Source organism: Pelecanus crispus, chromosome 10 (genome assembly GCF_030463565.1).
Source record: "Pelecanus crispus isolate bPelCri1 chromosome 10, bPelCri1.pri, whole genome shotgun sequence".
Taxonomy (NCBI): Eukaryota; Metazoa; Chordata; class Aves; order Pelecaniformes; family Pelecanidae; genus Pelecanus; species Pelecanus crispus.
Window position 1 is genome coordinate 19,825,521 of NC_134652.1, and position 72,089 is coordinate 19,897,609.

The window sequence follows — 72,089 nt, forward strand, 5'->3', positions numbered from 1 at the left end:
AATTCCCATTAGGGTCATTTTAGCTTGGCATCTACAAGTCAGCATCTCTCCCCCGTCTTAGCACGTCTCTGTTCTTTCTGTGCTGGAGATAAGCTGGGGGATTTGCATGCTATTTTCTCACTGACTCATTTTCCAAATATGGCCATTTAAAAAATATTGTTTCTGCAGGCAGCCATCCCCTTCAGATCCTTCATAAAGGAAATTACTCAATCAATAAAGTTAATTTTCACTCCCCCCTGAAGCAGCCACCCACCTCAGCAGATGTTCAGAAACAGACTAAAACAAAGCCAGAAACCTACGCAGATCCAAACATTTCTTGCCAATGTCCTCCTGCAGCTAAGGTTGAAATTAATACTTTTTCTATAGTAGGAAGCAATGCGGAGAGCAAGACCATGCTCTGCTGCTTTAATTAGCTAACTGAAAGATTAATAAACAGCTGTAATGTGCTCTGGTCCATTCTCACTATGTTTACAGTCAACCCAGTTCTACTATAAAAATTGTTTTCATGTCAAAACAAATTCAAGGTTGACATTATCCCTAAGTAGGTGTCCTCTGCGTACAGCACAAATGACCACACTTCTGCAGTTGGCCCAGAGGGACAAGGAACTGGTCTCACTGCCTTGTTTCGTCCCAGGAGGAGGTCCACACTGGAAAGGGAGCAAAGGCTTACCTAGAGATCCTGCGGAAATTCTGCAGCTGTGTTAGTTCAGCTTAGGTATGGATGCCACTGGGGAGACCCTCGAAACTTCTTGAGCAGGGTCTGTTTTTGCAAAACCGCAACCTGTGGCAAGTAATGCACAATAGCATTGATGACAGGAGGAAAACACACAGCAACACTCTTTTTACATCTCTTCTGTTTGCAATAAGAAAAATGAGGTTCAATATCACATATACTAAAAAAAAAAGATCTTGGGATCTAACCTAGTCATCTTTACGTGAAAATGGTGTTCGTGGAGCAAGGCCACACTTAAACTGAGAAAGCTTAGAATTAGGTTCTCCTCCAGGAGGGTCTTACCTTGTCCAAATTCTTGTCACATGCAATCTCCCCGATCCTAACATGTTGGCAAAGGCAGCAGAGAAGTTGGCCCCAGTTTGAATTTCCTTGAGAGTCACACTTGGGTAGAAGAGGTACTGGCACCTTTAAGGAGGATTTAGTGAGTGTGTTAGCTGGCCTTAGATAAAGTTTGGAAGACGACAGAAAAATGAAGGTTTAAATTTAATGTTTAAGAAAAAAAGAAGAATTATTCTCAGGCATAATATCAAGACAGGTTATTAACAACTGAAGCAGGTCTCCACAGAGGCAGAAGGCACAGGGGAAAAAAAAAGAAGAAAAAGCACTCGGTTATGGAGAAGGGGATTTCATGGGCAAAACAAACATCATGAAATGACTCAGAAATGCAATTCCAATGTAGAGCATCCATCCTTGCACTATGTAGAGCATAACGTAAGAGAGGTGTGAAGGAACTGGGACCATCGATTGTAAGCTTATGATATGAAGCTAAAACCAAGGGAAAAACACTATGAATAATGATAACAGGAAAGAGAACAAAAGAAAAACTGATCTATCTACCTATTATCTATTTACCAGGATAAAAAGAAAGTAATGCATTCTTAACTGAATGTGGCTAACCAGGGCACTTGCAGAACAGCTCTATTCACACGCCTAAAATAACTCCCCTGTCTCTGTGGCATCAGGGGTCTCACTAGGCACTGCAGGGCACTATTTATATTACAGGTGTCACCATTTAAGAGACAAAATTAGTCCATCTCCCAGGTGTTTGTCTCCTGGGATGCTTCTGAGCTGAAAGGCAGAGGGGGGCAAATCAACTAACTTGCCCCGTGAGTCAAGGCAGAGGCTGGGTGGAGGATGCTGCAGCTGCCTGGGAAATCCCCTGTGGGTTCGTGCCACCTCACACGGGTGGGATGGGAATTTTCCAGAGTAGGGGCAGCCTGGGGAGGGTGCCCCAGGCTTCGGTGTTGTGCTAATAAGGAAGGAGCGGTTGAGGACCAAGACAGCTTTGCATTCAGACCTTAGCAACTGCACATACCTGTGACTGCTGGTTTAGCAGCCATTTCCACCCTGCTGACACAACCAGCACCAGGAGAGCTGGCTGCAAAGAAATTAACCACTGTAATTTCAAGCAGAGCTGTTGCTGTTAAAAGGACAAAGACTTTTTAATGATGAACAGAGGAAAAATCTTCTGTAAGATCTGGGAGGTCAGCACTTGATTTGATAGGAGATCCAACCTGAAAGGATGGAAACTGGCAACACGATGCAGCTGGCTTCTCAGGTGGGACTCCTGGTGTGGAGAGCAAACGGAATAGTCACTGTTGCTGGCAAAATTAATGGCAAAAGCTCATGGCTTCACAAGCCCATTGGCTGCTTGAACTGAATTGATAAAAGATGGTGAGCAAAATCCTTCCACAATTTAAATACCTGTGGCATGTATCATTTATAATGAGCTTAAAACATGGAGGTCCAGCACATTCCTACCAACAGCTCCTGAATATGAGTAACTGCTCTTTGTTCTGCTTATTGCAGGGCAGCAGAGTATCAGATCAATTTACCTTAGTTTTTCTACATAACTACCTAGCATAAATGCTATCAGAAGAGTCCAGCTGCCTCACCTGTTGAAAATAATAGACCCTGGAGATTAAGGATGTTTTTAGAAATCTTTACCACATGAGAGAGCTAGAGCTGCAAAGCGGTGTTTGGTGTCTCATCCTGCCTGGGTATGGAGTCACTCTATTTAAGTAACACCAAGCTCCTAAAGGTCAGGACTGATGACAGACTGCACACAGATGGAGTTTCCAAACCTTCAGATAACTCTCTACACCTCCCCAGCTATCACAGCTGATCTACAGCAGCTGTCTCCTGCATTTAAGCTTAGTTCTTGCTTAACCACTGTAAAGGTATTATTTACAGTTCAAAATCCTGACTTGGACACATCTGAACCCAGGGAGCGGCTGCTCTGGACTGATCATTAACAGCAGTAAATTCTATGCTAACAGCTTAGGGCTCAGCTATTGTCTTTGTACAGGAAAAAGGCCAGACATTAATGAACATGGAGAACATCTATAAAACCAGTTTGTTGGTGGTTGGGTTCTTTTTTTAAATTCTGCTTTCCTTGGCTTCTACTTTGATGTACAACCCAGTGAGTTATTTTTTAAATCTTCTGTAGTTTTTTTTTTCTATTTAGTAAGACATTTTCCAATCACAGAACCCTCTTCCTTTACTGCTGTCACATTTGCAGTATCTCCATGCCACTGAAGGTCTCTCAGTGCTCAGGGAGGAGCTTTGCTTTCTGGCCTTCCAGTATTGGGTTTTAGTATTAAATTTAGGGGGGGAAAAAAAAAAAATGCCTGGGGCTTTTGGGAAATGGCCAAAAAGCAATTTTTCTTTGAATGCAAAGCACAAACTCTCCATATACATTCCACCCTTGACAAAAGCACGGGGTGTGGGTGAAAGCTAAACAAGCCTTGATCCATCTGATTCTGGAGAACCACAGAGGAACTTCTTCTCCTATTCCTTAGGATGGACGCCTCTGTTTTCTCCAGGTCCCACTCTGGAACCTGGGCCTTGCATACACCCACATTGCTCTGCTGATAGCAGTCAGCTGTGTGCTGTGTTGCTGCTCCCCATTCTTACTCAGAATTACTTCAGCATCTGGGCATTCCTGGCCTGCTCACATATTCGTGGAAGTCAGGGAAAATCTTCTTGCCACGTCTCTTTGTGAATTTTGTAGAAGCGCAAATGGAGCATCTAAAGTGCTACTTGGAAGGGATCTATGACACTCTGAGCATTCTTAATGCAACCTTCACGGGTCATCACTCAGCAAAGCTGGGTTTCTCCTCCTTTTCTAAATATTACTGATGCATGAAGAGATACAGATTCAGTTCAGCTTCAGCTCCTCAGATTAGAAACGTGTATGTGCCTTGTGGTCTGTTGCATTAGAGGTGCTTGTACCTGTAGGCTTGTAGAGATGTGTGTAATTGATCCTGTACTGAAGTGAAAGTAAACACATTTGACTCACAGCGTAAATGGAAACAATTGTCAGCCTCTATGTGGACTACATTTAGACAATTTCTCTTAGCAGGCTACAACCCACTATGCTTTTGCTCTTGGGACATGGTATCTTTTCTTAGAAGCTATTAATAGCATGAAGCGCTATCTAGTGCTTACTTTCTCACAGAAATGTTTTATTTATATTCACAACTGTGCACTCCTTACCACATTATTTTCCATTACTACCACTCCCAAATAAATATTCTTATTCCAATGGTTGCCTGTGGGCAAATAAAAGCAGACCAGACAAAATGGCTGTTTCACAACAGGTGGCTTTCCTTTCCCAAGACCTGTGCTCCCAAAGTGTTTAGCAACAAGAAACCTGTGAATCCACAGCCTTGGTCTCAGGCTGATGGCCACACCAAGAAGCCTCCTATCTTCTGCCATAGCTAGGACACCTTCTTTTCTTCTGTAATTCTATGGTAAGGCTCTAGGATGCCCTTCTACTTTTTCCAAGATCAAATTCTTTAGTAACTCAAGGCTAATAGCAGCTGGAACTAAGCCTAAGGTTCCTAGTAGTAAAACGTGAGGACATTTAAGGAACATGGCCATACCTGCTGGTCACCTATTTTAACCTGAGGCATGGCTTGGCAGCAGTTAAGAAGATGGGTGATATTAAAAATGTATTTTTTGGTGAAAGGTAATATACTTTGAAATACAGTTTTTTATATATATCCCATAGGCAAACATATTGTCTACAATGAAGCATGGTGTAAAGGTAGCCTGGCTAGCAATGACCTGAGCTGGTACCTCAGCTCAAAATCCAGAGCCACTGCCTATCTGCTGCCAGTTTCCACACTCATTGCTCAGACCTGCTAATAGCTTGAACAGCGCTGTACCAACACAGCTACGGTACTTGCACTCAACTGGTTGCCTCATTGCTGCTCTGTGGGGTGGCTGCCCGGTATTGCCTTCTGTTGGCACGCTGAGCAATTTCCTCCGCATGGTGCTATCTGTGATGCTGCATCTTTGGAAATTCTTGGCCCCACCTGCTGTTGTGCAACTGAGAGAGCTGAGAACTATGAGAGCTGAAGACTGAATTTCCTACAGGCTATTCAACTTTGGCTTTAGCCAGTCTCCTCCTGTGACTAGCAGTAGATGACATCAGAATAAAGAAAATTGTACACAGCTCTCTCCCTTGGAAAGACAACTAGTCTGTCCTACCACATCCATCACCTTCTCAAAATCCAGCAGATATTATGAGGAACTTAAAAGAATTTAGCTTCTCTTCAGTTTCTTTAAGCAGTGATTATGGTAGTTTCCCCATGTTGGGAAATGAACCTGTATTAAGGCTTGTAGTGCTAAAGCATCTTACTCCATTTCCTGATGAAAGAATTTTTTTACTTCTGAGAATTTGTTTACCATAGACTAGGTCTTGGCCAGGAGGTGCAGGCAGAAATGAGTGTTTCGAGGCTGAATGCAGATGGTAAGCAGCTCACTGTGTGCCGTCACTGAAAGGGTCTTTCTGGGCACTTTCCTCCAAAGTCAGGGGACAGACCTGAATAGATTTAGGTGGGAATTCTGATTTCACATTACTGTTACCTTGAAAACTTATCTTGCAGTTGCAGCTGAATTACTTTCTTGTGCTAAGTTGCTCTATTCTACTTTCACCTATGGCCATGTTGCCATGGCAAAGTCACTCCTGCATGTGTATGTTTTAAATACATAACCTACAAAGCACTTTGCATTCCTTTGACATGGTAGGCATCTATTTTCCAGGTGATTTTCTTGTTTTAGATACAATCTGTAAAACAAATGGAGAACATGCTACCAGTAGGCCAATTCATATTTCCACAACAGCATCACTAAAAGCCTATGTACCATGTTGCATGTTACACATGTGAGTACTCTTTAAGCACATGCCTTTTTATAGGATCAAGCATCTACATAACATGTCTTTGGTTTCATGCTGTTACCATGCTGCAACATAATTCCTTGTCGTTTTCATAGCAAGTATAGAAAATTAAATTATAACAGCCTTTGGTTGAAAACAAGAACAGTACAGATTTTAGCCTTCATAGTATAACTTCTCTAAATAAGCTAGAGCATTATTTATTTATTTATTCTTGCATTAACACAAATTTCCACTAGTCTGTCACAATGACCAAACATTTTTGATTTCATATGTCTGTGAATAAATTTTAAAAATGTCAAATTAGATGGGTAATGCTCTGAACACGCACATTCAGCCTCTCAAAGTATTAGCCAGAGAGCTCTTCAAAACAGCAATTATTCAAAAATTGAAAAACAAGTTACATATTGCTTACCTCAAGCAGATTAGCAATGTTCTTTCATTTAGTTATAAGGTACTCTGGGAGCACCTTTTCACTCTAAGAAGAAAGATTCTGGCAATCAGCAGAACATGAAAAAAGGGGTAGGTTGACTGCTCCAAGTTACAGAACTATTTACCAGTACAGATCTGTGCCTTTTTTTCTCTTGTTCCAGGGACTTTCATTACCAGAGAACAACAATCTGAGCTGAACATTTGCTGAAAGAGAAAGGGTCTAGAAGAAGTCCGTGAAATTGCTGTTTAACATTATAATGCAATCAACACTGGAGATGAAGAAAGAGTACATATAGAAGCACAGGTGCTGTTCTGGATGCTGTTCGCTTCCAGGGGGTACCCATCGGGACTACATCCCTTTCTCTTTCCTTTTTAATGGATTCAAATACATTCCAGAACATAGAGAAAATGAATGCTGTCCAGGTAGCCAATTCTGGATGCTGTACCATAGAAAATCTATGGAACTATTTAATATATGTAGCATAAAACCTAAGACATAGTCTATATACAATGCTATATAGTAGTTTTTACAGTAAATAGTAGGAAATCCATTATTTTCAGCTACGCTAGCACTTCTTAGATGTACACTGTGACAAATGCCATTTTGTGCAATGATAAAATTCTTTTACGTCAATAGGCTGATGAGTCAAATTGTTCACGTGAACCAGATTCAAGTTACTGTGTTAAATTTTGTGAGTCCTGTGGAATTAGGCAAGTATAGAATCATAGAATTGTTTAGGTTGGAAAAGACCTTTAAGATCATCCAGTCCAACCATTAACCTACGCTACCAAGTCCACACTAAACCAATCAAGGGTAGACTAGACTAAACCATGTCCCGAAGTGCCACATCTACCCATTTTTTGAACACTTCCAGGGATGGGGACTCCACCACCTCTCTGGGCAGCCTGTTCCAATTCTTGACCACCCTTTCCGTAAAGAAATTTTTCCTAATTTCCAACCTAAACCTCCCCTGGCACAGCTTGAGCCCATTTCCCCTTGTCCTATCACTAACTACATGGGAGAAGAGCCCAACACCCACCTCACTACAACCTCCTCTCAGGTAGCTGTAGAGAGCGATAAGGTCTCCCCTCAGCCTCCTCTTCTCCAGGCTAAACAACCACAGTTCCCTCAGCCGCTCCTCATAAGGCCTGTGCTCCAGACCCTTCACCAGCTTCGTTACCCTTCTCTGGACACGCTCCAGCACCTCGATGTCTGTCTTGTAGTGAGGGGCCCAAAACTGGACACACTATTCCAGGTGCGGCCTCACCCGCGCTGAGTACAGGGGGACAATCACCTCCCTGCTCCTGCTGGCCACGCTATTCCTGATACAAGCCAGGATGCTGTTGGCCCCTGATATCACAAGTAAATAATTTATTTCTTAACATGAGTCATGCCTTATCTGTCTCAGAAGAGACCATTAGATCTGCTGTTCGAAGCCATTTTTCTGCTGGGAGTTCTTCATGAGTAATAAGGTGGTTTACAAATTCAACATCGTAAACTAGCAAAGCACCGGAGCAGCAGTGAACTTCCTGAGCCCACTTTTTAAGATCTTCAGAAATCTTGATGTTGGGTGCAGCATTAAGGACAAGATGAGCATACAGAGTAGTCTCTTTATGTCTGCATCACTTTTGGTAGTTTATAGGGAGGAGCATGGGAATAAAACACCTTTTAGAAAGCAGTCAAGACAAAATCATACCACTTTGAGAAAGACATGGACAGAAAAATTAAAGGAAGAATGCTGGCTAGCAACAAGCTCTGCCAGTCCTACAGATGTACTAAGACATTAAAATCTGTAGAGGCTACTGGCAGCAGGACTGGAAGTCGGCAGGGGCACTGACACGTACATGTTGTGCATCTTCAAGCACCAAAGGATGACATTAAATCCAAGGAATTTAAAGTGTCTCCAAAACCGGTATTAAGTACAGCTTTTCTTAAGAATAGGTTCATTATTGTAATTATTTTCTGTATCTATAAATGCACTTACTGTAGTTATTTGTGTACTGCAGGAAAGGACAGAACTTCACCTATAAATAGTTTAGAAAAGATGGACAGAATGTTTTTGAATATAAGAATGTTTTCTCTTCCTGTGTTAGTTTAATGGGATAGATGCCAATGCTTTTATGAATTATGAATGCAGCAGTCTTCTTTCCAAATGAAGATGTTGGAAGTCTGCCACTGGAACGAGGTGCTCATATTACATACTGCCAGCAAATTTCTGTTTCTTTAATGAAAACTAGATTACTAAACCACTTTTCTTTTGAAAAACATTACTCTTGCCTATAATGATGTTGCATAGCATATTCTCCGCTAGAATAAAAGAGAAAAAAATAATCAGGATAGAAAGCAATTTGAATCACGGTTCTAACAGGGAAATTCATATACTGTGCCCCTGATGTAAATAGCTGTTTGTGCACCGCCTACCTTCCTCCTTCAACAAAACATAATCTGGGTTTATGACTGATCAGGCATTTGTTACTAGTCCTAATGCATGTTTTTTTCCCCACAATGATTCTCTTTTTAGCTACCTGAAACAAAGTAATTCTTTAAAGTAATTTAATCACCGAGACTATTAATGGAAATATTGCTCAAGGAAACATCACTCCCTTCTTAAGAGCAGAATTTTGTCCTTAAATATGATTCAACTTTTGTTTCATAAAGAATGTAGAAGCGTTATGTAAAGTTTGTGTTTTTTCCCACTGAGTGACCCTAAGTCTCAAGAATGCTTTTAGAGGAAGTGAAAGTACGCCTTTTGACAAATCTGGAAGTCAAATATTCAACATGAAAAAGGTTCAAAGAAAGCCAGTGAGGCTGCACTGCTTCCGCTGCACAGGTTACACAGCAGCCAATGGTGCCACAACTGCTCTTTGCCTGTATATCAGCAAACTGCAACGTTACTAACAAAGCCCATGGAAAACGTGTTTCATTTAATCGTATGTACGTATTGCAATATACTGTATATACCTTCATGTTTTGTGTTCACAGGGAATTGTTAGCTGCTTCTGCTAACACCTAGCAGGATTTTACAAGAAGATGCAAAACACTGTTTGTCTCGGGTCATTTTAGTCTAATCAGCAATCCTTTCTATCATCTCCAAATCTGAACCACATCTCGGATCTCATGCGGTGGTATTGCAGGTTTCACAGTAGCATCTCAGATAAAAGGTACAAGTTTTCTTGAGTAACAGCTCTCCCTCCATTGTTTTTCTTTGCAATAACTCAGTATATAGTATGAAGACCGTTAGTTCACACCAAGGGCTCATCTATAAGGATATCCTCTAGGTTGCACGTTTATTTTATGTTACCTTAGAGTTAAAACACCCCAACAACATAATAAAGGGTAATCAGAAGGTAAGTGCACAGAACAATAGATACTACTGAAATCGTATTAACTCAGAAAATCATCAAAAAGGGAGAGAACAAAAAGGAAAAAGATCAATATGACATGATAAGAAGCAGTGAAATTAGGTTAAAAAAAACCTGCAGCAGAAGCTCTACAGGATTGTTAAGTACCGAAATGTACCTTTTAAAAAAAATCCTCAAACACACGGTCACACTGTGTAACCCACCTGGTTATATTTTACAAGTGGGGTGCCAAATCCAGTCAACTTTAGTTAGGCAGGCTTTGCACTCATGAAAATGAGTGGTAACACTCTCTATGACATTAATGAGAACAAAATTAGGCCATGTAAGTACCTTCTGACTTTACTATAACGCAAAATATTACTGCATTCCATTTTCTACTCTGCATTTCCGTGAGTTGATGGTATGCTTGCACGATTAAGATAAAGCTAGTAAATGTTTTAATTAAAATAGTATCACAAACTAGAGAGAAGTCAGATAAAACCAGAGATTTTTTTATTGCACAAAATAAATTATATAGAAACAATGCAACAAAACAACTCGTATTGTAGGCTGCACAACAGATGTTACAACATGAATATATTTATTGCTTTGAGAAAGGAGCAATTCAGTGCTAGTAAGCAGATTAGTTATACTTCTTGCTCATCTAGATTTTTCATAAAATTAATCCAACTGGGCTAGAGGCATCTTGCAGCATACGGGTCAGACCAAATTGTCATTTGTTATCAGCTGTTATAAAGGTGCTGTGAACATTCCTGACATTAGCATGAAGCACTCAATTTAACATCACCGGTGCTGAGCCATACAGGTAGTTACATAATTAGAAATATTATTACATATCAAATATATTTATATACAAGATTCTAAAAGGTCCATTTACAGGATTTGCATGAGCTGTTGTGCTAAAATAAATCTCGCTTACAAATGTCGATGCAGCTTTGAACAGGCACACTTCACTCTACATCAAGAGGCAGGACCATGGGGTTTTGCCACCTCCCCCCCCGGTACCAGCCCTTCCCTTACCTAATTGTCAAATTGCTCACTAGTGCTAACTCAGTTATAGGTGTCTCATTTTTTCCAGGGCCACACTCAGCTTCTAAGGATTTTAGCACAGATTGAAAAAGACCCCAAACATTCCTTTGGTAGAACTGGGTGAAATTTGCAGTGCTTTTTTAAATACTTCAAAACACAACATATTTGGTTCTTTAAAAGATACAAGACTGCAATAGTGATATTGCACTCAGCTCAAATGGATTTAAGTTTTTAAACTGCTACTTTGTGGACCCTGAGATGTCGACCCCCAGTGAATTAATACAGAAATCAGCTCTTAACAAAAACTATAAAAACGGACAATATTCAAATAATAAAACACATCAAAACCTGATCACTTGCAGATCTTTGTGAAGCCTGCAGATTAATGATATAGTCCCATTACAAGTGTTCATAGTCTTGAGTGAAATTCTCCCCCAATTTGACAATTATGCAAGCATTTACTCAGCTGAGTTTGTAACGCTGAATTCTACTGCAACTGTATGCAACATTGCAAAACTTTTTTTACTTATGGGAAGGTTAATATAATAAGATTAAATTTCAAGAATCTCAGTCACCCATGAAAGGAAATTCAGTGAGGAAGTGGGAACTCTGGGTCATTTCAAGTCTTAGCTACAAGGATAATTCAAGAAAATAGCTCCACTGAGGTCAGGCTGAAGAGCTTAACTCAGCATCAGGCCCACGGAGTAACCCCTGCAGAATCCCACTGAAATAAGTAAATAGATTTTGGATTGTACACTAATAACTACAAACAAATGCGCTCGCCACTCCTTCCTGTACTTTAACAAAATTCTTTGCTTTACTGTGGTTTTTTTCCTGAAACTGTGTTAATGCATTATGTTGAATCAAAATCCAGTTAAGAGTGAGGTTTCAAATAGCTGCAAAATACTACAAGAAATGAGTTATTCTGAATTTAAAAAAATACTATTTGTACAAATGCTCAGAAACGTTAGTGATGCAATCATGTTCCATGCATGTACCCAGCAGTAGTTTCCTTTGGAGGAAAGTAAGTATTAAACTTGACTAATGTGGCATACTTCTTCATCCAGGGAACTGGTTTTTTAAATACTGTATGTAAAATTCTGCCACCATTTTATAAAAATGTTTATAAGTATAATAAGATTCAACTGAATACCTAAATCTACCCTGAAACATCCATTATAACACAAACATCACAAAAAATTATTAGTATTTTTTATAATTATTACGAAGTAGAAATGTCATAAGGCAGGATGAAGTGAATATCAAAGATGAAAAACAGCACCACCAGTCTATGTTTTGCAATTAGCTTTCTGATTGGACAGAAAATATGTTATCATAGTCAGATACAATTGTTTAAGGTAAGGTAAGAAATGCATTTAGCCCAGCTGTACTAACTATACAGCTACACACAGAATAAACATTCCATAAATCAACAGAAAATGCATTTGAGCACAAAAAATAAAAATATGTGATTCTCTAAGCAGCATTTTGTTTTCTTTTTTTTCAAAACATTAACATAGATAGATATTGGACTGATTAAATATCTACAAGTGCTTTTCCTTTACAAAAATACATATATTCTTAATAGTAGGATAGACTGTCATTAACAATGACCTGGTTTTTTCACTTCAATTTGAATGATTTATAAGCTAAATTTTACAACCACAAAAAGGTTTATTTGTAATATGATGTTATCACTTTTGACAAAAAGCTTAAAACATTTTATATTTTAAAACAAATTAGCAACATAACATCACAATATGTTCTATGAGCTCCTAAGTACTGTGAGGGCTGCTCTATTAAAAACTGGTAACTACTGATCAAATGCAAGGAAGCATTAGAACATTATTACTGCTCACCATAGGCTCCTTTCTTATCATAACTTGGATCACAGCTTATATAAGGACACTTAGGCCCCCATCCCAAAAAAATCCATTGAGAGTAACTCTGTATCATCTATTCAGTAGCCTGGAACATCCAACAATTCAGGCTTTGCACTAATTTTAAAAAACGCAAAATACTTTCCTTTCAATAGCTAAGTCTGCAATAAGGGAAAAAATGATGCATTGCTTCACATTTATTCTAAGAAGCTTGTATTTGAGAAAAAAAATACGATCAGTAAGTTTTTAGAATGAAATAGTTCAGTCAGCTAAGTAATTAAATTGTCCTATTACTTTCCAGTTTAGTTAATCACTATCCTGGAAAAGGAAATCAAGATATTTGGATTTCTTCATTCTTTCTATTTCATACTGCACAAGTAAAATAATTGACTTCTTGCTAATCAATGGTCTCACGTCAAGGACAGCAATGCCATTTGCTAAAAAAATATCTATAAAAATCTGTAAAACATACTTAATATCTTCTCATTATCCTCCAAGTCTGTCCTTTCCACCCTCCAAAATATCACTGAACTACGGCTAGAAAACCCCAAAGTAGCTTGGTGAATATTTTGTGCTTTGGAAGGTTTACAGGATTGACAGCACACTGAAGTTTTTTATTAGTTCACAGGCCAGGTATAGCAGACACATCAGTAATGCAAGCCTTTGTGCTTTTCTTTGCGAACATGAGCTATGACTCAAAGAGCTAGTCTAGGTCTGTTAACTCAAGCTTTATGCTACTCCTGCTGTTTCTTTCCTTTTCTATTTTGTTTTGGAAACTGCTAGGTGTGCCTAACCCTTTAGCTTGGTGACATAGACAGCTACCACCAGTTAAGTTCTGCTTGAATGATTCCAGGTGTAACTCTTGACCACTGCACTCCAGGAAAGGGTCACTGCCTTATTCCAAGTCAGTTTCTGTGTGGCTTTACCTTTGGTATTACATAGGTCCCTTAAAACTATTAGGCAATCAGATTATCCATAAAAATAGTTTATTTTTAAAAAACTTTTTTTATGAACAAACTAAGTCTCTGACAACAAAGAGTAATTGAAAATCAATCAGTATGTGATATTTTTCAGTAAAAAGGGAGCACGTTTCATTTTACCGCATCAAAATTCATGAGACAACAGCAACAATGTCTACTATACTCAATATAATACAAACCAGAACTTTAGGAGTAGAATACCATCATAAAATATGTGCCTTGCACTTTGATAATAAACATCTTTATTACAACTTAATTTGTAATACAAACCTCAGTACGTTAACTAGCAGCACAAATGTTTTACTGCTGCAGCAATATTGTATATTGTATAGCAACCTACTCTCAACTCTTACTTTGCTTTCCACTCACCATCATGAGGAAAAAGGAAAATGCACAGTAACCACTTCTGTTCACCTCATCCTGTCAACTGTCACATTATTAAACCTTGTTAGAAGCAGTCGCTAAAAATACACGTAAAAGTTACTTCAAAGAAAAGTATGCCTAAGGGTTCAGATAAACATGCAAAGTCAAACTAATGCCTCTCTTTGGTTAAAATTAATGTAATTATGAAAAATTCCACTTGTAGACATCTTTCATTCCAGAATGTGTCCTCCATCCTGAGCCTACAGAACTGGGTCTCTTTCTGCAAGTACGAAAGGTTAGCCTGGATCTTTCCGCCCATCTATAGAGCTCCTCCATTTCACTGCCATACTCCAGAACTGCACGGATCTAAATTGCTTACTAGAGAATGAAACAACATCCTTACCCAACTCAACTCAAGCTACCTGAATTCAGAAGATTTATGGCACACACCTTGGATGGAAGAATGTGTCAGGAATTCATTAATTAATCAATTTCCTGTTCTGGAATCTGATGTTTTAATCTGATCTACAGACAGTGTAGACAGTAATTAAAAAAAAAAAATTGAACAGGTAGATCTGCTTATGAAGAAAAATATATTACCATTATAAGATCACTTTTTGGAGGACATTCCTACAGAAAGATGTTTCAGCTGAGGTCTGAAGGCCAGACTACCTGTATGCGATAAAACTAGTGGTAAATGAGCAGCTGGAAGCTTTTCACATTTCCTTTAGGGTCAATCAATTCCCTTGTGTCTTGGAATCCATCCTGGAACATGCTCCAGTAGACTGCAATCCTTCCTCAGACAAATGTCTTTAGCTGAACACCTTGTGGAAGCATTACCTTGTTCAAACTGGCTATTAAGGATTCAAAATGCAGAACTGTGAAAACTTTACTAAGATCCATGAGAGGTGCCTGATGAACCAAACCTATGAGCCGATTCCTCATGTGCAATTTCTCCTTTGTAACTCCTCAATGTTTCTACTTGTTGGGCATGAAATGGTGTGGGGTATGAGAATGGGCAAAGGATGTGTAAGAACCTAGAATTAATTACAGGACACAGGGTGCCTGAACAGACATTTTAACTGAGATAAATAATAACATAGTATGAAGTAAAACGAGAGGGGAATATCCTGCGTGATATATGCATTTTTGACGGAATCAAACAGATGCCTTCAACCTGTCTAGGTTAAGTGAAGAAACTGGACCAAGCTCTTGATTTAAGCATCTCTATGTTTATGTATTTGCTGTGGATAGGCATATAAGACTTAACTGCCTCTGGTCTTTTCCAGGATAAAAATGAGTTTGATCAGTCCATGTAATTGACCAGTATTTTATGTAGCCCCTCTAATCAACAGGGCTCAAATCTGTTTATTTTGAGACTCAAGACTGGCTTTGAACAACTATCTTTTCTCTAATATTTCTACCAGACATAGCACCTGGCTGAGCTGGATGCCATTCCTTTGTTGCAAGTTCCTCCCCAGAATATTTTTTCTGGGGAGCGAATGTCTCTTGGTGTCTTCAGTGATACGAAAATGCAAAAAAAACCCCAGAAAGGGAACAATACAACTTAGTGACTGGTTCAATTAAAGGACTAAACACTGGCCTATTTTGTTATTTTAGAAAACAACAGAGAAAGAAAATTGTTTACTTCTCTCTCAAAGTCATGTCTAACAATTATACAGGAGAGGGGAGATGGAACTCTGGACTACCACTTTGTCTGCGGGGGAGAACAAGAGCCTAGCTTATATCTAAGGGGACGTGATCCATCTTTTTTCACCTGCAGATATACTGGAACTGTTTTCAACAACTACAGAAGAGAAAATTCAAGTCAAATTGCTGGAGCCTAAGGAGAAAAAAGACCGAGATCCAGAATTCAAGGGCTCCTCACACAGAAAATGAAATAATTTCAATATAAAGCTAATTCTTTTCATATAGTTTCTACTGAGATAGATAATTTAAAATTGAAAAAACCTAACAGAACACATTTCTTTTTGTGTTTGTTTCCCATGAAAGAAAGCTTCTCAATACAGCATGCTTATGAAATATTCTTGCTGAAAATCTTAAGACCATAGATAAAATACAGAAGCAAATATTACCCTGCCAAATGCAAATAATGGGCTTAAAAGGTATTCTGTATTAATAATCAGGCACTTTGCTTTATATAACATTTTCAGTAAAGTCAAAATAATACTTTTTAGAAATATTTTTTGCATAATAACTGCAAGCTAGCTGAGTATGCACAATATACTTACAGTGCTGCATACTCCTAGGACCCAAATCCCAGAAGCTTTCATACGAACAGTACCTACTATAGTGATGAGTCACTTAGATTATTGTAGTAATCTTATTTGGTATTTCATCCAAATAAAAATATGCTTATAGGACTAGGCCCTTAGCTACAAGCAGTGTAGCAATGCATGATGGAAGATACATTTCTTGATCAATCATCTAATTCCATATTGTCTGAGATATTATAGGATCTCGCTTGTAGAATCTAGAGTTTGTTACTAGACAAATGCAGCATACAGCTACGCTCAACAAAAAGTTGCTTATGACTTTCATTAATGACTTACCCCAGAGTTAAAAGCCAATACAAGTTTTCCACTTTTAGGGAAAAAAAGCACCAAATGTGCTAAATAAGAGACAGCAAGTTTAGGTAGTAGTGTGGAATTTTTTAGGTCTTATTCCTCTGCAGCTAGGTACTGCCAATATGGGAAAGCCGTAGAAACACAGTGGCAGCAACGCTTATTTTATATTCCTATTCTTTACAAAAATGCAGTGGTGACACTTTGTCATGGAAATGCTCAGCAAGTGTGACTGTACACAGCAATCTGCTCTAAGACAGCATATGGTGTGATTTTAATGGAATGCTTAGGTACTCATTTCACTTTACCCCATCTTTGGCACACAGGAATCTGTAGACGCATTCTCATATTCCTATGCTGTTCAGACATTCTTAATTGGCACAAATGAATTAAATATGCATATCTGTAGACATATGGCACATAGGTACTATATGGGAGAGAAATTTCCTGTAAAGAAGGCAATGCCTGCGTTATACAAGCTGCCCAGTTAAGATATGTATTTCACTGGCACTTCACTGCTACAAAAACTATTAAACTATAACAGCACTCAGGCACTGTGCCATCAGATCAAAAATGCATGAAGTGTAGGTGGCTAGATCATATGCATTTAATGCCACGACTCTCAGCTGGGAACGTTAAATCATATCTGTCAGTATTTTCCATGCTTAGAAAGAAGAGTTGCCTTCTGTAATCCAGCTTTAAGCTGCATCAAGAAAATAGCATGAATTAAACCAATGTCCAATTCTGATCAAGAGAATTCATGGTTCTCTGCATTGTGAATACAGAAAGTCATTAAACAGTCAAATCTTCTATTAGTTGCCATGCAGAAGCCAATACAAAGTAGTCTTATTTCAGGGGTCCCGTTAGGTGGATGCAAAATTCTGTGTAAGACAACTGAAAATGGATTAAAAATAATGTGTTCTTCTCTTTTTAAAACAAGTCTGTTCAAATTTGTCAACACAGCAAGCGCAACTGTTGAGAAAAAAATTGCCCCCTGAACCAAGCAGAAATTATGCTTAAGAGTACTACAATTAGGTTTGTGATAAACTGAAACAGGCTTTCTGTGTCAAGTGAATCTACAGTGAAAATTGTGGCATAAAAACACATGAAGTACATAAAAACTGTAAGGTGTCACTTGTGTGTGCATGTAAATATTTACAAATAATATCCTATTTCTACCATACAAAACAACTGTATATCCTAAAGAGAAGAATGACTTGCAATTGTAACGCATGCTCTGCTCTTCCAAGCTGCTACATGAAGAGGACCTCTATATACACAAAGAATCTATTTTCCCTAGAGACTCTGCAGAGCAGGAAAGCCCTCCCTACCTGGAGTATCTTGTTTCTGTCAAGTAGCACATCATAGACTGGGTGGGCAAAAAGACGACCGCTTCCTGCAGCCAGCATGTACACCCCTTCCCATCTACAGCGTGGGCAAACCAGTGCCTGTACCAGTCAGCACACTATGCCTGCAGAAAAGAGCGCAGCTTCCTAAACGTTTTGCTTCCCCAGGTTCACTGGCATCTGCACAATATGTGCAACCTTGACCTGCAATGGCAGGTTTCCTAAACAGACTGCTACCGACAGCATCTTTATTTCTTCATGTCATATGGGCTTTGGAGTGCAATGGTAGAAGTTAACCCAACCAGATATGGATTCCTCAAGTCATTAATGTTAGAACTCCTACTAACATTAAAGGGGCCAGATTTAATGCACAACATGCTTCTTTCTCCTACAGAAACATACTAATGTACATGAACAAAAATTCACAAAGGAGTAACAGCCTTGCATCTATCTTTATACTTGATCCCAAGACAGAATTTTCACTTTGTCTTATCCAAGTATGATTAGTTCACTCTGTAGTAGCTTCTGAAAAGTTGATTTGGTTCCTTGTTGCTCTATGCTAAAGGTGTAAGAAAGTAGGTAGTTATCTACAATACTAGCAGGCATGTATTAAGTAGAAATTACATAAAGGTACTGAACTATAAGTATCTCCACAGAATTTGAAGTGAAAAACTCAACTGACTTTTAAGCAGAGCAAAGACAACGGAAGACTACAGAAAACATATGCATTGCTACGCTCCCTGCAACATAACCAGAAACCTCAATAAACATTCTATACTAGAACCATTACGCTTGCAATACCTAAGGCAACAATCACTTTTTATCCAGCACTACCAGGTCTCAGGAAAAAGAAGACCTGAACAATTATTTTGGTCAGACTGCTTATCTTCAGTATTGCATTACCTCTCATTTTATGGAAATATGAATGAAAATTTCTATAATGAATTCTAAACTCCAGATAGTCACAAGAGATACATAATGTAATTAAAGCTATATATTATTCTTGTTTTAGCATACTATATACCTCCAACCAATCTTAAAAGAAATGCTTACTATGAAAGGCAATAATTGTGTAAAATTTTGCCTTGGTTGGAATCTTACAGTGAATTTTTTTTTTTTCCATAGACACTTACATTATTTTTAACTTCCTTTTTATGGAGGCTTTATTAGAAGAAGTGTAATCTGACCAGAAGCCATCTTCCAATAATAGTTAGTATCCCAAATTCCAATCTTTAGGGAAACCATACAAAAGTGCAATCACAAAGGCTGCGATGCTTTTAAGCAATATTAGCAGAATTTGTTTAGAAGATTTAAAATTACTGTTTTGAATTACCGTGTTCTACATCTCTTGTTAAAGGTAATTAATCTTCATTCACTGCAAAAGGACTGTTGCACACTCATGAGTGAGCTATACCTGGACCCATGAGAAGCATTATCAAGAAAAAGGTAGTGGCCCAATCACCACTTTTCTAAATATATTTTCTATACAAAATATTTTCAAGGTATAATCCTTAGTTATTTGTACAGTACTCTATGATTTAAAGAACAATATTCAGTAAAATAGTAAGTGTGTGAAATTGCAACACCACATGGAATGAGCACTCTGCCATTTTGCTAGTGTAATCAACATCAGGACCAGAAAAATTTTCTAACACGCAAGCAAAAATATTCCATAGTTTTTGAGTCTTGACTGTACACTTCATGATTTTGGCTATGATTTGCAGCACACTTGTAAGATACACAAATATCTTATGCACATTTCAGTAGCAGAATGGCACTTGGCTTGCTCTAATAGAAACAACAGAGATGCAACTGACAATTTTAAGAAAGACAATGTCCTTATTTGCATGCTGAAAATCTGGTTGTGTCCCCCTAATCCAGGCACATCCATTCATTGTGCAATCTGTCGATGGGTAAACAAATAGTGCAGGATTCGTCTCAGTGGGATCTGGACCTTTGGTCTAACCGAAGTCAATTCTAGGTCGATACTGAAGTACCATAGGGTAAGACTAAAAACAAAAGCAAGAGAAAAACAACAACAAGAACAGACAAGAAAACATGAAGACATAATTCATAAAAAATACAAAGAAAATGCAATTAAAGATTGCCTTAAGAATAGCCAGAGCTTATCCCTAAGACACATGTATATGGCAATCAGTTTTATTTAGATGAAATGTGTAATTCTATACATTTCAACAGCTAAATCCATACCTCAATCTGTATTTAATCTCTAAGTCAGTCAATTGTAGTTATTTGTCATTAATATAAAATTCCTGTACCTGCTGTTATATATTTCATGATTTATATGTTTTACAACATATATACCTGGAGTGCTCAAATAAATCCTCTTAATTCTGTGTTGCAGTGTTTGAGGAAAAGTAATATTGAAATTTTATACTTTCTAAAACAAAGTCCATTTATAGATGATGTACTTTGATTTTTATACATACAGAGGTTCCATAGCTATACTAGTAGTCAGCACTAGTTAATGGGAGCCAGGCTACTCTGGTATTAAAAAGAAAAAAAAAAAAAAAAAAAAAAGATAAAAAGATCAGTTCAAATTGCTGTCAGCTGATTTTCTGAGAGGTGAGGGCTAACTTCTCCCCCAAATCCAAACTCCTCAACTTCAGATCTAGTGATACATTTTTATTAGTTCTTACTGTGAAAAAAATGGCAAATGAACTGCTTGGATCCCTGAATTGGACAAAACTGTTGTGGAATGGGAGGCAAGAGTGGGTGGGTCTCCAGAAAGTGCTGGGGAATGCCTGGGCACTTGCTGCTGGAAGTTCTGTTTTACTAAATGTCTTATTTTTTCAGTCTACCAGCATTTCATTTAGGTCCGATGTTTTCCTCTTAACTTCATTAGGATACTGGACGTTTTCTACAGCACAAAACCCAGGAAAATCTTACTGTTTCAGCAACTGTATGGGCTTAACTACCTCTCTGCCACAGGGCAGAGGAGCATTGCTAATTTAAGTCTTTTTTTATTGCAAATTTGGAATGATAAAGAATTATTACAGAAGCTATCATTAAAACCAGAGATGTTTTACTGCATCCTTCAAATGCAATACAGATGAACTTCAGTGACCAAGAAAGATACCACTGCAGAGACCTATACAGGTTAACAAACTTCCCATGCCATGGTAGTAAAAGGATCATCAGAATGAAACGTGATCATACTTGCTGGGGATTTACAAACTGGAGTGCAGAGAAATCAAAACATAAAACCAGAGATACTCAACAGTAGCAGGAGCATTTAGGAGAGAAGACAGGGAGCACCGTGTGTAGTCTGCATGTGCAATAACAAACGTATTTGTAGTATCATGAATCACTTGGTCTCTGGGTTTTTTTGCATAGGACATGACTACCATATTATTTAAATGCTATTTCACATATTTTTCACTTTGATTATATAAATTGTCTCTAGAAGTACTCAACACTAATTGGAAGTGCACACAGGCAGAGACAGAGCAGTCACCTCACTGAAATTGCCATGTAAACCAGTGAGGCTCAATGGTTTTTGCAAACAAAATTACAAACCAACTATATAAATAAAATGCACTCTGCTGGAACAATTCTAATTATGGAGGTAGGCATGACTGCAGTAGGTCACTCCCATCCATAGTGGGGAGTGACCCTCTACCATTAACTTCAATTTTTTGCTCAAGCAAAAATATTATTTCAAATTTCCAAAGTAACTATTAGAAAGTAGTGCAAATCAAAATTCTCAGTGAGGAAACTGAACTATAGTTTCATATAGGTATGAGCCAGTTTGATCAATGAAATTTAGAAATCAACTTCCGTTTGCAGGTTCTGGAGGTTTTGGTTTGCTATATTCTAGAGATAAGGCATTATTCCATTTCTAATTTTTAAAAGATGTGAAAGGAATACAGTGTTAGAAAAAATCTAGCATTTCTTTGCTCCATGAAAAAGAACGTATGAATTGCCATAAAGAGATGAAACCAACGTAGTCTTTTTTGATTCACGCTCTTCAGTTTTGATCCCTTGTCAGTGACTGCCCAATGCTACCAGTTAGAAGGATGAGGTAGGAAGAGGTAGATAACCCTTCCAGACTGATGCAGATATCAGCCTACAGAATGATCTCTCTCTAACAAAAAGATAAATGGCCTAATGTAAAGTGAAAGAAACCCCTAAACCTTCTGAATGGATTCTATTTATTCATTCAATAAAGCTTTCTCTGAATGAACGAAAAAGCTCAGGCCTTGCTCGTAGAGTTTTAGCACTTCGTAGTGAGGAATTATAAAAACTCCACAACTTGGATTACAATTGAAGTGCTGACAGGACCTTAATGACTGTAGTATGTACAGTCGTGAGTGCCTCTTACCTGATAAAAAGTGCCATCCTGTGAGCAGACTTGCGAAGATGAGCAGTTCTGACACCGAAACTGCGAAGGAGATGATTTTCTGATCAGATAAGAGGCATCCACAGCTGGACATACACATTAACCATTTAATGTTTTTTTTAAATTTTCAAATGTAAAGCTTAAAATTAATTTACTTATTTAAAACAGGAAAGAATTCCCTAATGAATAAACGGGTATTTTCCCTTTACCACTCTACCTCTTGTAAGATCCACAGGTATGCCAGTAAAAGCTCATGGTGAATAGTACCGAAGACAGAGATAATGGATTTACTTGATCTTCATCCAAAAGAAGAGATTGTTAATTAATTACCATCGCAACTTTCTGTTTTATAACAAGACCAAACACAGTTTGGGGGGCGGGGGGTGGGGGGGGGCTGGAGGGGGGAAATCACATAAGCCCAGATGTTACTGGATTTACTACCAGTAAGTACAATGTAATTTTTAAAGGTTATAGTCTGTCATCTCTGACTTCAGGGAACTGATTTAAAACTACACAAAGGAAAAGATGAACATATACCTGACTACACTATGTGTATGTAAACACAACTTACGAATGTAATCAAGAGTTGTCAACTCTTAGATTCACTTAATGTTAAAAACTATAGTTCTGAGATTTTGGAAAAATTTTAACCAGTACAAATAATGGCCTTTTTGTCACGATGAGAGTTACTGTTGCTTCCAAACCAATGCAACTGCCAAAAGTCCATTTGTAGGCAGGGGCTGCAGAATTAAATGTTGTGAAAGAATTCCATTATCACTAAAGTTTTTGCGTCAACATTTCCTAAGAGTACAGCCAATGCTAAAAAAAATATAAGATGGCAAGCCAAACAAACACCCACTGGTTTCAAGGCAGTATTGGAAAAAATACTCCTTAAAGCTCCATTATTGGTGCAATATTTGGGTTTCAGCAATCATCAAATTTCAGTGCAATATTACTTTCAAATTTAATGAATACTTGCCTATATACGTTAACTCCCCTAATTCCTGTCAAAATCTATCCTTCCCCGCTCCCCACCCCGCTCCAGATTAACGTAAGACTTTAAGAAACTTGTGAATTGTTAACTCCACAGCGTGCTTAATCCTCTGTCTTCTCTGTCCATGCCCCAGTGCTTTTTATTCTGAGTACTAGGAAGCTTAAAAAAAAAAAAAGGTACAGAAAGTTTGGAATTTTGTACAGATCAGTATATTAACATATGTTAAGTGCGTAACCTTTGCTGCACTCCAATATAGCCTCCAATGGTAGTGATAGACAACAAATCTGCATATACTACAAAGCAATAAGCGAAGAACAATCAACAGCCTTGCACAAACGAATGTATAAAAGAAAGAGAGAAGAAATGGGGATATGACTCCCAACAAAAAATAATTAAATATACAAGGCAATATAAGGGCTACTAAATCAAACTGAATATCAGACCTGAAAGAAATGTCTTTTAAGAAGTTAAATACTGCGATTCTAAAATATACACATGCAGCAAGGAAAACCCATTTAGCTGTGTTATCTGGATGTTAGTGTTATACAGCATATCTTAAAAAAACGGGTGTAGTATTAACAGAAAGAGCAATAAAACAATTAGATTTCTCCAATAATTTTTCAGTGTCACCTTCAGTTTACCACTGAATAAAACGGTCTCTTAATAAAGAACTGCTGCATGCAGATTCCTTGACTATTGTAACTTGAAAGGTCACTAAAAGCAAACTTGCAGAAAAAGAACAAGTGCTTGGGTTTTCAGATACATGACTTAAAACTCAGAGCAGAACTTGCAGGTAAACTGTGCATACCTGCTATTTTTAAGTTTCAGAATCTGCACAATATACATGCTGCACGGTTTCACTCAGAGGGTTTAACATAAGAAATCCAGAAAACATGCAAAATACATTTTTAAATAAGGTGTTTTTGAAGGGTCAGTGAATATATTTTGGACCAAGCTGTGAAAGCATGTATACTCTCTATAATAAATATACCAAAACATCATTTACTAATAATGTAACAGCATTTACGTTTTCGCCTCTTAGTCTCCATCTCGTCATATAGATGAATTCCATAGTATGATCCTTCCCCATGATTTCTCCATTGCATAGTACATCCAGCTTAAAATACAACAGAACAAACAGTAAGACAAAGGGATGCAAAATTTTAGTGTCTAAATTAACTCTTGAGTGAATCTCTGAGAGTTAATCCCTCAACTCCTACCATTATACAGTAATTCCATCAGACATGTATATCAAACCCGGATAAATACAACATACTGACAATAAACTAGACTGCTTTTTTAATAATAGAATTCCACTTAATTTTCTCACTTTTGTGTTTTCAATTAAGGTGTGGACAGAAGACAGTCTACTAAACTAGGCAGGAAATCACTAGTAGACAAACATTCCCTGTATTTACCAATACTACATGCTATCTGTTTGAAGAGAAAGCCTTGTGCTGTATTTTGAAGGCCGCCTTGCTATGTCAATACTCTTTCAAACCCAAAGATACAAAACAGAAGTACTGTAATTTTCATTTTTTAAAAATAAACGATAATGCAATTTAAAAAAAATATTTTAAAAATAACTATAAATTAGAAGGAAAATGCACTTCTGAGTGTATAAACATGATTCTTCATTAACTGAAGGCAAAATAAAAAAAAAGTAATGATCTTACTGTGAAAAATGACTAGTTTAAACTGTGCATCTTACTTCTACCCTCCATTGAAAATGTTTGGAAAATCTTTCCTTACTAGAGCCACAATGCTTTTCTGTCTTTTAGAGGAAAAAAAGGTCAAAATTTTGAAGTAAGCAGATACTATGTAACACAAGCCATTAAGGTGCCAGAGACAGATTAAATTAACATAATTAATAAAACCAAATGACATCAAAATGGCCGGTCAGCATGTCATGATACTGTGACAAACTCCTGCATATAGCTCTGCAATAACCTGTGCACCTGACCTAACTCAGCCCTACCTCTGACCAAAGCTGGGATGCTGCTGTTTGTGCTACAGGTGGCCTGCAGTTCATGGAGTCATTGACTCCTGCAAGAGAACTGGCTGAAGAAATAGCCTGTGCTCAGGTCAAAATCCCTGTACCCCTGGGAAGAGGGAAAGCAGAGGCAGGAGTCCCACACTTTGCAACTCCACCCTGCATCACAACTTCTACCATGCTAGCAAGTCTCCCCAGGGAACAGTCTTGGCCAACATCAAATCACTCATGGAGCAAAGGCCCTCTCTCCATGAAATTCTAGCTAATTCCAGAGAACGTGCAAAAAAGTATCTGCATTTTGAAAGATTCAAATGGGATTGCTCCTCACTTCTTCCTAATTACTGGATAGTTTCTTACCTCCAAAGAAAATGAAACTGCAGAGCAATCTGGTTTATGTCTAGTTGATCTCTCCTTTACCCCAGAAGCTACTAGCCCAAAACAGTATTAAGTGACTTTTTTATTAGCCACATGGAAAGACAAAGCATTTATTTTTTACATAAAAATATGAAAACCTAATGTATCTTTCCTTCACAGGTGAGACACAAACTGAAGTTACTTGAACTGTATGAGTTCCTTGATGAGCAGCTTTAGTCACTGTGATAAAATGATCACTTCTCATTTAAGGGCAGAAAATATAACTTGGAATATTGAACAGTACTTAGTGATTGGGCTAAAAAATATTCCTCAAGTTCAAATATGATTAAATTCCATAAAATCCTAATACTTTGCAGGGAAATAAAAATACAAGCATCATTCTTGCAAATGTACCTCATAAGAACTTGGAAGTTTTAATTTTAAGCTGAGAAACTTTTTGATAGTTCCCACGGTCACTCGAGTAGAACAGCGGATAAATTTCTTCATTAAACCCTAAAGCAACAGCAACAAAACAGAAAAACCATGTTAGAAATTTTGGAGCATGTAAGCAATCTTTAGTGCAAGAACAGCTGTAATTGATTTTTTTTTTTTCAACCAGTAACGAATTTTACTGCACTTTCTTCTCATTCATAATGGCACCACAGGTTCCTTTTTGTTCACTTTTTTGCAAAATTACAAGATGACAAACAAGTTCATTTAACCCTTCTCTGGTTCTAAAGAAGTTTCCAAAAGATACAGAAGGGAGGAAAGAAGAAACACACAAAATAACCAAAAAACCAAACAAATCCAAAACACCAAACCCACCAAAAGCCCCAGAAGAACTTAAATAATCGAAGTGTCTCTGTTAGTTACGTTGGGAGTCAAACAGATGTTACATTTCTTAGAATTTCTTCAGTCCTTGAGAGAAAAAGGAAGTAAAAACATCCTCTAATAATCTAGGTAAAATACAGGGAAGCTACAAGCCTGAGACGTGATCTATTGTCACAGATTCTGTGATGCAGAACCTAGTAGTTTTGATTCCACAGGAAAGCTGGAAACCTGAGACTCCTACGTGGTGATGGAGATACAGATTTCTTACTGTATACAGCATAAACAGACAGTGGTAACACATACATATATTTTCTTGCTGAATCAAAACTTTCTTACTGTGTAAAAACTTCCAAAATCATACATGCAACATAGTACACAGAAAATATAAGTAGCATTTTATTAGACAAATTTTTAGTATTTTTAAAATTCTTGTCTTTGTAATTTAATGAAACATTATTAAAATCTAAGAGCATTTCTAAACACTTTCTCCTAGCCTCAATACCATTAGGTAATCTTCCCTTCATGAATAGAAACCAAATATCCCTAATTCTTAAAACAGCAGTTAGCAGGTATTACTCTACACATTTTACAGATGGAAGTGACCTGCCCAAGGCCGCAGATGACACATCAGTGTCAGAAACAGGTTTACAGCTCAGAAGATCTGGATTCCAGTCATTCAGTGCACAACATATCTGAAAAGCAGCTTCATGCTGGTGTGGTAAGACAGCAATCCTGAAAGTGTGAGGCAGCTCACCTACAGCTAGCTTTCTAAGTATCTCTGTGGTGTGCTGTAATCTGTTGTGTAAAGCAGTTATATACCATCAAGGCTGTAGACTACAAAACTATAATCCATTTAAAAAAAAAAAGAAAAAAAGATCCACTGTCACAGATGGATTTCTCTATGGAATTGTATTTTTTACAAAATTCCAAGATGCATTGAAATGTTCCAAACAAAAGGACTAAATAAGTGTGGAAGTGGAGACAGGTCACCACATTAAAGTTTATTGTTAATGGTTATAAAATGATTTGGTTCCTTTAATGGTTATAAAATGATTTGGTTCCTTTAAGATGCTATTCTGCCAACAATAACAACAGCACAGATTATCTCTACTACTCACTTTGACTACATTATCTCCTGACTGCCCATTGTTGCGTAAGCAGTCGAGGCAAATAGCAATCTGTGGGTCACTCCTGTGATAGTCTTTATCTTCTTCATTTTCATCACACTCCTCATCTACTTTGGGTTTATCAGCTTTTGGGCTTTCATCTGTAAAATACAAACATTATACCATATAATAATGAAAAAGTCACAGTAGCAACAAACATATTTAAAGTAATACTTCATTTTCAACAGCGTATTTTTTCTTCAAATTAACTTTATACAATTTTAATTCAGTGCATTCTTAAATTGATCAATTTACAAATCTCTGAAAACTAAGTTTTACTGTTGAAATTTTAATGTAATATGCAAACAACAGATTTCTATATGACAGAAAATAATTAGGCAGGTGGACCACTAATGGTTATGGCTGTCTACTTCTGTTTGTGTTCAGTGATTAAAACCCTGCAACTGCGCATGCATCAAGATCACTCAACCACATAAACCTACTCTGTGGTGTGGCAGTTCACTACCAAAAAATATTGCTTTTAAATAAACAGTGGAATAACTAATCCCAACACTTGTATATCAAAGTAATATGGGTAATCAATTCATATTAACTGTCTGTTGCAATAACCCAGTGGAGACAAGTTCCTGAAATGTTATCATGAAGTAAAATAAGGCAAGATGAAAACTTAACTTTCACCCACTTTCGAGCTGGTCTAAGTAACGTCATTGTAAAAACGCCAAGTGTCTCTCTCCAGAAGGATTTTATAACTAAATAGCCATATACTTACTTATTCCCCTTTAAAAACAAAAAATGTAAGAAAAGAGGAATGGTCCCCATATTTTTGGCAGAGCACACATATCCGATATCACATATACCATGTTACCTCTCTTCACTGATGCTGTTACATGTTCTATTGATTACTGGTTTAAAAATGTAACTCTTTGGAAAAGGTACCATCTCTTACAGTTTTCAAAGGTTTAGCATAGTTGAACACTCGAATGCTAAGACTAGCAAGCACATCTAGACAAGGCCGCAATGTCTGCAAATCATAGAATCGTTTAGGTTGGAAAAGACCTTTAAGATCATCCAGTCCAACCATTTAATAATACAAATAACAACCATACAAATGAACCATAAAATGGAGTAATATTTTACAGATTTGGAATACAGTAATCAATAACCCTATTATATACATTTGGTTTTTTCTGTATCCCCAACTTTGTTATTTTTGATTTAAAACAAAGGCTGCTCTCTGTTGGAATAAAACATTATCACAAGTAACTTGAATAAGCTACTTTTGCATTTCCTGAAAAACTTTCAGATCAAATTCTGCTGTTTCCTACACTTAGCACAAACTTTAAGTCATTTAGACAAGTTAAGATGAGAGGATAGAATGAAAGCTTTAACAAATATCAAGCTATGCCTGAGTTTCTAGACACAGTAATTAGTTCACTTTGTTTAGTTTACATATTCAGGATGAGTTTTAAGCTACATTCATTACTTTTCTTTTGTACTGTTTTAAAGTATTTTATAATTATAAAAGAGTTGTCCACAAGTCCCTACTAGCTATTGACACATTTAGTTCAATATGTATCATACATACGTTTTGTTCCTATCATCTTGCTATGAACAGAATTTACAGTATCAAACTACATATTATTTTTTTTCTTTTTGTGAAAATCCAGGAAGCAAATTCTTTTAATCAAGCAGGTACAGTCTACCTGTCACAAGCATTTGTTTGAGGAGTCTGCCTATGATTCACAGATTCTTTAGCAATGCAAACACATATACAACTTTCAACAGTTATCACTGCTGAGTAATGGAGGAAGATTTAGTTGTCAAGAAGTCTTGAAAGGCAAACCAACTACAGAACTAGGGCAATTAGCAAATTTCCAATCATGAAATCATTCCAGAAACAGGTACACACACAAACACCATTGCATCTTTCAAGATATTCTGATAGAAATTCAAATGTTCCTCTCTGTAAATGGCACCAGACTATTTACCAAAAAATCCTTCTCGATATTAGAACTAATGATGTTTGTATGGGCAGCCTCCAGAAATCAATGTGATGCTCCATTAAAGGCATATTAAAAGTTCAATATGATACCAGTTAGGAAAAAAAAAAAGAAAACAAGAAATTTTAATCTCACCAAAATGCACTTGGCATTCTCCAAGTCAAAAGCATCAAGCCAAGAACAGAAGACAGGAAAAATAAACCAACTCCCCACCCACCTCCACGCCTCTTTCCTTAAGCTGTAATTTGGTGTCTCATTTTTTTTCTCCTCTTTCTCGCAAACCTTGGAAATTGTCTACTTCCTGTGCTTTTCTCCGATATTCAGCGTAAAACTGATTGCCAGGGAGTGAGTCAATGTCAAGCTGTTTGCCCTCTTCCTTCTCCAGTTCAGACTGGAAAGGACCAATAAAGGTTTTTTTCTCTGTACCACAGTATGTTTCCTATCATCCCCCGTCAATTCTCTCTAGTAACCTCTCTCTTAGGGGAGTCACCAATGCCCAAGATATGCTTTGTTGTTTGGGTTTTTTTCTTCTGTATGTGAAAATTTTAAGTGCTGGGGTTTTTTTACAGATCTTAGATGCTAAGGTTAGGAACTGTGTTGTGACCTGTAGTAAATGCGTAACTGATGGACTCTTTTAACCTAGACTGACTATGTGATTGCAAGGGGTGGTACTGACAAATGAAACAGTCCCTTATTACTGAAATTATTCTCACCAAATCATTTATTCTCAGGCAAGATTCTAAATGCTTGTTTACAGCAGAAAATAGTTTAAATGCTTATAATTTGTCTCAATGAGTTATCACGACTTTCAAATGGTTTGCACAATCAAATTTCCATAGCCCAAAGACACAGTCACTAACAGAGCTGGATACATCTGTAGCTACTTAAAAGTATAATTTGAGAGTTAGAGCCTTCCTCTGATTCACAAAACAATCCAATCACTCATTACACTTAGTAACTGATCTCCATTAGGTTTACCATTAAATTATGTGAGGAAGGTAAGAACCAGAAGAATAAATCAGTTAAAAGTAACTCACTTTCTACAAATTTGCAAATTGTATGTTATTTTTTTCTGTCTATGTATATAGCAGAAAATCGTTTTCAAAACAGTCCACAAGCATCTATATTTCATGAAAATGTTTTCTAAGTATTTTTAAAACTGAATAGATACATGCTACACAGTATGTTGTAGTAAACTAACATAATTTCATCTAAACTGTCCTGCAGTTCTTCATTTAATTATATAACAGAGAAAAGAACCTTGTCCCTTATAATGGATGCCAAATACAAATCAACAAAACTAGTGAGAAAGAAAATTAAATGTTATGAAGTTGAACAGAAGATATAAACAATTGACTGCAGAAGAGTATTGCAAGACATTTGACAGTGATCCTTTACTAAAAATAGCTATTTGTTTAGCTTAGCAGAGCCTTTCAAAAATTCTTAAAAATGCCCAAACCAAATAGGCTATGGTATCAAAACCTTGATGTCAAATTAAAGGGGCATAAAAACAGTTGGATGTAGTCCTCACTTAGCACCTCAATGCTGAGCTCTCAAAGTTCATGGGTCAACTACCAAAAAAAAAAAAAAAAGAAAGAAAAAGAAAAAGTGTTTTGGAATCTATGTAAAACAATTGTTTAGCATGTGTGGAAAACTATTTTACTACTTGTCATAACTAATTCTTGACAACCTCCTAGTTAACAGCTGGTGAAATTCAGTAACAGGAGATAATCTGTAAAAAACTCAAGCAGTTCTGCATCTTGCTGTATTAAGAAAATTAAGAATTCAAGTGGAAAAGCACATGAGTGTTGAAAGTGAGCGCTTAGGAAAATCCAAATAAAAATAACAGTAAAACAGCTAGCGTTCATAAAACAACTGGTTAATAGATGAGCAGCAGAAAATGCAGGCCCAGATTACATTTACATAGATTCATTATGAGTTTCTATAATATCTTTGAATTCAGTAAAAACAATGCACATGCATAAGTGTTTGAAGAAACAGGGCTTAATGAGCAATGTTACTTAACATACAGATGAGAGAGGGGGGGAAAAAAAAAATCATCACCTTGTCCATTTTCTTGAGGTTTGTTTTTCTTCCAAAATTCAATCTCTCGCTGCAGTTCCTCTAGTTAACATCAAAGAACAGTAATGTAAATTTTTAAATCAATACTACAGGTATATCACTGGAAATAGTCATATTCCCTCCATCAACCCAAACAGGTACCCAAAACCAAATGAGAAACTTACGTTCTCGAAGTCCAGGCACCAGCTTAAATATAATTTCCTCTAAGGTGTTATCCAGCCTTTCAAAGGGAAAAAATACATTTCACGTTAAGTAGGAACTAGCATTTTAAATATTTTTAGCCTTGAAATAACAAAAAGTTTTGAATAATAAAATGAATTGCATATTTCTGGTAAATAATACATCCTGCAAAACCCAATTGATTTTGGCTTGGCAGACAATATGCATTAAAGCTTACCTCAACCACCTCTTGAATGGATTTCTTTTAGAAAGACCAAGGAATTTATTTTTTAATGTATAAAGACAAAAACGAAGCAAAAGAGAAAAAACATTATACTCTACAATTTTCATTGTTTTAATTTGTGTTACATGCAAACAATTGCGTTCCTAAAAGGAACAAAGTGGAAAAGTAGTATCCAATTTTAAGGTCCAGGTCATAAGTAGTAAATGCGAAAATTATAAACTCCATTATCATATTAAGTGTTCAAGTGCTTTGGTAATAAGGCTGTTACGAAAAACTGAACAGACTATTCCCTACTCGTTACAACACAGACAAACCATCTTGGCAGGATAAAGAAGGCCACAGAGCATCCATGCTGCTCTGGCTAGACAGTTCTCAGTACCCAACATAATTCATTTAAACTATTTAAATCTGCCATGCGTTTGTCTACCAGACGACAGTACGCAGCACGGGCACGTGCTCTGATATCCTGATATTAGTGCCAGAAGTAACTATTACAGTCCCTTCCAGAGGATACAGTGCATTTACCTTTGCTGCTGAAGCTAAAATATTTTTCTTCCCTTTCCTCTGAATTTTACCTGCTCTCCTATCTAATTAATTTATCATGCGCTTTCTAGTTGCACTTTCTCTCCCTGTCTCACTTATCTTTCGGTTTCCTCAGTCTCTCATTCTGTTTCTTTCTCCTTTCTCTCCTTTGCCCTCTACATCTTCTCTTCTGAACAGTAACTCCCACTGTCCACAGCCTAAACAAAAACCCATGACAAAACAAAGTACTAAGTAATATGGCGAGAGAAATTAAGTATCTTCAGATTCACTCAGAAGCTACAATACAGTAATTGCCTTCAGTATATTTTAATTGCCTTAATTTTTCATCTCAATAATGACATATATCTCTCTCTATATATTTGCATATATACATACATGTATGTGTACATGTTATTAATAATACACTGTAGGCCTGTCACAAAATATATGACTGTTCTCTATCTTTTGTTCACTAGCAGCGACAAAGTAGGAAGAAGACTGAATGATTTTATTGTTAAGGAATGCCTAAAAGCCATTTTAATAGATAAGAATGATCTTCTTAAAATAAATACAAGAGCATTCCAGGTTCTCTTCTCTACAGAATTTGTATTTGTAACTGAAAGTTTACAATTAGACCTATTATCCAATCATCTTGTTCTGAGACTAGGTCCCTGTGTTATCCGTCAGTTCATGGAGACAGACGTACCATAAGAATATTCATGTTTAAGCTACAACCACAATCCATTTTTTAAGTGCTGCTTCTTATAAGGACAAAAAAAAAAAAAAAAAATCTTCAGGAAGTGAAACAGACCTCCCCTAAAACAAAGAAGCATAGAGAGTACGTTCTCACAAATAGGAAGGAAACCAAAATTATGGGATGTCTGAGCACCTAGCTTCCAACAGATGACAATATAGGTCTACCTTTCCAAATGATATGTTATCTCTTCTAGCCTCTCCTCTCAGTATCTAATGCAACTAGATGGTACTGCTTTCTGTGAAATTCCCACAGCAGAGCACAGGGAACTTGGGAACCTGTCTTGGAAATGGAATTCACTTCACATTGTAAGAAAGCTCCAGTCTTCATAACTTACTCATTAAGAAAAAAGAAATAAGAACTTCAAAAGAGAACATCATTACCTTAATTCAAAATCCCACTAACCATGGTATAATACATGCTGCTTTTTCTACATTTATTTTTGAAAATTCCCTCTTAGCACTTTCTAATTTGCCTTCAATGGCCCAAAACAAAAGTCACTGGTAATGCTAACATAGCAAGAAATCCAGTATACTTAGCAGATTTACAATGCTAGCAGCAAGAACTGGCTTCATACTCTAGTCAATAACTTTATTTTCTTTCAAAAACTACACAAACAGAGCTATTTCATCCTTATGAAGCATAAATACTAATCAATACTTTATAAATGCAGAAAAAATAACTCTTATCTGCTCTTTAAGTACAGTAAAACTAAACTTAAACTATAGGGGAAAAAATAGGAAATTATAAAAAGATTCTCAATTTCAGATGCATCTTACATTGTTCCTATTATCCAGGCCTATTAGCACTCTAAAAAAGATTTGTATTTCTGTGACTTGCATCAAACCCATTCCAAAATGAAACTACTTGACATAACTCCAAAGTTGGTCTCAGTCATTTAATACTTCCTGTTAACGCTGAAACAAGAATATTAATATTTTAGAAACACCTCTTTCCACCCCACATCTTCCAGCCTCCAAACCAGAAAGTACAGAAAGAAAAACTGAGCATTTGTGTCAGCTTTGAATAGTTTCTTTTTTCACCTCTTCTATAATATTGAATGACTTGTAAGAGCAAAGCTACTCTCTGATAATGCTAATTATCTGAAGTGAAGCAAACGAAGACTATCACTCAGGAAACTTTCCACCCAAAGAAGTATGCCTTCATGGTATAACCAACCGAGACCCTACTGAATACTGATGATGCAGAATTCTGCTAAATCAGGAAAGGCCATTCTAGAATTTAACACTCCTCCTAGATTTTGATTTTAGAGCTCAATGTTGAATTTCAGACTTAGGCTTAGAGTTTCAACAGACCCTAAGTGCTGCCAACTATAAGATACATCTAAAAAACTCACAGTAGCGAAGCTATTCAGAACTGAGTTTATAAAGTAGCTTATAAAGTTTATCTCAAAGATCTCAGTTAAAAAAAAAAAAAAAAACCTATCTAGAGTGTTCAACGCCATTTCTCAGAAAATGACTGCATTCTTGAGCAATGCTTGGGCTGGTCTCTACAGTCAGAGTATAAGACACGTATTAAGTTATGCAGGCAACATCCAGAAAAGAGAATTCCATTACACTGCTCATGTGGTCTTCTGATTATTAGTTTAGCAAATGTTTAAAACTGTTTCATAAAATACAACGAGCAAATTACTAGCTGTATACAGTTTGTTGGCAAATAAACCCCACGACTCTAAAAGGAGTTTCAGGAAATAATTGCAGAGAAACTAGCTCTTCCCACATTTCTGCCTTGTGGTCTCAACTTTTCTCACCTTTCTATCATTTCCTGCTTAAAGCATATTATTATTTTACTAAACATCTACTAGATGTTTCAGAAAATGCATTTTTCAGCTCCTATGAAATGGTCCTGTCAGAGTAAAAGAATGCTTTTGTTTTCAGCTTATTAGTAGTCTCATGCACTCTGTTTAGCATCTTCTGTTACGGCTGACACAGCACCTCAGACACTGACAGGAGATCAGAAAAATGCTTATGGAAAACATCTACATAAACCCTTTTAGCCCTACCCTTCCAAAAAACATTCAGATGATAAAGACTTAAGCTAATAACACCCTTTAGAGTTGCTGAATTTAATCTCTCTCACCTATCCTCTTGGTACATAACTGAAGCACAGGAATTGCTCTGCACACACACATCAGTCAAAAAATCAAAGCAAAATATGACAAATTGTAGCAAACACAATGACATTAGGAAATAATACCAACCCTAATAAATTCGAAGTGTAAATATTTATTTTAACATTGATGTAAGAACATTTCTTCTGAAGTTCACAACAGTATTACAAACTAATAATATTGGGGGTGAGGGGGTGAAGGGAGTGTTAGGAGTGAGGGCAGGGAGTGGCTTCATCATTTTAGGAAAACATGAAGTTCTTCCACTTATGATGACATTTCTTGATCCCTCTATACTGGTAGGATGGTTATCACCTTTGTTTCAACATAACATCACTAAAAGAATCCAGAATTTCAAGAAAAATAATTGTTTAAACAAAGACGTGTTATTGTGATATAAAAAATGCAAACTCTCAAGAAAGGGCACTTTCAGTGTCAAAACTTTCTTTCATGAGTATCTTTTCATTAAACTAACAGCAGATTTCAATTCAGATTGGTAAATCTATGCCCTGGAAAACATTCACTTATTTGCATGATTCATTTTCTACATTGCTCTAAGAAGAAAAAAAGTTGCATGCAGTTTGGAATGCATTTGAAGAACGAAACTCCAGACTTCAATTTCATGTAAAGAATAAAAGGTATCTGGCTCATTTATTTGTTTAATAGATGTATTAAAATATTTATTCTGATTTGTTCAATATACCCAGTCTTTCTGTGTCTTTCCCTTATCTTTTCTCCTTTTACTGTATCTGAAAAAACTCAATTTACAATTTATTGGGAGATGAAAAATTGACAGAATCTATGGCCAAGAACAGTTGAGACATGTATTTTACAAATAAGCAAAAAATTTAATTCCTTTTCTGAATAAAGATATTAAGATTTTATTTTTATTTTTTGTTGTTCCATTTCAACAAACATTGTGCAATGTCATCTTACCTTAACATTTCTAGTGGATTGGTCTCATGCACTTGGTTGCCACACCTGGGACAGTCATTGCTGTCTTCAAAGTGTTGAACAATACAAGTCTTACAAACTGAGGGACAAAAAAAAAAGGAAAAAAGAGAAAAAAAATCCTTAGACTAAGATCTAAATAATATTGCTTGAACATGACCGAATGATACCAGCTAACTACTTCATGCATCAAAGATAAAAGAGTATTTTAAGCAAATAATTACAATGTACCTTATTCACTTCTTGTTCCTCAAAGCCATAGCTAGTTCTGCTCTGCCAAGACACTGTGTTCAGCAGCACTGAGTTCAGCAGAACAGGTTAGACAAGTGCTGCTCTAAGTATGCAGTATTTTTACTACTTACAATTCTCCCAGCATCATAAAATGCAAAACCCATACCATGTAGCACACACAGAGAACAGGTTCTGAGAAAGTGCATGCTGGGGAGCTCTAGCCCAGCAGAGCCGATCATCGCTTCAGATGATTTGAAAATGACTTAGGCACATTAGTTTCTTTCCAACTGTTGCTGGCAACCGAAAATTCTGTTGTTAATACTTCTTGTAAAAGAGAAATTCACAGAAATTGTACACAAATTCAAAGTGGCTATGCTTCCCTTTTGACATAGTGCCTTCAAAAGCAATGACAGAACTTACAGCAAACATTTACTACTTGAATCTTATAATGAAAAGTCAGGATCATGACCATGGCAAGTATAAACAAACCCAAAACAACAATGTGACTTTAAAATCCAATAAACTGAAAATAAACTAAACAAGGTGCTATGCTACTGTTAATTCCAAATGATTAATTGCAGACTGTAGATTTTACTGCCATTAATAAGAAAAGATTAATTAATAAGAAGATTTATTAATAAGAAGCTAAGCTGATGCGAACAGATATGCCTGCTATTATTACTGCATTACAACATTCTGGATGGAGATAAACTCTATCCTCTGTTTATCATTACTTCACCTAAACTGAAATGAGAACTCCAAATTCATCAGTAAATGGACTGAAAAAATAAATGGACTGATGCAACTGTAATATGCTTTCTGCTGAAACACTGTAATTTCTTTCATGAATTACCTAAAGAACTAAGAGTACCTCTAAAACAAGCTGGTAAATCCTAATTATATGACAACCTTTAAGGAATCTTGAAATTCCTTTAACAAATGTCACCTAACAAGCGAAGCCTGCATTTATCTTTGCCTTAGTATGCTCAGAAGAGTTACTACAAATCAGCTGATGCTGACAACGCACACCCATTAAACCTCTGTGCAGGTGTTTTGTCCAACTGCTTTAAAACACTAACTTAAGGACATTAACTTCATAGCTTTGCTTGGAAGTACAATGAACTTTCCCCTTTGAGTCTGACGGACAGACTTCAGAGGTCTCTGGCTGGCTCTTGGTGCTCTCCCCACGCTAAACGGCTCTAGCAGTGCTGGATGCAGGGCAGATTTCTGACGATCTGGTAAAATGAGCTCATGGAGCCCACGAGTCCTGCCAGACAAGCCCGGCAAGTGGGGTGCAGTGCTGTCCTCTGCACATGGGGACTCCAGACAGCTGAGAACACTGATGCTATGAAAGCACCACTCAGCCCTCAGGATATGAGTTAATTTTTTCTTAACCTCAGGTTGTGAGGTATTTAGTGCTGGCATACAGATGCACGAACCTGTAATCACAGAACTCTTCTTATATCACAGATCTTTTATAATTTGTTAAGTTACTAGACTTAATTGATTTTTGCACTGTGCATTCCCTAACACTTCCACAGGGTAAGAAGTCTAGTACAGAGCAGCAAATGTGATGTTTTGTACATACAACATTTCTTCACTTTTCTATATACTTTTTGTAACTAAAACTCCTAAAACTAAACTTTTGCTACTTCACTTACAGAATACAAAGAATTTCATCACCCACGCAGAAACCCTCATGCCAGCCTAACAGAGCAGTTAAATTAAACCACAAACACTTAAATTAAACCACAAGTCCGAAAAACTTTTAAAATATATGTAGTTAAGATTTCTATAATCTCTCCTCACTAACATGACTGAGAATCTGCTCTAGAACCGAAAATAACAGAAGTAATCCTTGAAATTGAAAAGATATGAAGATTCTCAGCTTTAAGTTTTTCTTAAGATGTAGTGTCTGCACATGTTCAACCCAGGGGCAAACATCACAAGGTGGAATTCTTCAGCTGACTGGTAGCTCCTCAGCCATCCCAGCTCCCGTAACTATCTGACTATCTTTCCTTCTGTCACCCACCTGAAATACAAAGAAGCGCAGGGAGCTACTGAAGGCATAGTTCAGTTCCTTCACTAATCAAAATCCAGCCACATACACACAGTGATATAATAGGGAAGAGGCACAGACAGTAAAATATACACAAAATCACCTCTCCAAGAATATCAATCACCGTTCTCTTTTCTTAATTAATGCACTAGCTGGATAAGGGTTAGAGCTTTCCGATTTCAACTAGCTATGCCAAGATTAAATAGGTGTGGGATTTTTTTCATTTCTTCACCTACATCTATTATAGACATTTTTAACCGTGTTGTTTGCTTTAGGTGTCACAATAACTTTTTTTTTTTGCACTTTACCTTAAAATGGTTTAAGTTTTTAAAGATTTTAGAGTAAATACTTAAGAACACGACATTGTTCGCCAAAAGGTGTCATGAATCTGTTCTCTAGTGCTACCTTTAAACGAATATCCTGATTCTAAGCACAACTTCCAGCACTTTTGAAGGTAACAGAGTGTACCCTCATTTCAGGCACACAGTCCTAGAGAGGAAGGGGTGTTGTATAGTCACATGTAATAAACAAAAAGCTCTCTCTCTTGTAGCTAGATAACAGGGTGCATGCTTGGTCCCCTGAGGTCAGGAAGTGTTACAAGTGCGTCTCAGAGTCACAGGTGAAGAAGCAGCATCACTTTCCCAAAGTTATACTTGTTGAACAGGCATTGCCATAAGACATAATGCTCTGTAGAAACATGTACTAAGGAACAAATAGAAACCCTACAGGTGTCCAGGCCTGAATTACTCTCAAGCAGCCAATACCACCATTCAAGTGCACAGATAGAATCTGACTAGCTGGCCAAACAACATAATGTAATATTCTCCAAAAATGTTCTTGCTTATTTTCAAACTCTAATTACTGTACTTTTACTTTTTTGATACTACCAGTAGTCCTGAAGATTGTCCAAAAAAAATGGCTCCAGCTAAATCACGGGCATGCCATGTCATTTGAATTGAAAAAACCCATTAACACTAATTAGTATGAAATTCTGAGACAGTGTTCATGAGAAAGCTAGGGTGACGTGATATTTTCTTTCTGAAATAGGCCATCCTGGTATCATGTCATTCATTTACCTTGCTTTTCTTGAGAAGTGAGAAATGAGTCAATCATAAAAAGGTCCCACTCTAAACATGACAGGAAAATCAAAACAGAAGACAATGTGGCACAAAACTATGACGGAGAAGGCTCTTTAATTGATAGTAATATGCAATCACTGTAAAAAATTAAAAATATTTCAAAACAGAAGACCGTATGCAGATGTAGTGGCTAAACTGCATTTAAATTTATTTATTTAAGCAACCCAGAGATTTTTAGAAAGAGGATAATCTAGAAAAGGAAGTATTGTCATGAATGGAAGTTGTTAACATTGTTGAAAATCATACCTTCCCCGTTCATTAATGGGGGAGATGTCCTCTTCCTATTTATCAAAAAAAAACCATCAGGACATTTTTGGGGCATGTTTCTTCTATATTACCGAAGTAGAGAGCATGAAAGCAATTAAATGTAGAGATAGTAGGTCTGTGTGAAGTAAACCAAAGGACTAAATAGGATTAACCTGTTAAATCTGATGTCAGATACAGTAAAAGTCTGAAACAAGAGTCCTAGAGTAAGCACTTCTTGGATGACTTCAATGAGAATGAAAATAACCATATTCTGCCCAAGCTTCTCAAGGAATCTGTGAAATATGCTACTGTCAATTGAGCTCTTCAACTGCAGCACCTGATAGCTCATAATCCTCATAATCACAATCTATATTGTGCTGAAGGTGGAGATGATACACTGCTTCTGTCAAAAGAAAGTGCACAGATTAGGGGTGGGTGATGACAATACTGATGAGAACCGCAAAGTTAAGAATCATCTGCTATCTCGAAATTCCATTAGTTGGAGAACCTCAATTCAAAGAGTGTGGGGGAAAAAAGGCTGAGAAGCTAGCACAATGATGAAATTGTGAAGTCTAACACGGTTGTGAATAATGGCCATATGGAAATTCAGCTGAAAGTCAGTGAGGTAACACAAGGGTTTGGTTTACTCTAGACCTTTTCTGACTTGACTTCACAGAAACTGAGCTTAGGGATAAGTCTTTTTGAATGGAGAACTGCAAGTGAGATGGAGTTCCTCTTCTGCTAATTCCTACAATAGAGGAAGGGGTTGGTTTTTAACTTTCTTTTTTTGTAAGCCTCCTGTCCGGCAGAAACAGCAGCATTTCTATAGAGTCAGTCTTTCTAACCTGACACCAATTTTAAATGATTGATAAAGAATAAAAAAAATTGGGAAAAACGGTATAAATGTAATTGGTATTGGTCAGTATTAATTTTGGAACCGATAAGGCTAACCCCTAACCTTCTCTTATTTGGGAAATCTTTAGCAATGGAGACTCTAAGAGGATTAGGACAAAAATTCTTCAAAAGGATTACCAGTGGCTTCATATCAATACCAGAGTGGTTTCTTTTTTTCTGTAAGGAATTAGTACTAGCCTCCTTCAGAAAGCATTTCCCTGTGTTTTAAGAAAGCTATGCCTGAAATTCTTTGAAGAGGATTTAATTCCCTTCACTTGCTCTTGGGATCTCTGCTCCATTCACGTCAGAGAAGTTCTCAAAGTCTGTGATGAGATGACACTGACCTGACTGCTTTGAAAAGGACTCATTGATTTGTCTTGTAAAGATGTTTTAAACTTGACTTTGCTGGCTTTTTGTTTGTTTTCCAAACTAAAGACAAAGAGGACCTATCTGAGCTATGGCTTACATTTACACCTAGAAGAAATTTGAAATTATGACTGTTCAGAAGAACTCTATGCCACAGGACAGATAATTAAGACACTTAAAGTCAGATGATTGACTCCCCAAAACCTCCCAAACACTAAATGCTGCTAAACATAAAGCCTGCTAAAATCCGCAATAATGTAACTTGAAGACATATTTATAATAGAAACCAATCTATGGAAAGGAACTGAATTCCTCAGTCTGAATATATTTACGTGCTCTCTTTTTTTTTTTTTTTTGAGAGAAGATGGCACCCTTGGAAGCCATGCATGGTCCAAAAAAGGCACTAATGATTAATGAAGAGCTTAACCTCCAGTGGAAGAGAGGTCTTTGAGTAGAATATATACAGACAAAACATCATAAGGAATCAAGAATCTTAAGCCAGTCCTACCCCTACCCCAACAAACATACAGATCTGGATCAAGTCTTTGTACAGCCAGCTCAAATCACGAGGTCATCTTATACCATGAAAAAACCCTTGAAACTGTACATCAATATTGTAGTAATCTAAAAAAAACTTCTGCTTTTTCTCGTGTAAAGCTATGGTGCTATGAGGATTTGCCTGTCAAAACTAAACATGATTTACTGATAGCAATGTAAAACTAAAAAATACACATAAATTCTAGCACTCAAGAATGATGAACTGATATATGATACTCTTACTAGGAGTAGGATCATCAACTAGTATCTTCAGATACGATAGGTATAATCATCCTCTGTTATGCTCAATAGAAAACACTGAACATTTTTCAAAGCCTATCACTTTGAAGTTTCAGAGAACGGGATGAAGTCTAAGTACTGGGTGAAAAGGATAGGCAAAAAGGGAATCTTTAAACACAATTACATTACAGATATATTTAATTCACCACCTGGCGGGGGGAAGGGGAGGGAACCAAACCAAACCAAAAACCTTTAACACTTCTGGTACAGATTAACAAAATGACTTGCTTTAGTGTAGGTCACGGTGAGGCGGCAAACAGGCAAGAGAAAACAGCTTAACTAAAAAGTGCACAGTTTGCAGAATTTTGAGGTATGTGCTACACGTGCCAGTGAAATGAGGACCTGAATTTCATGGTTGTACTATGACACTTCAGATGAGCCACAATAAAAGTTAAACTCACAAAAGATGATTTACTACAGCTGATAAAAGTACTTGTGTGACATATGCTAATTGGCTGGCAACCATAACATACTACACGATACTATGTTTTCCAATACAAAGATATCTGGTTCACACATTCTTTCAGATCTTTGTAATCAGCTGAAAAATACAGATACAAGTGTCAGGACTGCGCTGTATGTTGTCTTACGCAAACAAAAAAAGTACATATGTTATGCATATCTACACACATATTGTTCAGTGAGAAGACTCTTCCTGGATTATTTTTTAAACGCTGATTAACAAGGTACCTAAATAAAACTTCATATTGCATTTTTTTAAACAAAATATTCTGCAAGAGAAAGTTTAATTAGTTAATTGTAGGACAGATTCTTTGTCAGAACTCATCCTTTGAATTCTTGCAAGGATCTCCTCTCTCAGAAAGTTAATCACTCTCTGATCCAGTGAGCAAAGGAGGGGCACAGGATACGCACAGCTAGCGTAACATCAAACCCATCTCAGTGATGGCACACAAGTCATTTGGTATGTTTAATGAGGGATTTAACTAGCTACCTTAAACCTGCTTTAAAAACACTCACTTTTAGGGAAAGCATCTGCATCTGCAAACGGACCGAAAACTTTAACATACTTCACAACCACTCTGAAAAACTATACATGTGAGACTACTCCACTGTTAATTACAATTACCAGACACGGTCAGACTGGATTCCCTTCTGTTAAAAGGGAGAGATAAGTTCAGTACGTGGCGATCAAGACAGACTTTTTGGGTGGAAATCTTCTATTTCAAAATAAGACAGATCTGCTAACCTTTAAGACCTGCTACATGCCATTGACTGAAGCTTCTGCAGGAGAAAGAGTATGGAAGCAGCTCAGCTTGCTTGTCTCAGGGCTGAAAATCGTGCTGCAGTAAAGTTCTTTTGGGATCTCCTGATGAGAACGTAAGTTTTTAGCAAAATCTGAAAAATACTCTGGTTGCAAGATTATTGGTTTGATATTGAAAAATCACATCTCCCGTCATTTTCCTGCAGGGAAGGACACTTCTGAAACTTAATAGACTGCATTGGTTGACAATTTCCTAAGAAAAATACTAGAGAGAACAACTAGGACAGTAATGTACCATTTGATATGCGGTTCATAAACAAGGAAAAACTGGTGATGAATACAGCCACAGGTGACAGTTTGCCTTCCAGCGACCACAGGATGACTGAGCTCAGGATCTCAAGGAAGGATGCAAAGTTAAACAGCAGAATTAGGATTCTGAACTTCAGGAGATGGGAGTTCAGCTTGTTTACACAACTGCTAGTCAGATTTCCCAAGTAGGCTATCATTAGAAAGAAAGGTACTTAGGAGAGCTGGCTGTGAAGAAAATTTATTTCGACCTCAAGAGCTAACCAGCCCACTGTACAGGGAATTTTGTCAGAAGAACTGCTTAGTGCACAAGAACTGCTCGGTGCACAAGCTTCCTAATTAATATGCAAAAATAAAGCATATTAGAAGTGGAAACAAGGATGGGAAACAAAAGGATATAAAATCATTGCTCTGGCACTTAGGGACAAAATTAGGAAGGCCAAAGCCCAGCCATAGCTAAAACTGGTGAGGGACGTAAGTGGATTCTGCTAGTAGCTGAAGAAAGTTCAGACAAAATGTGGGTCTGTTAACGAATGAGGGAAACAACTTAGGAATAGATTATATAGAAAGGTTTGAAGTCCTCAGTATCTTTTTTTGCCTTGGTCTTCACAGGGAGAGCCTGATCCCAGTTCTGCATGTGTACCAGCATGATTTGGGAAGGAGAGGGATGACCAGCAGCCAGGGAGCAGGAGGTTAGGGCCTACTGAGAAAAGCTGGACATATTCAAACCTATAGGCCAGGCAGAATTCACTAAGCTGAAAGCTTATCGCCATAATCATGGTGATTATGGGAGGTGCCTGATGACTGGAAAAGGGTAGTGTGTTATGCCCACCTTTAAGAAAGATGAGAAGGATGACCCAGGTAACTACAGCTAGACAATCTTCCCTAGCTCCCTGGAAAGATGGCAGACCACGTCATGTCCCTTGGCATCAATTTCCAGCTATGTGAGGGACAAAAACGTAATCAGGAACAGGCAATACCAATTTACCAAAAGCAAATTATGGTTGAGGCTAGTAGGTGATCTAGTAACAGCCTATACCATTTGAATAGTAGTTACAGGAGTGATGGAGCCCAGCTCTTCTTGGTAGTGGCAAATAGTATCCCAAGGAGCAATGGTCACAAGTTGTTGTTTGGTAGGACTTTCAGAAAAACTTCTTCGCTAGGTAAATAGCGTAGCACTAGAAATAGTTATTGAGAGAGGCTGTGGAGACTGCACGCTTGGAAATTCACAACCCAACTATACAGAGCCATGGCTTGACCTGGTATATAGTGTTGGCAGTTAACCTGCCTCCTGCATGAAGTTGGCCTAGACACCTCCAGATGTCCCTTCCAACCAACGCTGCTACAACTGTGTAAACAGTCTGATATTTTTTAGGACACTAAAGAATGCTCCTGAGGAAAGTTTATTTTCCAGGTTTTGTAAGTGCACCCTGTACTAAACAATGGAGTGACTCAGGAGACAGATGATGGGACATACCCTTTAGTTCACATCTAGCCTGCTTCAACCAGTAGTTCTTAAACATACTTGACAACTGTGTAACAGACTAGGAAAAAAGGTCTCAGTCCATAAGACGAAATCATTCTGTTGCAAGTAGCAAAAAAGAAACAAAGTACTGAATTTGCAGAATAACTCACTGTTTTGCAGTAATATAAGCATTTCCTTCCCCACAGAAATAGGAAAGTTTGTACTTCAAAGTTTGTACATCAGCAACTGTCTGATGCCCAAGTTGTACTTATTGTCCCCAGTAAATGGTGGAGTTGTCTGTTCAACATTTCCAAAAACCCCATCAGAAACATCTCTTACTAAAAAGGCACGCATTTCTCAGACCAGAACTTTACTACCTAACATTTTTCAGGAATGCAGAAGACGTGAATTGACTGTCGATTTGGTTACTACTGATCACATTAGTTCCTCTATGATCACTGAAGACCATCTATGTCAAAACACGCTTTTCATCTTGTCCAGAGTAATACATTGTACTCCCAGTATCTAATGAATTTATGTTGCTTCTTAAACCATTAATATCTGCAGATTTCACTTGTGCAGTTTTGAATTATGGCAATCAGTAGTACAAGGCAAATACCAAAGGACAGTTAAAATCGTTGTGTTTTGTGGTAACTACTTGGATATGACTGAAGAGCCATACCTGTACTTCAAAAAAAAAAAAAAAGTTTAAATATTTTCTAAAAGCCAAAGTGTAACATAATTTATCAGAGTATCTTCCTGAATTCTGCCACAAACGGATCATCTTTTCCTCTACAGACATAAGACTTCCATATCACCACTTGAAGTTTTTAATTTTCCTTTCCATCGTTGTAAGCTTCATATTTTGGCAACTAAACTTTGCTTTAAAGACATACCACCTTCTTTCCTGCAGTTCTACTCAATGACCCAATCATGTGGCAGCTTTTCTGTGAGGAGACCTGTGCAACTATATGGCAGCTCAATAAAATTCACGTCCGCTAATCTGGGGACTAGGTAGTAACAGCTGTCTCAGTGAAAAGCTCACAATCTACCAGTGAACAAAAGAAACAGATGCTGCTGAGAAAAAAATGCTCCTTCTGGCAGTATTGTTTTGTAATGGGAGCAAAAGTAAATAAACAAATAAATTATCTAAACAGAAAGATACCATAATAAACCAATTTTTCTTTCCTAAGTCTGAGCTGATTTCTGATGCAACATTTTTCCCCTCACCCCAACATTTTAAAAGTTACTACTGTTCGTTAAACTTCAACCATTAAAAAAATTAACTAATGCTGGAATTTTTCCATTTTCTTTAAAGGGGAAGATAATTTCGTAACAGCTGATATACCTCTCTCCCTCCTGTTTTATTTCAAGTTCTTACAAGGACACTTTGCTTAACTTCTCTCCTCCTGAAGTTAAATTCCTTTACCAAGTAACCCAAACCAGAAGAATAATACCACAAAACACATTATAATCCTTAGCTGATACTAGACTTGGAAAACATCAGTTCAACACTATTTTTTTTTCCTCAAAAACTAAACTAAAAATATTATTATTGTAATGGCAAACAACATGATCTTTGTACTATTAACAAGATATAGGAATGATAGGTTTTAATTCTCTATGTGCTTGACATAATAGGGACATAACACCATAATGTAAAAATTAACAGTGAAGACAACAACAACAACTGCAAGACCATCACCGCACAGAAGTGACAGGAAATGCTAAGACAAGGCTTTTGACTAATATTAAAGATTTAAAAATGAGAAATCTATCAGAAAATATAGTTCCCCTTACTCTTCTCTTAGAAGAATTCAAATTTTATTTGGAAAGACACCAAATTCTCAAGACAGTCCAAGCAAACTATCTTCTATTCAGGAGTAAATGTAAAAAATTCAAGCGTGTAAGTAACTTAGCTTGTGGAAGCAAGCCAACTGAGTTTGGTAGGACCGTTCACACGTTTAATATAATTCCTACACACAAATGGTTTAGCAGGATTAGGAGCATAAGACAACCTGAATAATTTTTCCCGAGTCAGTTTCATTTCATCCGAGATCTACTCCCTAAATAAATACTTTGCCAACTTTCAAGTATTTCTATGCATTGTGCCATGGAACACATTACAGAGAGATGTCAGCCAGTACTGACCAAACTGGTGTATCCATCATGCATGCTGCCAACAGATACATTGGCTCAAGTTTCAAAAGCACGTATTATATTATCAAAATACCACACCCGACCTAACGATCTTACTTGAGATCAGCCAGGCCACAATGATACATGTTTGGTGCTAGAGCCAGCGCAATCACCACTAGCTTAGGGGAAAGAAAAGGGGTGTCTTTATTCTGCAGGGTGTTAAGCAGGCTGGACATGCCCTCAAGATGACCCGAACGGCAGTTCAGCGTCTAGGAAACACCACCAGAAACTGCACAGCATTTTATACAACGCTTCAGAAGTAAAGAAAAACCAGCACAGAGATCACATGAAACACGTAACACTTCAAGGAAGTATCGCTTACAAAGGAGGGATGTTTTGCACTGGACTACTTACAGGTATGGAGGCACTCGGTTACTGTGGTTGGCTTGATGAGATAGCCTTTGCAGATATAGCAGGTGATATGAGGATTGAAATCTTTCACCAAGTGCTTCCTCTGAGTAGCCATTCGTGGGTAGGGAATGCTGGCAGAGCGCTCGGGCCAGAGGAGCAAGTCGGAGAGGCGTCGATGCCCACGGTTCACAAGAGATGCGGCGCTGCTCTGGGCAACTGGACTTCTCCAGGCATTTGCTCTGAACTCCGGAGGGCTCACAGGGACACGGCGGCTGCCTCCTGCTCCTGTGCCAGGCGAGGCATCTTCCTACCTGTGACACACGTGGAAGGAGAGAGGTGCGTGAGCCCGGCGGCACCAGGCCGGCGGCGATGCCCCGCAGGACGCGCGTCGCCATGCAGCGGGCAGGGCACCCGCCTTACCGTTTGCGCAAGGGCGGCCGCTCCCGCCGCCCGGGCTCCGAGGCAGCGCCCCTGCCCCCGCCGGCCGCCCAAGGCGCCGCGGTGACAGGTGCAGGGGCCGCGGCCGCCCCGCCGCCAGCCCGCCCGGCACGGCACAGCCCCGCCGAGGCGCGCCGCGCTCCGCAGGCCTCGGAGGGGCCCCGCGGGCAGGAGCCCTCCCCCGCCGCGCCAGCAGCCCGCCGGCAGGAGAGGGCGGCGGGCCGGGCAAGCTCGGCGGGGGCCGGGCTCTCCCCTGCTCGCCCGACTCCCGTCCCTCCCCGCGGCGCACCTGCGGCGCCTCCCGCCCCCGCCTCGGCCCCCCGCCGTACCTGGCGCAGCCCCGCGGCCTCGGGCGGGCGGGCGGCCGCCCAGCGAAAGAGAAAGGGAAACGGCGTGCGCCTCCCGCCCCCTTGGAGCCCTCCCTCCTTCCCTCCCCGCCGGGCTGCCGCGGCCGGTCCCGGGGCGGGCGGGCGGGACGGGCGCGCAGGCGCCGCTCCCCGGCCGAGCCCTGCTGCGCCGCGGCCCGCAGCGCCGCTGCGGGGCGGGGGCCGCCGGGAGCCCCTGAGCGGCCCCGCGGGGGCCGGGGGCGGGCGGCCGCGGCGCAGGGCAGGCGGGAGCGCAGCGGAGCCGCTGCCGGCCGCAGGTGAGGGCAGGAGCGGCCGCGGCGCAGCCCGCGGCCCGTCACCCGCCCCGCTCGGCCCTTACACCGCTTCTTAAAAAGAACTTCAGCTGCTGCCCGTGCAAGGGTGAAACTTAAACGCATTTTTCCACCCCTCAAGAGGAAATACTAACCGCTGCACCAAGTTAGGCCCAAAGCCGGTAAACAGTTACACGTTATACATGTGCTTCCCTCTAACCGGGACCAGCTAGCCGGAGGACGACTAAGGGCGAGTGAAAGCTGTCTCCGTGGTTCTGTGCATCCGCTTTCTGCTCCCCCGTTCACAGAAATGCACCATATCACCAGGAAATTATCCATAAAACTAAAGCTGCCTTAATGGTACTTTGCAATTGCGCTATTTCTAGAAAATTTCTTCTACGCTCTTTTTAACAATAATAACAAAAATACACGGAGGCATTCTCTATATTAGCTGCAATACCATCACATTACCTGTGACTGTGCTAGGTCTTTGCTTTTGGGCTCTGCATTTGACAGAAACACTCATTTTGCATGGGCCCTCCACAGTGCAGTCTCCCTTTCCTCCTTGGGTATGTGCTGCAACAGCAGAAGGCTGTAATAACTTAGGCCTGCTCCTGCCATCCGTTCCTACTTCTGGAATATTTACTCTCCAGTAGATCTCCATTTGCATCAATTCAATTGCCAGGCTGAGTCAGGTGCACTAAAAACTGTTACAATGACACTTACAGTGTAGTGCTGAATGCCTGATAAACCTGACATAGAGTAATTCAACAGAATGTGTGTAATTTTTCCTGATAAACTGTTAATCTTGTACGAAATTATTTCTCCACAACATGAACAGAAGTTTATAAAGCTAAAAAGCTTTCGAAGCAGTGTGTGGTAGAGTTTAACAAAAAGTTCTGTTTTGATGGTTTTGGCCTTCTATTGTTAACCACTGTTTGCATTATTATACCATAAAGCACACACTGCTGAGTCAAAGGTTAGAGAACGCTAAACTCTAACAGAGAAAGTAGCCAACATAGACTATGTATATCTCATGGGACTATTTTAATTAGTAGTCACATTCTGTCAGTTTAGCAGAAGTTGACATTTTTCAGAATGAGCATGAGAGTGGCCCTGCTTGAATGTAGACTAAGCACGATACAGCGTTACTAAACTTACATACATGCATTTAAAACAAGCAAGTGCTGATGCTCTCCTGGCTGTTTCAAAATGACTGGGTCTGGTAAGATTTGTTTTAAAAATAAACTGGATTCTAAGTGGGATTTCAAAGCATAGTTTATCGAGTATCCCTACTGGGAAAAAAAAAAAATTCTAAACAAATTTATCAGCTAGGCTCATGTTTGCACAATAATGGATGTACGATGTTCTATCGAGCACATTAAAAACAGAGTTACATCATTTATTATACTGTGTAGCCCATGCAGTAATAATTGCACAGCAGTCGTGATACTTGCGAACATCCACAACTGGTACAGATTCCCACGAGCCATACCGAAGTCCCTCCCTCTTTCAAGGACTACCAGTCCCGTGCCAGGTAAGTGACAGCGTACATGACAAATTCTTGCCTCATCTCTCCACAATGTAGGAGCTCGGTCCTGCTGGTACCCAACTGTATTTATGAGATGCCGAATGCCCTTAACTCTCACCAAACACGATGAAAGTTCAGGCATTCAGCACCTTTCAAGACCACAACATGAAGAACAAATGAGAAGCAGTGCAGAAGCAGCTCTCATTTCATTATCAGAGGAAAGTAGTATAACAAAGATCTTTAAATACTTACTCCTACTTTGTATCATAAGGAAGCAAATTATGTTAATAAATGCTTATGAAGTCATTATAATTTCAAAGGTAGTTAACTCCTAGCATTGCATACAACAGGTTTACTTAAAAATACAGGGGCATACAAGTGATGTGAGCATTTTGATCTACTTACAGCACTTAAAAGGTAACAGAGGAATAGTGTTTCGATCAAACAAGGTGGTCATTTTCGTATTGAGAGAAACAGAATTAACAAAAAACCCTGAACTAGTCAAGAGTAAATACATATCATGTATTAGCAACAGCAAATGTGGTATTACAGAGAGGGTGATTATAGCCCTCAAATCAGTGATGAAAAGACGGCTGCTCTCATTTTTCCGTGTTTCTTGAGCTTCTGACTTTCCTATTGACTGACTTGTACTCAGCAGTTCTCAGAGTGTCCTCTAGCACAGTACTTACTTTTTTTTAAAACTAAGTCATTTTTTACATATACAAGCTCCTCTAATACATAGAAAATGAAGACTGCTTTCTAAGCATTATCAAAGTAGAGGAGGAGTTTGTTGAAACCCCTGAAGAACTACCGGATCATCCTCTTTTTAGCAAGGCCTGTTGTGACATGACAAGGACTAATGGATTTAAACTAAAGAAGAATAGATTTAGACTGGATATAAGGAAGAATTCTTTTACAATGAGGGTGTTGAGGCACTGGCACAGGTTGCCCAGAGAGGCAGTGGAGGCCCCATTCCTAGAAACATTCCAGGTCAGGTTGGACGGGGCTCCGAGCAACCTGATCTGGTTAAAGCTGTCCCTGCTCACTGCAGGGGGGGTGGGCTAGATGATCTCTACAGGTCCCTTCCAACCCAAAGCATTCTATGATTCTAAGATTCTAATGTAAAACAGAGTAATTATTTACATTTAATATGAATAAAATGTATCTTTTTAAAGGAACAGCCAGGACACATAAGAACTTGTGAACTCCAAGCATTTAATTAATTTTACTCATTAATGCAGCTCCAACATTTCTGAAAAATACCCACGTTTGATGTCAGTTCTTAAGTAAATTAAATTCCAGAGAGAAAATAAACATTGGTCAATACAGCCAAGTTCTCAGTAACATTTTAAATGACTGAATAATTCTAATTCTGCAAGTAGATCCACATGAGTACAACCTTATATCCCTATAGAGCTACACTGGAGTCTGTTTCTAGGCAAGTCTCCAATTACCCTCCAGTTATCCTGTTACTTGTATTTTGTAGATGGAAGAATTACTAGGACACATCTGGACTGGGAAAATAATGAAAAAAATCCCTACTTTTCTTAACAGACATTGTGGAGCAATCTGAATGATATTTAGAGGGAAGCCACAGCATTCTCCTTCACTGAATACTGAGTCTCTAGACATCCAAGGGAAATGCCATTTTATGACTTTTAAAGGCTTGAAAACTTCACAGAATTGCTTAGGTTGGAAGAGACCTCCTGAGGTCATCTAGTCCAACCCCTCTGCTCAAGCAGGATCAGCTAGAGCAGGTTGTCCAGGCCTGTGTCCAGTTGGGTGTCCTGATTTTGGCTGGGATAGAGTTAATTTTCTTCCTAGTAGCTGGCATAGTGCTGTGGTTTGGATTTAGTATGAGAATAATGCTGATAGCAACAACTAAAACATCAGTGTGTTAAGTACTGCTTACACTAGTCAAGGATGTTTTCCCATGCTCCGCCAGGTGCACAAGAAGGTGGGAGGGGTCACAGCCAGGATAGTTGACCCAAACTGTCCATGCAATATGATGTCCTGCCCACTATATAAACTGGGGGGAGTTGGCTGGGGGTGGGGAAGCAATCGCTGCTCGGGGACTGGCTGGGCATCGTTTGGTGGGTGGTGAGCGGTTGCATCACTTCTTTTTCCTGGATTTTGTTCCTCTTCTTGTTGTTTTCCTTTTCACTATATTATTATTATTATTATTATTATTATTATTATTATTATTATTATTATTATTATATTATTTCAATTATTAAACTGTTCTTATCTCAAACCACAAATTTTCTTACTTTTGCCCTTTTGATTCTCTCCCCCATCCCACCGGGGTGGGGAGGGTGACGAGCGGCTGCATGGTGCTTGGTTGCTGGCTGGTGTTAAACCACGACACTGGGTTTTGAGTATCTCCACAGATGGGGACTGCACCACCTCTCTGTGCAATCTGTTCCAGTTTTGAACACCCTCATAGTAAAAAATGTTTTCTTGTCATCAGATGGGATTTCATGTGTTTAAATTTGTGCCCATTACCTGTTGTCCTGTCAGTAGGCACTACTGAGAACAGTTTGACTTCCTCATCTTCATTCCCTCCTATCAAGTATTTATACATGCTGGTAAGATCCCCCCAAGCCTTCTTTTCTCCCAGCTGAGCAGTCCCCACAATCTCAGTCTCTCCTCATATGAACGATGCTCCAGTCCCTTAATCATGTTTGTGGCCCTGTGCTGGACTCGCTTCATATCTTTCTTGTATTGAGAAGCCCAGAACTGGACACAGCACTCCACATGTTGCCCTATCAGTGCTGAATAGAGAGAAAGATCACGTCCCTCAAACTGCTGGCAACTTACTAGAAATTACTGCATATTTACTCAGGTATGAAAAATAGACCAAATATAACCCCTTTGGGATCTTTCATTTCCAGTGATAAATTCCCTATCCACTAGAACAGTATCTAGAAGAGAACCATACACTAATTGGGTTGGAGGGACCTTTGGACACCATCTGGGCCAATGTCCCTGCTCAAAGCAGGTCTAACATTAAAGTTAAATCAGATTGCTCAGGGCTTTACCCAAATAAAGTTTGAATATATCCAAGGATGGCAGTTCTACAGCCTCTCTGGGCAACCTGTCTCAACCCTTGGCAATCCTCATTGTGCATTTTTTTTCTTAGGTCCAGTTGGAATTTTCCTTGCTGCATCTTGTGTATATTCCCATATGTATGAATAATTTACTAGCAGCAAGTGAACTTAACTCTTATTGTCATTATCACTGTCTTTGCCGTTATCTTGGGATCATGCATCATATTTCTTTGCTTTTTAGGCAGAGTAGTAACATTGTTTATCATATAAACAATATTACTACGGTCAGTGTGAAGACTGTCTTTGATTTGATAGGAAATGATAGTAATTAGGCTGTTCTTATCCCCATCTCTTATTCATTAAAATGATCAGCAATAAGGTTTTGCGTTTTGACTGTCAGGGCTCTTCTTCATCCCTACTGAGCTCTGTATAAGATGCTGTATATTAGCACATAATAGCACTTCTGGGATATGGATATCTATAGCATTTCTTTCTTTATGCTTGCTCTTCTTTTATAGTCTAAAGTAAAGTAGCAAAGCAGGTTGCAAAATACATTTGTATTATTATGCTGCTGACAAATAAGTAAACAATACAAACGCATTCAAGATACATTTCAAGAGTAAGGGAAAATTGTGTCACAAAGTATTCCAACTTGAACTAGTTGGACTAATTTAAAGCAAATTTTAAAAAGTAAGAGAAATCGTAAAGTTCCTACAGGTTTTATAATAATTGGCTGCTAGTAAAGGAGAGGGAATCAAATTAGTGACTCTACCAAGGGAAAGATTAGCAGATCTGTATTGTTAAACATTTCCTTGGCACACTAAAATACTGATCAGCCATAGCACACGCTGTCTCTTCACGGTCAGAGAAACACAGAAAACAAGTAAGGAACAAGGCCACAGCAGTGGGAGAGAGAGATTGCCACTGCAAGAGAGAGAGGGGGAAAAAAAAAATCACAACTGTGAAATAAAATTGACTAGAGATTGTCACTAGCATGAAGGAGACAATTTAACATTAGCCACTTGTATGCAGAGGTTTAAGTGAAAAAATACCTGGTTTTGAACATATTATTAGCTGCTGTTAAACATAGTGAGGGAAGGTCTTGTGACCAGCTTGACATACCTCCCTGTAAAGAACACATTTAAGAACTGTGGTTACAGTCTTCAGGGGTATTACAATTTTAAAATACCAATCTATCACAGCAGAATTCAAACTATTCAGCTGAAAGCAGCTGTAGCTTTAAGAATTAGGTGCAATGGGCATATTTTTGAAGAGTATTTTCCTTGTGTTGCCTTGATTATTTTTTTACTATTTGGTATTTTAATTTTGAAGAACAGCTTTAATAGGCATGATTGTATGCATCAGACACAAACATCTCCAGAAACTTCACAGAGAAAGTGAGACAAACTTCTAAAATATTAGTGACCAAACTCTCTATTCAGTTACTCTAGTGTCCAGCTGTGCAAACTGTGATCAGCTGTTGCTTTCTGGTTTTTTGTTTTTTTTTTTTTTTAAGCACAGTAAAGGTACAGTATAAGCTGCCATGTAGCCACGCTGATTCTTCGTGTGAGAATGACCTAACTGACATTATTTTGGCTTCAAAGGCAAACAAATTCTTCATTATGGTATAGAGCCTTGCATTGTGCCACAACAATTTTTTTTCTTTTCTTCATACATAATTGATTTTTGGTGACACAGTGAGGAGAGGTTTGCCTTTGAGCCATCAGAGATTGCTCGCAGGGAGTGATGCAACAGCAGGAAGTATACAAGGTGTGCAATCAAGAGGCTTCTGTGCCTCCATTTGCCTGTGTGCTTGGTTTCAAAATAATGATCTGCGGTGGAGTTAGGATCTGTAGACAACTAAAATACTGGTGGCATCCTCAGCCTTTCCTGGTTTTGTCTTACGGCACACTGTAGTTTCCATGCACTTTGGTCTCCTGCGCTACATTGGCTTTAGCGTTTTATAGGGTATTGAAAAAAGTGTTTTGTGGTTCGTGTTATGTTCTGTAGGCAGAAACGGAGTGGGCATTATTTCACAGTTGCCTGCAATTGTGGGGAACCACAGAGAAGGACCAAAGTAGTCTTTTACAGTCCTATGTTTTATATAAATTTATAGCAATTCTGTGTAAGTATTTAGAGCAAATTATGGTCACACATTTTGGTAACAGCTTAAAGAAGACACATAATTTGAAACAACCCACCTTGGTTCTAAATCAGCTGCTCTCCATGCACGACAAAGATCTTGCATCTTCAGAATTACTTTTTTGGTCTCTGGCCAGTTATTTCACTTCCACTGCATAGTTTGTTAAACTTTCTCTGAACTCATGGAAATCACACCTGTATTGCCATTTCTATTATTGTATAATCTCTAATACTTTTTAACTACTTTACCTGTATTGCTATCTGATTATATGCTTCTGCCAGTTCAGTTTCCTTTTACTCTGCTCTCTACAATAGCATCAGCTGCTTATTCTGTGGCTTTTCCAGAGAAAACCTACTCAGGAATTAATGCTATTTCAAGTCTCCCTGCTACTGCACAATGGAAAAAAATAAATCAATCAGTGACAATCAGAGCCACATTATGAGAAAAACTCCAGTGGTATAACATGCACAGGCTAGCCGGAATATAGCTGTTGACTGCATGGGCAAGACCATGTCTCCTCCATAGATTTCCAGGATCTGTTGGCCATGCAGCAAATGCTTTGCCAACTCTATGTATGTATCCTTCCGGGGGAAAAGTACCTCTATACCAGAATAATCATAGGTTTCAAGTTTTCTACTTGGGTCTCAAGGAAGTCTATGCTTTTCCACAAGACAGCCTAATGGCTATTTGCTGTAATTCAGTTACTTTTTTTTTTTTTTTAAAGTCCTTGCTTCTGTCCGCATTACATTGCTTCTTCCATTCTATACTGCATTTATATTTATTTTATATTAGTATTATTCCATACTGCATAATATATATTATATATTTTTTCACTCTTTTTTTCCCTGAAAACATGAAAGCCACTTACATCAACATATACAGCTCAGCTAAACAACAATGTGAAGTGTTCAAATAGTTTTATAAGAGTGTCATCTTTCAATCTCTGAGAAATGGAAAACAAACCGTAAGAATCCTCCAATGACTCCTGCTAAAATTGTTACCAACAGCTTTTGTTTCTTACAGTTGAAAACTGGCAGGAATGCAAATCAAATTGTATCACACATGTCAAACAGCTTCACAATTATGCAATCAACTTGCACTGCAAATTAAAAACAAGACTTGCTACTAGATCTTAAGTCAAAACAAATTTAAAACTCCAATAAGCTCAGCAAAAGCAATCCTCAAGAAATCTAGTCATGCCTGTTATGATGGCAGAAGCAGCAAACAAAGAGGCTTGAAAAGAAATAGAAAAGTAGCAACCAAATTGCTTCATCTTTTACAAGACAAATTAATAACATTCACAATGTCTTAGGGAGTTAACTACCCTATTTCAATCGATTTTCAACGGGAGTTCTGTTTCCAGCTCTCTCAAAAAGAAAACCTTTAACTTAATAACACAACGTTGGATGGACTCCCTTTCATTTGAACTGCATGGGAAGACTCTCATTCATGGGAACCATCACTTTGTCTGCCAATTGAAACAGTCGGCTTCACTGGAGGAAATCTAATATAGATACTTGTGAATTTCATTTCCAACTTGTAAAATAAATGGAGAATGTTTTTTCTGGATAAATTAAGAGAAAGTAGGGGGCAGACCAAGATGCTCCAACCTTAGCTTCACATCCTCATATGATATTTTTGACAGCAATTTAGCATATACAGAGTCAAACTCTGTGCAGCAACTTGTTCCATGTGATCCAGTCCATCCAATCATATGACCATAGTCACAGGTGAATCTGGCCTACTGAGTTAGATAAAAGACATTCTCTCCGCCTTTCCCTCAGAATGAGCAAAAATATAAGTTCTTTATGTATTTTGGACATTTGTAACAGTTCACATTAACAAATGAGAGTCGCTCCAAATAACATTTTACTGAAAGCATTATCTTGAAATATTAATAATTTTATCCAAGATACTAATGGAAAAAGATTAAGCAAAACTGATACTTTTAATTGATTCTTCATTTGAATAATATGCCAGTTTTAGGGAAAGACAAGCTCAGGATTCTAGCCAGAAGCTATTCTCAAGTGAACAATCACTCCTCAGCCCATAACTTGGCATCATATGCCAGTTCTGCAGTCACATTAGCTTAGGAACTTGACAGTGCTGGTTTCCCAACATTAGTCCCATGACTGCAGTAAATCAGAAGAGTTTGCATAAGTGGTGCCTGTGTCTGACATTATCATCGCTGAGTTTTCTAAAGAAAAGATGTATAAAACAATTCTGAAGTATGCAAAAAAATGTTTGGGTTTTTTTTTGCAATTACAAAATCATGGCCTTCAGACTCTGCCGGCATGTAAACAGCATATTCTGGGTTGATGTGCATTTAATCAGACTGAGCACAAAATCAACCAAAAGCTGTGAGACTATGTTTACCATCCCTGCATCTTGAGCTTCCTTTTTGTAATGCTTGGAAGTCTGGGTTCAGCACAGTGCTAATGAGATCACGTGGCTTTTAGCCGAGTAGGCTATGGCAGTTTGGACTCTCTCTTTTTAGGCTCTGGACAGAGCAGGGCTGAGTCCCTCCCAGAACACAAAGAATATACACAGTCCTGCTTTTAAAAAGCTGTACTGTCTGCTCAAGTTCATTCCCACTTTACTAACTTGTCCAGTCTCATCAACTAGACAGGATCATGAACTACACTGCTAGAAAATTCTGTAGGAAGACAATGATGATAAGAAATGTAGGTAATACTTTAGGAGATTACATGCTTCTGAGTCTAAGAAATCAGTTCTTAAGCACACTAGTAGACAAAGCCCTTCTAGAGATGCAGTTGTTCAAATAAAACAAAATAATGTCTGGTTTGGTCCTTAAATATCTAACGGCACTTACTGAAACAGCCTGACAAATGCTCAGATTGGGTCATTCTATTAAAATTCTTGCTTTATATTTAGAAAAACAGATCTTTATTTCCTTTTCAAAAGGTTGTCGTTCAGCAAGAATCACATCCTTACTGAATTCACTACGTTCTCCTGCAGGGGTATCTATACTTAAATGGCAAGTGGACTATGTTTGTATTTGATATTTAGGCCCTGATTCTATAAACACTACCTTTTGTGCTTCACTATGCATGCCCATAGTCCATGCAAGTCTACAGTCCAGCTCATTAAAGTGGGTGACTATTCACTTGCATCAAGCTTAGTGTGTAAGTCCATGCAGCAGTGTACATATATATGTCACCTCCTTATATTTTATAAAGGTGTATAAAATCAGCAGAGAGCATGCATCATTCTTTACTATTGTTTCATACCTCGTTGCTGTTTCTAATCTGTATTGCAAGAGTTCCGAATCCTATAGTCACCATCAAACACTAAGAGATTCTAAGAGATGAGATTTATCTCAGATTTAATATCTCAGGCTTGAGGTTTCCAGCTGCCTTTTTTTTTTTTTTTTTTGTAGTATCACACATTTAAAAAAAAAAAATCTTTTCATTTTCAAAATTTTTCAAAACTGGTAATGAACTGAGCTGCTTATTAAATACATTTCAAGAACGTTTTTCTAAAGTAAATGATAAACTATGCTAAAGATATCATACAATATCTGGCCTTTCTACATTACTACAACCTGTATACACTTTCCTGAGTTTTTTTAGATGTGACTGTTTTCTTCAGCACTGTAATAAGTTTAGGTTCTAGAGGCTTAAAGCTAGAAGGTTTCACCTATCAGTTTACATGGCAAATCTCACTCTATTTCCTAATCTAATATCCTTGGTAGGCTTTTAAGAATAAGAGGCATAATACTCTTAAAATTATTTCCCTTTATCACAAATGCATAGATGGGAATATGAATTTTTGACAAGGTATTTGGCTTATGAGGACTTGTTGATACATTAACACATAGCCTGCTCCTATCATCATCATGCTGTCTATTTAATGATTTACATTTAAATACAAGACCTTAGTTGCCACAGCTCAGTAGGAATAAAATTAAGGAGATTTACATTTTCCTGCTGAGAAATCTGGAATGCTGTCTAGTGTTTTATCCTTATGTCTTTTAAACTTGTCAGAAACACTGGTGCCATCATAACCCTCCATCAGTCAGGAACTAAATCATGTATTTCGGGGCTACATCTTCCACTAAGCAGCAACTTAACAAAATCATGAGAGAAACCATTGTTACCAAACACATCAAAAAGAGATGCCTTCAAACACAGACTGCCAGTTTATACTTTTATCTGATATATTTTAAATGTATTGTACAAATTTCTTCATTGCATTTGTTGGTCTCCGCATTTGTACCAGTGAAGCAATTCCCTCCCCTTTTTTTTAAAAAAAAAAAATCAGTGAATAGTGTAAAAAATGCAAGAACAGTTGAAAACCCTCAAAGTGAGGTACTGAAACTGCTTCCTAATAATCCTATTTTATGTTAGTGTCCCTCATTCAATAAGGACAAACTAATGAATTTTAGTACAGAGAGACTCAATAATATTCCTGAAAACTACAATTTTTAGCACAGTTAATGTGGTGCTCACAAAACCACATAACAAAGATTGTTGTAAAGAAGAGAAACGGAAAGTATACTATTTTGCTATGGACAGATTACATACAGTCACTTTTCTGATGAAGGAATAAGTAGCTCCATAGTTTGTCTGGAGTCTAGGACCACCTGTCCAAATCTTTAGAAACACAATTTTTACTTAGTAACAAGGTCAATATTAATAATCTTAGAGCAAACGTCCTCACTGTGAACATGACCTCTCAATGTTATTGTCCAAACCATGAGCACTGATGTAAACAGGAGCCAATTTTAACGGTACTTAGTGCCCAAAGAATAATAAACTTGTAACCACTTACAAGAATACCATAAGTAATTTATTTAGCATAGACAAAAGATGATGAAGATCCCTAATTCTTTGATAAGCATCTCTTCTTCAAAGCCACAGAATACAGTAACATTAATCAGACAAGATGCAAATATTGACAATAAAGATTGAAAGGTAACTGCTACTCTACCATGTAATTTTCTCCCTCTGTTTACGATTTTATCACACAAAGTGCTTGAAGAGCCACTAAGGTGATTAAGGGATTGGAGCATCTGTCATATGAGAAGAGGCTGAGAGAACTGAGGTTGTTCAGCCTTGCTCAGGGGGGTTCTTGTCAATGTGTATAAATACCTGACGGGAAGTAAGAAAGACAACAGTAAGAGACTTCTTGATATTGTCCAATGTCAGGACAAGAGACAGTGGACAGAAACTGAAACATGGAAAATCCCATTTAAACATAAGGAAAAAAACCTCACTGTGAGGGTGGACAAATGCTGGAATTGTTTCCTTGGTGAGGCTGTGGAGTCTCCATCCTTGGCAAGTAGTCTAGTTGACCCTGCTTTGAACAGAAAGGCTGGACTAGACAAACAGACAATGAGGTGGACTGCAAACTGGCTGAACTGCCAGTTTCAAAAGGTTATGACCAGCAACACAAAGTCCAGCTGGAGGTCAATCACTACTGGAGTACCTCAAGGGTTGATAGTGGGGCCAGTACTGCTTAACATCATCATTAATGACCTGGTGATAGGACAGAGTGCATATTCAGCAATTTTTCAGTTGATGCAAAATTGAGAGGAGTCGTTAATACACCAAATGGTTGTGCCACCACTCACAGGGACAACAAAAGGCTTGAGAAATGGACTTACAGGAGTCTTATAAAGTTCAACAAAGGGAAATGCAAAGTCTTGTACTTGCAGGGAATAGCCCCCGTATGAGTACAGGCTGGGGACTGACGGGCTTGAAAGCAGGTTTGCAGAAGAGGACCTGAGTGATCTGGTGGACATGAAATTAAAAATGAGCCAGCAATGCACCCTTGCAGTAAAGAAGGCCAACAGCCACCTGGGCTACATTATGAAGAGTATTACCAGCAGGTCAAGAGAGGTGGTGGGACACATCTGGAATGCTGTGTCCAGTTGTGCATTCCCCAGTAAGAGAGGCATGGACATACTGGAGCAAGTTTAGTGAAGGGTCACAAAGATGACTGGGGGATTGACATCTATCACATGAAGACAGACTGAGAGAGCTGGGAGTGTTTAGCCTGCAGGAAAGAAGGCTGAGGAGGATGGAGGGAGGAGTAAAGAATACTGAGCAAGAGTCTTCTCAGTGGTGCCCAGTGAAAGGACAAGAGGCAATGGACACATATTGAAACACAGGAAATTCTATTTAAACATCATAAAAAAAGGTTTTTACTGTGAGGTTGGCTGAACACTGGAATTGTTTGCCCAGAGAGGTTATGGAGTCTTCGCCCTCAGAGATTTTCAAAACCCAACCGGATAAGGTCCTGAGCAACCTGCTCTAGTTGACCCTGCTTTAAGCAAGGATGGTGAAATAGATGACCTCCAGAGATCCTTTCCAACCTCAATGATTCTGGGATTCTGTGAAATACTAACCAGAATTACTCAATAGGTTTGGAATATGCTCACTACATGCAGTTCTAGGCTACCTGTGAACAGGAAGTGTTAGTAATTCCAGTTGAGTCTGAACTGTATCCGAGGTGTATGCCATGGTGAATGCTGGGGTTTTGTCTCATGGCCATGACATTGGTCCCTCCTGAGTGTGCAGCATGGATACTAGGGATGCACCCAAGCATGCACTGGCTCTGTCACCTCCTTGTCTTCATTATCCTATGGGATTCACTGTGGTGAGCACCATAATGTTAACTAAACAAAAGCTACTGGGTTTTCCTAAAAATCATTGCAGATCAGTATCATTATATTACACAGCAGTTCTGTGTCCATTCCCATTTGCTCCATGACATGCTTAAAAACTTTAAATTATGAAGAAGCTACTGTATGTGCTAAATAATTTAAGGAGAGATCTACCATTATGCTAAGCTTCCTAGAATAGTGCATAACAGCAAAATACACAGTCCTGTTAAACTGGGTTAATAGCTGCTTCACATGTCCCAACCTCCCTCTTCTTTTCCTTCATTCAAGTTTTTCGCCTTCTCTTGTCCCTTCTGCATTCCTCTGTTTCTACAGGTTGCTACATTTCTTGTAGGCACCAAATTTTAACTCAAAATCTGATGAACAAATTTATCTTTTAGCTTCCAGAAAAAAAAATTGTGTTTTCAAAATATTATAGCTTTGGGGTAGAGGTGTTACTCCGTGTTAGTTATGTAACAGGAGTCTAAATCTTTCTTGAGGAGGAAAACTCAACAATCTCAGACTGCAGAATATGTCCTGCCATAGTACAGAACTCAATCAACTAAGTTTTATATTCAGTGCACTACTTGGCTTTTGAACACCTATAGCCCAATTGTCATAGAGGAGAATGTAATTTCAGAAGTGGGTAATTCATGCAGGAAATGGGCTCTCTGTTAGAGGTGGTTCAGAATGAGGATGAGGGTAACTACTTTTAGGGTCTGGTCTACGTATTACCACTATCCAGCCCTAGGGAAATCTGTGCAAATCTGTATTGACTCAAGCTTTAATTATGTTTATTTCTTGCTTTTCTTAAAGCACCAAGGAAGTCACACTTCTTGGGAATTCTGGGGCAACTGTCAACTAGTACTCCCCAGCAAAACAGCTTTGTTGAGTAAAACAGCCACAGAGGTGTGCCTTCTGGTCTTCTGTGGGTAAAGGAAGAATCTGTGTATTATGGGGCAGGGAGGGCTAAGCAAAGATAGAGGATGGAAAAAGTTTGCTTCTACAGCAGAGTGAATCAGAAGTTCTAAAGGTTGACTGCAGAATTTAGTAGAGAAGTAGAACAAAAGCTGATCAAAATAAAACAATTTTTTTGAAAGGGAAAAGCAGATTTACTCTTTAATCTAGCTAACTCCAGTAATTATGGAATTGAACATATAGAATATACATCAGCATAACCTAGCCACGCAAGGGTCCAGGGCAAGCTGGGTCCTATTTACTGAAACACCTGACACTCTTTTTATTGCTATTTAACAAAGCTGGCTAGATTACACTTAGTGCAAATATATCCATTCAGCTAATACACCTTCAGCTGCAATGGAAACATACCCTTTGAGAGTCCATCTGGTCTAAAGAGTCTCCAATCTAAACTATGTAAAGCAAAGGATGCATTACCGAGCCTGTTTTACACAGAGAGTAAAATATTTCTAGCTGGTTTCCTAATAAATTTCTGATGTCAGCCACACAGACAGACATGACTGCCTAGGAATGTGTTAATTGCAACATTATTCTTCATCTCAATGTTCATTTGACCAGTTCATTTGACCACCAACATTTGAATGTTGGCATTTAAACCAGACACCTAATCTCTGAGTTGAGAGATTTTATTTTGAAAAAAATAGCCATATTAAACATTTAACCTACATATTGCCTCATATTGCTATTGATACTAGCTCCTGAAAATAATCAGGATATCTGCAGTTAGTTTTAGAACAGGACTGGTAAGGAATTAAAAGGTAAGTCTCAAATTTTCAGCATATGGAGGCAAGTACAACATTTTGCAAGCTAAAATATTTGAAGATAAAAAGCTGGATTCTCCAGAATCTCGTACCTTATACAGTATGTGCCTGTGTATTTATGGATATATAATTTGTTTGTGTATTTATAGATATGTAATTTTATACACTTGCAAAATGGAAGCGAAACAGACCACTGTGTTTTAATTGCATTTTTGCATTCAGTTTTAAGCAAGAGTAAACGACCACCTAAGATGACAAAGAATCAGACCCATCAACTCATCTTTCTTTTTCATATTAACAAACATCTCATGCATGTGAATATCACTTTTTACACAGCCTAATCCCACACAATACCTCCATGACTTCCTGAAACAAGTTATTTTTATGCCTCTATGATGTAATTAAATGTACTTTTACCTCTGCTGTGATGAATAGGTTGTTGATTAATACACATCTAGTACTGATAGTGTTTTACAGCTACACATTCATTATTAAAAGGGAAATAAAAATGCAGTTATGCTCATTTCCAAAGCAGCAGTTAATATTAACAATAGCTGAAACAGAAATACTGCCTCACTTTATATTTGTAATTAACTGAAAGTATTTTTGGTTGCAAATAAAAGAATGTTATTACAGATTCAAGAGCACACACGTATTATACTCTGCAGCGAGGTTTAAAGATAACATCTCCATCATTGCACTCTTCACAGCATGGTTAGAAGTGTACTTGTAAACTACTCTTATCCCACACATGCACAAGTACCACAATCTCCCAATAACTAGGAGGGAAGATGCCAAATAAAGGATACCACTGGTGTCCACAGTGCATTGATAGCTCTGGGAGAACAAAGTGTCACTCCTCGTAACTCCTTTAAGCATTCCTATGTGAGAAAATTCCAGCACTACATTATCTAATAAAAAAATGTGCTGGAAGCATTTGGACACTATTAAGAACTGAAGTGGTCCTCTAGTCTACAGCTCTATTATACCTCTTGGTCTTGAAGCCACTAGTCCCTTCCTCACACCTCCCAAACCCAGGATGGTGAGTTACTGTAAGGGCCTTCTACTCTGTCTAAAGTACTTCCATACTTTATAAGCATCCGAGCAAACTCTTTACTTCACAGTGGAGCCAGTGACTCATTTCACTAATGACATGTGAGCAGAGATGAGGAAAGAAGAAGGTTTTCACGCAATATTCAAACATTGTTATGGAAAGAAAACTGCTCACATGAGGAATGCTAGACTGCTTACATCCCTACAGACTCCATGTCAACAGCAACCTTTTTGCTCCATTCCCAAAACAGCACTGCTAGTAAACCTGCAAAACTCCCAGTAGATTCCAGCAAAAATTTCAGTTTCACTAGAGACTAATGGCAAATATGATCTTTCAGATCTCATTTCTCTATAAAAGGAATGCATTATGTTAGACAGGAGTAGGTGGAAACATAAGACATTTAGGCAAAACGTCCAAAAGACTCCTGCACAAGAAAATAAACACTCTAGTTTGAGGAAGTTGAGCATTATGTAATGCACACAACTGTATAAGTAGTCTGTTTTCTGCAGTGAAAGGAATGAAACAGAACACTTACTGACCTAAGTAGAAATTTGTGTCCAAGACAAATCTAAATTCTTATTTTTCAATTCACTCAAGTCTCGAGCAACTTCAGTGGGACACACTGCTGAAGTATGTGCCTTGAATATCTTTGATGTGTGTATTGCCTTCTCAGTCTGAGTTAGAAATACTCATCATCTCCCCCACCACGAGAACTATAAAATGCATTCAAAAGCACTAAGGATATCTATAAAAGACTGTCTTCTTCCTTCCTGACAAATATTTTGTTATTCAGATGCTATCTATAGCTTTTTATAGTTTAAGTCCCAAACGCTTCCTAGGTCATCCTGCTAAATAACTGTGCTGGGCCCGGCTAGGATAGAGTTAACTTTCTTCATAGCAGCTCATAGGGTGCTGTATTTTAGATCTGTGACCAAAACAATGCTGATAACACACTAATGCTCTAGTTATTGCTGAACGGTGTTTGCACAGCATCACGGCGTTCTCTCTGTCTCACTACCCACTGCAATGAAGATTGGGGGGTGCACAATAGTTTGGGAAAGGACACAACCAGGCAGATGACCTGAACTAACCAAAGAGATATTCCATGCCATATGTCACACAGCCATAAAAAGGGAAAAGAGGGGAGTTGAGGGAGGTTAGCTGTCTTTTGCTTGGGAACTGGCTGGGCATCAGTCTGCCTGTGGGAAGTGGAGAGTGACTGCCTCTGCGTCACTTGTTTTGCTTTCTTTCCCTTCTCTCATCTTCCACTTATCCTTCACTTATTAAACAATTATTTTCTTGCTTTTACTCTTCCTTTGCTCTTCCCCTGTCCCACGGGGAGGTGGGGGGTGAGTGAGTGAGCAGCTTGTGGTGCTTAGCTGCCTACTGGCGTTAACCCACAGAAGTAATACCATCGACAAAATTAGTAATGTCCAACCTTTCTGTTGTGTTGCCCAGTGATGTCTGAGTAGGTATTGAGGGTTTATGCACACCTGTGACATGACTAAGCCTGTATTTGTGTTACAACCAGATGTATGCTGTCCCATTTCTCCATGGCCAGATACAGATGTGCATTGTATGACACGACTAACACCTCTGAGCGATGGAAGGAATGTGGGAGTGGGCTGGGTGCCAGATGAACTACCTACCCAGGCAGTATCCAGCTCAGTCTGCAGTTTGCCTATAGGTCAATCAGCTATATAAGAATAATTTTGTGTAACACTATGCACTGATTATGTGTTGTCCACATAAAAGCTTTCAACATACTTGCCCCAAAGGAAACATGAAAAGTCTACCAAAACATGGCCACCTACTGCATATACTCCTCTCCCTGGGGAGAGGATGTGTTAAAAGCATGTGATTCATGTTAGACACATTGTTTAATAAACTGCTGGAAGATGTTTCATTTATATGGCAATAAACACAGTGTAAGAAGCCATACAGAATAATGACAGGATCTCATAACAGATAGATATTTATATCAAGACACTGACTTTTTTTTTTTTACAATGGGAATATACTAGATACAAATGATAGTATTTTTGGGTGCCATCTCACTGATACTTGTTACTTTTACTGCATTCATAGTAAAGCACCATTTGTATTACCCAATATTCTTAATGTCCTCTCACTGAGCACGAAAACGCTGTATTATATAGAAAGTAAAAAACCTCTTAGAAGTAGATTTTCATACAGAAATTTTATGGGTAAAATAGAAATCAAGATGTACAGGCTGTAAGTTAGAAGTCTTTGCAAGCAGTTTTCTCTATTGACTATATGGGGATTTGAACTTGTGGCTTTTGAGTCTTAAACACTGCATCGCTCTCACACATATCAAAAAACACTGAAACGTCCTGCAGAGCTAGTGTAATCTACTTGTTATAGCAAACTGAGTATCTCTTACAGGGGCTTAAAGATTACTGTGCATCTGAGATAAAGCTCTCTCTTGCACACCGCTGGAATATAGTACAAAGATGACTTAAAGAATGTGGTTATTAACAAGGATGTTTATCAATTATAACAAAATATTTATTTTCTAGCAGTGGTATGGAAAAGTCTGCCAAAATGAAGAGAAGAAGCCTGAAAGATAGGAATCCTGACTTCTTAGGATTCCTAACCATCTGTTAGTTCTACTTACACAACATACACCCTTGTGTTACCTTAGGGGAGCTAGGGCATGCACTTCCACACAGTATTTATTTTCTCTAACCTTATTATTTGCAAAATAAATATGAGATGTTCACTCAAGTCTGGCTTTCTTCTTTCAGAAAGAACTGTTCTGGAATGCTGATCTTGGACCATTCTGCACCTTAGCTAGTTTGCTTTTATCAGTTGTTAAAACAACACATCTTTTCTACGTTTATTTTTAAAGAACATAAAAACATAAATGGAGAAGGGTTTAATACAGAACAAACAGGGAACAGTATTTTTACATCAAACCAAATGGCCAAGCAGATATCTAACCTACTTTGAGACCAACATGTTATGCAAATACAGTACATAGCTCTCCCTTGTATCCAAGGGCTGTCTTTTGCAGAGCTACAGGGCTAGCTGTTTCTTTATTTTCCATATACTTTTTGAATATTACCCACCACAAAGGAAGATAAAAGGTCATTTAAAATTTAAATAGCCAGGTATTTTACAAGGGACCCTGTCATGCCTTTACAAAGTGCTGACAAACCACACTAGGTATGCTGTTCTTAAAAACATCTCATCTGTCTAATAGCATCCTACTGCCTTCTCGATATGCATGTCCCTCTATTCTGCTGTCACTGAATTAGTAATCTGAATTCTGGAGAATTTCAGGTAATCGCATGCCAGCCAGGGCTTTGTATAATTAAACATCCAAATGTTACAGTAAACACTGACTGAACAACCTTTACTGTAATACACATTAAGTCAAAAAAGACCACTGTGATCATCTAGTCTGAGCTGCATTAAAAAAAAACCCACAAACCATAGGACTTACTTTTATTAATTCCCACCTGAAGTTCAACAGATTACTTTGACTAAATCATCCTTCTTAATTTTCAAGATTACCAGCGCCAAAGAATCTACCACAATCATTAGCAGTTCCAATTAGTAATAATAATAAAAAAATCCTTAATTGTAGTCTGAATTAGTCTGGGTTTTATTATCTCATTTGCTAAGCTACAGTCATTTGATTTTCTTTAATCTGCAAGACTGAAAAATCTGGTTTTGAATATCAGTTACTTTATCTCAAATGTTTCCATTTAGTTTACCAAAGATAATATTAAGGGATGGCTTGAATACTGGCTGGAAGTGCCACCTTAGCTTTACTTTTACTAAGCTGCGCCTCCGGTCTTTCATGATAAAGCATGTGTCCCTAGTCCTGTATCATTCTTTTAGGTCTTCTATATCCCCTTTTAAATTTTTCTGCATCCTCCTTGAAGCACAATTGCCAGAACCAAGTTCAGTATTTGAGTAGTGATCACAGCATTAACAGCCACAGAAGCAATGTAATTCGACAACTGCTTGATATTCCCCTTGCCCATTCATCCAAGACTACCTTCATTCTTTTGTCTCCCCTTGACACTGGCAGCTGATTATACCATGACCCTTCAAAACTCTTTCAGAAGTCTGTGCTTTGTGAGGGAAGAACAAAACACTCTGTAAATAGAACCTACAAATAGTTTCTACATAGTGATTTCTCTTCTGCTATTTATCCTATTCTTCTATTTTATTATCTCAGATCTTTGAGAGATCTGGAATATGCCCATGGAAGTGTAGAAGACTTCTATTTGAACTCATCTAATGTCTGGGAGCTTAATTACATTTATATGGAATATACCAGTTTTAGAATTACCCCCATGAGTTTTTTTCTGAACACCTAAACACTGCATACTTATTTCTGCAGTTTCAAGAAGGAAAGAGGTGGTAGGATATGAATGCCTAGCCCCCCTATATGCATTCTTGGCTTCCATCTCCTTTGTAATGCTTTTTTGATTCATAGTTAAGCTGTACTCTAGTCTAACATTTGAATCAAATGTCTATTGTAGGGAAATCATGATTATGTTACCTTAAGAATATTGCCAGATTTTATCTCCATTTCATTTCTGCTGATACACTGGTCCTTATTCAAGGTTTTGTGTCATCTAGTTAAACTACTTTTGTAATGGGTTTCTCCTCTCTCTGCTCCCTGTCCTTTCTTCTTGTTGCCCTGAACATAGAACTAACAAACTTCTAGCTGCAGCATTTTATACCAGCTGAAGTCGGTACTTAGCAACAGTGAGATCATAACTTGAATTTCAGTTCAGTGGGCACTAAATGCGTGTTTTTATATAACAGCACCTAGGATATGGGCCTAGAAAACATACATGGCAACATTCCAGTCTTCTGTCTTGCACTTACAAAGAGAAAGCTTTTGAAATTGTATCAGTAAGTCCATCTACATAAGACTAAAAATAATTCCAGCCAGTCAACTTGTAATGCAAGTATACCTGGTTTTAGCCTGATGAGGTTTTACATAGCCAAATTCTGGAAATAATTACTAGTCAAAAAAAATGCAAATTTAATGCTACAGAATTGAAAAAAAGAGCAATTAAGGTTTTCTAAATTTAAATAAGGTTTTTGGGTTTTAAACATAATCTGATTTCAAGGGAAAGACCTTTTTTTTTTTTTTTTTTGCTTTGTGCAAATTCACAGGTCTAAATTCAGAATTTCCACAATAAGTATAAAGGATTCAAATTGTGGCCCCTTAAATTAGCAGGAATGCTTGCCAGTGCCTTCAGTGGAAATATGGGGTCAGAAATAGACCAAGGTATTCTCTACGTGAATACTGCTACAGCATTATTTAAATGCGTGGAAGATTTCAACATCTTCAGTATTAAGAATATGAATTGCCTTTTGACTTCATATTGTGGAGATGGAAGAATGCATCTTAAAAATATTTACATATGGTTTTCCTTCTGATATCTTAAGGAGGAAAAAAATGATACTCAAAACATTTTTAACAGTGGCAAAAAAATCTAGTACTAGAACGTTGTCCTAACTTTGTGGCTAGTTTTCATACAAACCTGTTTTCTTACATACAAGACACTTCAACATTCAGATAAAGCATGAAAAATATCTTAGTGGATACCATGTACAACAGAGTAGGAACTATGCTAGTCTGAACCCATTTAAACATAGTTTTTCTGGTAATAAGTAATCTTTGCCTGGCCAGCAGAGACTCAGTGGAACTATTTCACATGCTATACTCTATGCTAAGTGAGGTTGGTCTTCCAGAGCAGACAGTGACCTGAATTCCAAGGAAAATATTTAGAATTTCATACCAGAACTTGTACTCTAGATTCTTCTCCACAATCCTTCTGTGATTTCTTTTCAGTGTATGCAAGTTTCTTCTTATTCTGAAATTTATCTTCTACCTGGAGTTTTGATCAGTTCCTTGTGCTTGTGACATAAGCAGAAACATGCAAAGAAAAAAAAAAAAGAGACACAATGAAAAAAATAAAACCCTGAATACGAAACCTTGCTAACTCAGAAGCGTTGCAGAGAAAAGCACAAGCATAAGACCTAAAAACCAAAAGACTGCAAACATATGTTTCCATGGACAGCAACTCCAGTCCCCCAACTGAAAATGTTTAGCACCTACTTGCTCACAGGAAAACAACTTTGAAAAGACTCTTAGTCATTAAGCCCAGTAGTCTCTTGTTCAGGTAATTGCAATGCAGTTCACTCCTGCAGGGACCTCCTAACTATGAAGGTACTTCCAACTGGTATCCTGCAAAGATCTGATCTACTGCCTTTCTGCTAGAGAAGGAATACAGCCTAAACATCTCCTCCTGCATCTGTGCATGGTCCAAAAAACCAGTACAAGCTGCTAAAGCAACTATTCTATCACAGAGTTTTCTTTCTATGTTAGTAGCACTCAAAAAAGTTCTGGAGCTCCTGCTCTATGCTCTGCTTCCAGGTATATTACACTGTTTCTGGGTATACTACACTGATTAATTTTGGTACATGGTGAGACAAGAGCAGCAACTGCACAGTCAGCAGGTGGATTTCCCTGCCCTGTTTAGCTGTATAGCTTATATGGAATCACTGCTTTCCTGCTTTTGGTATAGGTCCAGGGACTGATGCATGCAGAGCTAGTGACTTCCAAGTGAGTGTTGCTCATGATAACACGATAAAATGAGCAATGATGGAGTATCAGGTTTTTTAGCCACTATTTAAAACCTATGCAGCCCACAAAATATATAGAAATGAGCGATTAAAAAGAAAAGTTACTATAGGTTAGCAACTAAATTAACATATGGGATGCAACGTAACACTTCATGTAACACTCCTGTCAGATATCTGACTGAATAGTCACAATCATTAATGCCAACATTTTACCACTCACTTTTAGAGCAATACCACACTAACTTGTCTGATCTACTCTGACCTACAAAGAGCTCCTGCAGCACAAGCTCCTGAGACATCTATCAATACAGCATGCTCAGCAATGTTTATGCTTCTCTTACTGGTAGGAAAGCACAGGAATCAACATTTAACTGTCAATCGCCACTTTCAAGGAATGTGTAGGTTTATTGCTGTGAACGAGGTAAATCTCACCCACTCCAATAAGCAGGATCAAAACCATCCCACTCACTGAGGTATAAAAGAGAACGTGCTGCATTGTCCAGGTTTAAGCATT

General features: G+C 38.1%; 1 protein-coding gene across 2 annotated transcripts; it reads right to left on the bottom strand.

Annotated features, from left to right (window-relative positions):
• Window positions 1-19,438: 19,438 nt before the first annotated feature.
• PCGF5 (polycomb group ring finger 5) lies at window positions 19,439-47,972 on the bottom strand. Of its 2 annotated transcripts, XM_075717589.1 has the most exons (9): window positions 47,717-47,972; window positions 36,384-36,480; window positions 31,805-31,860; window positions 31,623-31,682; window positions 27,550-27,698; window positions 26,015-26,113; window positions 24,281-24,370; window positions 22,242-22,301; window positions 19,439-19,905 (listed from the first exon to the last, which is right to left on the bottom strand). In XM_075717589.1, the coding sequence occupies exons 1-9, from the start codon at window positions 47,826-47,828 to the stop codon at window positions 19,858-19,860; spliced, it is 771 nt and encodes a 256-aa protein (XP_075573704.1). In that variant the 5' UTR covers window positions 47,829-47,972; the 3' UTR covers window positions 19,439-19,857. The 2 variants fall into 2 exon arrangements, with proteins under 2 accessions (XP_075573704.1, XP_075573705.1); XM_075717590.1 differs by lacking the exon at window positions 22,242-22,301.
• Window positions 47,973-72,089: the final 24,117 nt, after the last annotated feature.

Bases quoted from the DNA above. Each gene is read 5' to 3' on its own strand.
- PCGF5 (XM_075717589.1), bottom strand. From the start codon at position 47,828: ATGGCTACTCAGAGGAAGCACTTGGTGAAAGATTTCAATCCTCATATC. The intron at 31,861-36,383 runs GTAAGATGACAT...TCCCTTTGAAAG, and splicing joins AATCCACTAGAAATGTTAAG to GCTGGATAACACCTTAGAGG. The intron at 27,699-31,622 runs GTGATGATTTTT...TGTATTTTACAG, and splicing joins ACCTCAAGAAAATGGACAAG to ATGAAAGCCCAAAAGCTGAT.